Below are 71,494 nucleotides of genomic sequence, written 5' to 3'. Positions count from 1 at the left end.
AGATATATAATGTACTCTTAAATGAATCCCATAAGAATTGGAACAATCATCCCCTAGCATTCCCACTGATTCCCACTGTTCAGTTAGTAGCCATCCCCTTTAAACATAATACAATAGTATAAGAAATTGGCTTTGAGATTTTGCTTCAAGAACTTGATTGAATCAAAACAAATATTAAGGATTCGTCCATTATTCACAGGTATTATTAGTACCTGTAACGTCATTGGCAAATCAAAATGAACCATTTTATGTTGAGAGATGTAAGACTGAAAGATAAACACGGGTCACGTGGGGTTTCTGATTTTGCTTTAACCATTGTTAACTCACATGTTGCATCTCCTCGACTTACAAATATTTTGGAAGTTAGCTAACTATAAGGCAGAAAAGCCTCTCTACTGCTGAATTTTAAATTCCAGCAATATCACTTCCCTCTGAAAGTAATTGTGCTTAAGCTAAGAGGTTATCAGGGATAGATAAGGTTACTTTATTGTTACCCGTGTGAACCGTGTGATAACTTGTTTGTTTTGTTTGTTTGTTTGTTTTAAACACGGGTAAAACATACTTGCACTCAGCCGTTAGGCTGTTTTTCAGCAAGTCCGTATGATATACACTGTACAAAAAACATAATGTGGTACAATCAACGTATAGAATAATACATAGACAATAATCGGTATAACGAAACAAAAAGATGAAAAAAAATACATATATACACAACACTCTTTACAAAACAGTCAGACAGTAGAATGCAGTAAGAAGAAGAAAAAAATCTCGGAAAGGAAGTGATTAAAAAAAAAGAAGATATTACTCAGAAATAGAAAAACTCATAAATCAAGTAAGAAAACAGAATCGATATCCTTCAGAAATTGTGCTAACCTTGTACATGTTCTCGTGGCTTCCGGTAATTGATTGAATAATTGAGCTGCTATGTAAACAGTACTACTTTTGCAGAAATTGGTCTTTGGTTTTGGTAACAATACTTTAAATGCCGAGTTCCTCAGATTGTAATTAGATACTTTTACGTTCACTTGATAAGTCAGAAAATCAGGCAAGAGGTTATTCAAAACCTTGTAAATAAAAACAACAAGATCTTTTTTCACTTTTGCACTGAGGCAGTCAATAGGCAGCCTCCCATACAAATCTCGTCTATTGTGACGATGATCCACTTTCAGAACAGTTCGCAAGGCTCTGTTCTGAAGTATTTGCAGTCTTTTTATGTGACCAGAATTTGGTTTCATCCAGATGGTGTTACAGTACTCAAAGTGAGGACGAATCATTGTATTATACAGGGTTAATGCGGTGTCTTGGTCAATGTATGGTCTTGCCCTTCTTAAAGCGTACAAATTACGTAACACTTTACTTTTTACGCTGTCAACCTGTGGTTTCCAAGAGAATTCTGAGTCAATGATAACACCTAGATATTTACAACTTTTTACCTTTTCTAACTGAGTACCATTAATTCTTATACTAACATTTTCAATTTTTTTACGATTACGCTTAGTACCTATAAACATACATTTACATTTTTTAACATTCAACATAAGCTTATTATGAAGTAACCATTCATGCACGGTACGTAAATCATCATTAACAATTCTTTCAAGTTCAATAGGATCAGTGGATGCATAATAAATACAGGTATCATCCGCATAAAGCGACACTTGACAATTTCTAACTACCCGAGGCAAATCATTCATATACATGATGAACAACAAAGGTCCCAAAATACTTCCCTGAGGGACCCCACAGAGCACCTCACCCTCCTTTGAAACATTACCATTGATTACAGTTTGTTGTTTTCTTTGGCTGAAATAATTTACAAACCAGCGTATAGTATCCTCACAAAATCCGAAAAATCGTAATTTTTCAATCAAAATATCAAAGGATACCATATCAAAAGCCTTTAAAAGATCGAGGGTAACCACAACAACAACTTGTCCAACATCTATAACTTTATTTACATTTTCAGTGAGGTTTAATAATGCCATTTCTGAAGAAAATTTTGGGCGAAAGCCATATTGTTTTTTTGTCAATAAATCATTTTCATTAAGATAAGCATATACTTGTTTAAACACCAACTTTTCTAAAATCTTTGAAGCTACAGGCAAAACAGATATTGGCCTATAATTTGAGGGATCAGTTGTATCACCACCCTTGAATAGAGGTGTTATTTTAGCACACTTCCACTCGTTCGGGATAACACCATCTTTCAATGACAAATTTACTATGTGGGTAAAAGATTTAAGGATAACTGACACAGTGTCCCGTAGGATACAAGCTGGTATGGTGTCAAGCCCAGTAGCCTTATTTCGGGGCGTTTTATCAATACACTTCTTTACCTCATCAGCTGACACCGAAGTGAATTCAAAAGTTGTACGTGCTCTCGGTACATATTGCATAGGATCATTTTTAAAATGTACATTTTCTCTGTTTCGCAAAACCAAATTAGAAAAGTGGTTGTTCAGTGCATTTGCAACATCTTTGTACCCTGTATACTCGTTTCCATCATATGTAATTTTATGAACTTTCGTAGAGGATTTAGCGCTCGGTATAAGCTCTCTTAAGACTTTCCACATGAGGGTGGAGTTTCCCACATTTTCCCTAATATTATCAATAACATATTTCCTTTTAGCTTTTCTAACAGATGAGGTTACCAAATTACGTAGACTTCCATATTTCTGCCACTCATAATCATTATTCATGCGTTTAGCGGCCTGTTTTGCCTTATCTCTTTCTCTTATCAAAGCCATGACACCACTAGTCATCCAAGGTGACCTCTTTTGTCGAAGCCTTTTCTTTTTGACTGGGGCATGCCTATCCAACAGAGATCTTAGTTTATGAACCCAGATGTGATATGCTTTCTCTGTTGATGTTTCTTGTAATATTTCATCCACTGAAGAGTCATTTAATTCATTTACAAATTTTTCAATATCAAGCTTTCTCATGTTGCGTGATGAAATATAACAGTGGTTACCACCTGATTTCGGTTTACACTTACGCCATGAGAAAAGAACCATTTCATGGTCACTTAGGTTGAAAGGCAAGACTTTGCATTGTGAAATATTTTCACTCTTTGATGTATAAACATGATCAATGAGTGTTTTAGAGTGCTTTGTTACTCTCGTTGCCATGGAAACACATTGAGTTAATGAGTATTCTTCTGCTATACTTTGCATACGAGAAGTATGATACGAGGGTTTCTTGTTTAACAGATCACAATTCACATCTCCTACCAGAACATAATCACAATAACGAGCTTCAACACTCTGAAGTATATTTTCAAGACCATGAAATATATTGATAGACGAATCTGGCGGTCTATACCACGACATTAGGATAAAAGGCTTTTGTTTATTAAGAGTTACCTGTATACACGCTAACTCTAAGCCTCGATTATGATACTCTTCAAGGGCCACGTAATCTAAAGAACTGCGCACGTAGATAATAACGCCCCCACCATTTCGATTTCGGTCATTACGAACTGTCTTGTACCCATCAATACATATTTCATAGTCAGATACTGACTCATCAAGACGAGTTTCACAAAAGGTTATTATATCAATACTAGTTTAATCAGAAGTAATCGAATTTCATCCATATTTTTCAGAAGAGAGCAAATATTCAAGTGTGCAATACTTATTCCACCAATTATTTTGAACTCATTAACAATCTGTTCATGATCACTTATTTCTATTTCTGTATGACTGTCATCTAGAACATTGTGTTCAAAATCTACATCCGGAACATTATAAGGAAGTTCAAACATTAAACATTTAGTACACATATAATCAGAATTTGACTGAAAAAAGTTGTAAGTTACAGACGAACACATCAAATGAATCCATTCGTTACATCTAACACACTGAAGAGCATTTTGATCATACTTTACAGATCTATTACATGAAATGCATGGAAATATCCGGCCCGTTGGAAAAAATCATGCATGTGATAAGATGCTATTTTTCTGTCACCAGTTCTAGAGCTTTTCTAGATCTTTGATCGATCTGATTTTTACCTTCTTGTCATCCCTTGTCAGTACTGAGATTCGTCCATCGGTAGTCCACACTCTCTTCACCTTCTCATGCTTCCTCGCCATGTAGACAAGGTTGCTCCTCTCTTGCGTGAGATCCTCGTGGATGTACACATTGGAGCCTTTCAGTTTCTGTCTTAATAATAACTATCATTATTATTATCATTATTATTACCAGCGGCAGTTGTTGTCGTTCAGTAACAGTAGTGAAAGCAATAGTAGCAGTAGTAGTGGGCGTCGTAGAAAGAGTAGGAGTAATAATATTGTTCTAATATTTTGTAGTAGTAGTAGTAGTTATTGTGGTGATGGTGGTATAGTTGTTGTTGTTGTTGTTGTTGTTGTTGTTGTTGTTGTTGTTGTTGTTGTAGGAGTAGGAGGAGTAGTAGCAGTAGAAGTCATAGTAGCAGTAGTAATGGTAAAATTAGCACTGTAGTACGGGTAATCTGTTGATAATAATACTACTGGTAGCTGTAACAGTTGTAGAAGTAGTAACTGTGGTAGTTAAGCTTCTGGTAATTTCTTATATTCCTGCATGTATAAAATCTAATAACTAACAAAGATCAAGATCAAAAGCAATCCATATAGTAGTGAATACGCTATGCTTTCTATAAGAGCTCGATCTGGGCGTTTGCTTATGTACTCGTATTCCTGTGTTCGTGGGAAATCTTTGAATTGTGAGATAATATACAACTGAAACCAAAATCTAAAGTGTGCCACGCAAGCAAAGATGCCTCTTGAGTATCCAAGACTGGTTAGAAATTGTTGTGGTTGTTTTATCATTAGTTAGGATTTGTTTTGAAGTTTTTCATTGTTGTATATTCGGGGGTTTTCTTGTGATGTCGCTCAAGATTCTCTTACATCATAAACATCTCATGGCTTTATTGGTTTGTTCTTTTCTATCTTATTTTGTTCAATTTGATTTGATTTGATACAATTTATTACATCTTTCCCCTTCAGCACAGTGTAATCACTAATGCATGGATGCGCATAACAATCACTTTACTCATTGCATGCTTTGTGCATTGCATGTTTCAATCGCTGTTGGATGCACTTTGACACTTTAATATCCATAAATTTATTTAACAAGTTAACACTTTAACGCTCTGAATATCACAGTTTTAGAGGATACTTAACCTCTTCTACCATGCCTACGACAAAATTCTAAAGCTTCATTGTGTATATCATGTGTAATTGTCACTGAAATTACACATTGCACTGGAAACAACTCACTGGAGAATGGACTCTCAGGCCCCGCCTATACGATGAACCTCTGAACTGTTAGTGCTAAGTGTCTGTATGCTAGTCACAAATAACCTATTTTTAACATCCGCCTGTACCTTCCCCTCTTTCACATTACTCCAGTGTATCGTGTCCGGGCGTGTGTATGAGTGTAGGTGCTCGCTCGCATGTGTGTGCGTATGTCGCAGATATCATGTGAAATATCATTTACAGAAGTGGTGTGTTTATTTTCGCATAAATGAGACTCCAGGTTTGTTGATATAAGCCTGTAATAAGATTCAGGCTAATTAATGTTTCCGCAAAGTTTTACTGCAAGTGTCATCCTGTGCATCACAACTACAGGTTTTCAAAACTCATACAACACTAGTACTGATGACCGGTACTTTCCATTGTTCTTAGCATTATTTATACATGCATTTTTCTCTCTGGAGAAACGTATAATATACAGGACACCTCACAACCAATATCATAAAGGATGCCCTAATACAATGCAACTACGAGTCATTGTTTCAGTCACAGGTATCATAGCGTGACGTTGGCATCGATTATAGGCAGCTGCCAGCATTTCAGAATTTTACAACTGTGATTATCATGATTATTGAGTCTTAATTTATGGCATACCTTTTTCTTTTTTAAACAGGTCCATGACACCCTTTCATTTTCTACACTGTTACGCTAGCAACTGATATTGACCGCAAGTTATTCACTTCCGGTAGGTCGCAGAGGGCGTAGTTGTAAGTGCCGTCGGCTGGGTCCGCCAGGATGCCGATGCTCTTCGTGAACAGCCAGTAGATTTTCCCGCTAAAAATAGCCACGTCGTACAAATCTTCTCCCTCGTTGGTGTCAACATAAGCGGACAAGTTAGTGAAGACGGTGGAGTTGGTATCAGTCACGTACTTGTACATTGCCGCGTTGAGTTGACTTTCACAGAAGAAAAGCCGATTTCCTATATTTTTCATACACAGCCGTATTGAGATTAATGAGAAGGATGCAAGCAACAAAGATTGAATTAAAAGAAAAGATAAATGCTCGTCGGACGCTCAATTGTCATGACGTTAAACTGATGCAACGAATTCTAACTTCTGGTGTCCAAATTTGAGCCTGTGTGGGCTGCTTCAAGTAATGCATGCAGAGATCCTAATAAACCTGCTCTGATATAATTCTAAGTCGACAACAACTGAGAGGGTGGAAATCAAAACGATCCAAGTATTCACCTCCGTGAGAACTTTGTTACTGACTGCAGACGAATATAAAGATACAATCATCCGCCTAAAGCTTTTGTTGGACTCCGTTTTGTGCAATAATTGCAGGGAAGGATCCAGGAATTTCGTAAATGGTAGGCGCCTTTACACAGCACACTTCCCCCATATTTTTTTTAATATTTATTTATTTTGTTGTAATAAAAAAAAGGGGGTGCGCCCGGTGCACCCCCTCTGGATCCGCCTCTGAATTGCTTGTTATTTCTTCTTTTTTTTCGACTGCCACAGAAGCTATATATTAAGAAAGAAAAAAGTACTTTGTCGTACATGCAGACACATGAGCACAGTCATAGACAGACACCTGTATGTACGTACACGTATCTAGCTGATTTCATTTAAGGATTCATTCAGTTATGCATTTGTTCATTTACTGAAATAAATGAATATTTGAAAGAGAGAGAGAGAGAGAGAGAGAGAGAGAGAAAGATTTATATACATTGTGGTTGATTTGTATCATACCTGCGCTGTCATATTCCAATCCCTGCAACTGGTCCATTCCGCTGTTGTAAAAAAAGGTTTCCACCGAAGTACTCCCGTTCATGGCTTTTCGCTGGATAGTGTATGACTTAGCCCAGTACACCATTCTACAGCCAGAAAAATAATCATAAGGATTATGATTGTATTAAACATAGAAAATACACACGCCTGAAAGCTAAAACATAAAACATATATCACATCGATGAGTGTCATTGCTTAGTTTCGTTGATTCCATGTAAATGTCATGCATCTTGTCTCACAACTGATCTGTGTTTATGCTGTTATTTGGAATATGTATTTTCTTTTTGTAAGCTTATATTCTTTCTTGAAAATAAAAAGGAATAATTCAAATTCATGAAATTCTTCCGTCGAGATGTTTTCATTGCAACTGATTGACAAATTGCCCTACGTCGACGTAAATAAGCACTGAATTGATCAGTATTTCAGTAGAAGCCATGAAAAAAAATCATGGGCGTACGTACTCGAACAGGATTCGAACCCGCGACCTCCTGACCACCGCACAGGCGTCATCTCCACTAGACCACCGAACTTTCGCCGCGCGACAGCAAGTGTTGGTTCTAATCCTTACTAGCTTACAGCATGCAACGGGTACTGCTCTATTATTCAAATTCATGAAATTCTTCCGTCGAGATGTTTTCATTGCAACTGATTGACAAGTTGCCCTACGTCGACGTAAATAAGCACTGACTTGATCAGTGTTTTAGTAGAAGCCATGATAAAAAATCATGGCTTCTACTACTTAGTCCATGGGCCAGGCCAGATATTGGTACCACCTGAGGTGGCAAAACCTTTTTGGTGTCATTTTGTTTGTCGGGCATAGATATGCTTATCAAGCTATGATAGCATTTCCAAATGAGTAGCTTAGTCATAATAAATGAATTTTTAACCAATTTGGTCTCGTTTTTATATCCCTATACTTCTGAATCGAAACTAACCGCTATACAAAGAAGAGCACTGTCTTCTGTATATGTCCACAGGTGTTATGTTGTAAACGATGTGCGCTTAGTCTTTATTTAAGGCAGCGAAGGGAACATCCAAAGGGTTATAATGTCCACAGCTGTCATGCGGTGCGCTTAGTCTTTATTCAAGACGGCGAAGGGAATATCCAAAGCTTATGATACAGTGTATATCCCTTTATCTAAAAACAACAACAACAAAAAGCAATTCCTCGTGAATTTTGCCGTATTTTTCAATTATTCGTCATTTTCCGCTGAAAACGCTACAGTGAAAACGCTAATGCCACGCCAATGTCGCTTTATTTCCATCCAACAATGAAAGATAATGCGAAAACAATGTACCAATATACTACAATACACTATAATAAATAATATTGTTAATGAACAGAGTAATTTTTGTTTAAAGCTGATGTATTTGTTGAGAGGGTAGTATAAAAACAGTACAAAACAGTTATAGATGTGATAACGGTACAGTATTTTGTTTTGTTTTTTCTTTTTTAGCAGTGTTTACCAGAATATTTACCAGAATATTGTTGTTAATCAGGCAAAACACACACACACACACACAGAAACAATTGTCACATAATGTAAAGACGCAGTATTGTAGCAGAAATTAAGAACACATTGACAGGACAATGAAGGTCAAAGAGACAAAAGAAGGGGGTGAGAAGAAAGAAAGAGAGATCTGATGCCACGCAACTCCATCACCAGCTGGAAGTACGAATGATGGTAATAATAATAATAATAATAATAATAATAATAATAATAATAATAATAATAATAAGGTCTTCTTTACCCAGGGTAACCTCTTCAGTGTTGCCACTGCTCTACCAGAGGGCCCTGCCATTATTATTACCCTAGCATTGCCAGGTACCCATTTATACACCTGGGTCGAGTGGGACATAGTGGGTAAAAACATCTTGTCCAAGGACGTAAGCACTGGGCGGGATTCGAACTCGGGTCCTCCGATCGGGAGTCGGGAATCTTATCCACTATGCCACAGCGCCCCGGAGATCAAGGTGAGTTGTCCCGGAGATCAAGGTGATCAAGGAGATCAAGGTGAGTTGTTACATTTCACTGTGCTTCTGTTTTAATATAACCGGTGAAATTTTGATGGTGTTATTTTTGGGAGCATCGTATGCTAAATATATGTGCCAAAATTCAGAGGAATAGGTTTAAAAACCTTGAAATTATCAAAGGTCACCATGCACTCTGCCTGTATTTGGTGAAAGAGCGTCAAAAAAAAATTTTTTGGTATTGGTCGGGTTAATGGCTGAAATCTATGACTAAGCTACTACTCTGGAAATGCTATCATAGCAAAATAATAATCCTTAGATATATGCCATTTCATAATGCACAACTAGAACTTGCCACCTCAGGTGGTACCAATAACCCATTTTTCGGGTCTTGGCCCATGGACTAACTATGTGACAATTGTTTCGGTGTCTTTTTTTTTTGTGTGTGTGTTGTTGTTTTTTTTGGCCTGAATAACAACAATATTCAGGTAAACACTGCTAAAAAGAAAAGAAAAACATAACAAAACAATGTACCGTTATCATATCTAAAGTTCCTAATAAAATGGATTATCTATGTTGTTTTTATACTACCCTCTCAACAAATACATCACTTTTAAACAAAAATCACTCTGTTCATTTACAATATCATTTATCATAATGTATTGTAGTGTACCGAAACATTGTTGTTGCATTATCTTTCATTGTTGGATGGAAATAAAGCGACATTGGCGTGGTATTAGCGTTTTCACCGGAAAATGATGAATAATTGAAAAATACGGCAAAATTCACGAGGAATTGCTTTTTGTTGTTGTTGTTTTTAGATAAAGGGATATACACTGCATCATAAGCTTTGGATATTCCCTTCGCCGTCTTGAATAAAGACTAAGCGCACCGCATGACAGCTGTGGACATCATAACCCTTTGGATGTTCCCTTCGCTGCCTTGAATAAAGACTAAGCGCACATCGTTTGCAACAGAACACCTGTTGACATACAGAAGACAGTGCTCTTCTTTGTATAGCGGTTAGTTTCGATTCAGAAGTATAGGGATATAAAAACGAGGCCAAATTGGTTAAAAATTCATTTATTATGACTAAGCTACTCATTTGGAAATGCTATCATAGCTTGATAAGCATATCTATGCCCGACAAACAAAATGACACCAAAAAGGTTTTGCCACCTCAGGTGGTACCAATAACCTATTTTTCGGGTCTTGGCCCGTGGACTATACTTATCATGGCTTCTACTAAAACACTGATCAATTCAGTGCTTATTTACGTCGACGTAGGGCAACTTGTCAATCAGTTGCAATGGAAACATCTCGACGGAAGAATTTCATGAATTTGAATAATAGAGCAGTACCCGCTGCATGTTGTAAGGATTAGAACTAACACTTGCTGCCGGGCGAAAGCTCGGTGGTCTAGTGGAGATGACGCCTGTGCGGTGATCAGGAGGTCGTAGGTTCGAATCCTGCTCGAGTATGTACGCCCATGATTTTTTTATAATGGCTTCTACTAAAACACTGATTAATTCAGTGCTTATTTACGTCGATATAGTGCAATTTGTCACTCAGTTGCAAAAAAAAGGAATAAGTTTGTATGTGTTCTTCCCTTACGTTATTTTTGTTCTAGTTTTCAATTCCAGTTGTCAATCATAGTTCAGGTTCTTCAGTGATATTTTAATTCGGTCAATGTGTGTATAACTACTCTTTATTCTCGATAAGATTAGCCTTATTGAGGTTTTTTCTCACTTTTAAATGATCATTACATTTGTCCTGATTTAAATCATCTTCAGCCTTTCCAAGCAAAGACAAAAACCCACAACAACATGAACAACAGCAACAAAAACAAAAACAAAATGTGATCATTCTTACTAATGCTGAAGGAAGGTGTTCAACAGTCTGACGGATTAAACATTTTCCAAGTCAGCTTACTCCGACCTACGAGGGCGCTATCCACTTGAACTCGAAAGCAGTCACGATACATTTATCGTTTCGACATTAATTATCATTATTTTTATTGTTGTTACTATTACTATCATTATTATTGTTATTATCATCATCATCATCACCATCATCATTACAATTATCATCATTATTGTTATCATTATTATTATAATTGAATATGGTGCATAAATAGCAGTAATAGTAGTAGTATTTAACATTATCATTTGTTTTGTTTTTATCTTCCTTTTCTCTTTTTTTTTTATTTCTTACCGTCTTTCTTTGTCTAGCTCAACATCATAAATGGTTTGAACGTTCTCATCGCTGTGGAATTCTGAATGGTTGAATGGACTGTCAAGATGAGCTTTGAGGACCCTGTTTGATTCAGCGAAGTACATGACGCGGGAGCCTTCGTCTATGGCAATGCCTCTGGGATCTGCGACATTTTTAGAAAGATAAGTAGCAAGAACAGGTACAGACCGACCGACTGATATGGCAATAAAAAAAATGTAATTTCATAATATTCTTCACAGAGGGCATCTTGCGTTTGTAGCTTAAATAGGTATAGAATAAAGAGGAATAATTATTGTAGGAGGAACATTTTTTTTTGTTCTGTCTCATATGCAATAAGTTTCTGTGAAATAATAGCTTCACGTGAAGCAATAGCTTGTTGTAAGTGCTATCATCAAACAAAAGTATAGCATGAGCTTTCGATACATCTTCAGAAGCGTCCGTATTACACACACACACACACACAAATTAATCTTGTTTATTTACGAAACAAAGTAAAATATGAGGTAAGTGGAAGTGTATGTCCAAAATTTTATAAAGAGATTTTACAAGCGTGGCAAGATTTGGGAAGTTTGAGAAATTTAGAAGAGGGACATTTGAATCAAGTAGTATTTGATAATAATTTTTTTTTATTCAAAGGTAAAATGATATATAATGGAAATCTTTTTTTAGGAAAAATATTTATAGATTATGTCATTACTTTGATGGAAAAGGTATACGGCCGATTATTTATTTTCAAAAAACAGGTTTATGAGGTGAGGAATTGAATATGTTTGGAGGATTTGTGATGTTATTTTGAAAAGTGGACGGTTTAGTTTGTCATGGGTTAGTATTAAACTTTTTCAAGTGCTGGTTAGAATTACACGGAAAAGAAATTAGGATTGGTGATATACCTTCGAGAAAGATTTACACCCATTTTTTAACTGATTTACAGCAGTTATATACAGTGGAAGTACGAGATCAACAGAGTAATTTCGCCTTCTCCCAAAAAGTAACCCAATATATTTTTCTCCGACCCAGAGTCACAACTCTTATCCCAAAGATTAGGGAATTTCAGTTTAAACTTCTTCATAGCGCACTTTATACAAAAGTTAATCTGTTGAGATTTGGGTTTGTTTCTGATGATCTATGTTCTTTCTGCAAAAAAGCACTGAGACATATTCACATTTATTTTTGGAGTGTATTGAAGTGCAGGAATTGTGGCAAATTATTATTCAGAAATTGAATTTAGAAGAATTAGGAAATGTAAACTGGGAAGTTGTTTATACAGGTATATCCGGAAACTCATTAAAAGTCAAAGGATGGAATACAATTATATTGATGGTTAAACATATTTTGTATTTAGCGAGATCAGAAGGGAAAGTACCGAAGTTTGATGATTTTGTGAAGTATTTTGATATGTGTAAAGAAGAAGAAAATAAGATAGCGAGTAAAAGAAGAAAAGTTGTAATGTATTTGCAAAAGTGGGAATATTTGAAGTATACCGAGGATGATACGTGATTTTTTTTTTGTCTTGATTTTGCCGTATCCGCGAGTTATTATCACATCGTTGTCGGGTTTTTTTTTCTCTCTCTCTATTGCTTCTACCTTTCCACATCATCTCCATATTATGATTAGGATGCATTTTATTGTATGACAAATAAAATGGCAACTTACACGGCAGAGTTATTCAAGTGTTGATATAAACCTGAGGGCTGAAGGCACGGGGAGGGTGCATGGGGGAGGGGGGAAGGGGGAGGGCATAATGGTGTTATGTTGGTGTGTATGTGTGTATGTGTGTATGTTTTCTCGGAAATGGCCTTTTTTTTCTCTTTTTTTTCGAGAAGCAATGAAATATGCCCGTTTTTGTTTTTTTTGTTTTTAAGCAAAATATCTATTATGTTCCTGTTTTGCGGGCTTTTGCGAGAATATGTGTTAAAAAATTAAAAAGCGGATTTGGTGGGGTTTTTTTTTTAGTTAAAAGAGTTACAGAGTAAGTTTGACATTATTTTTGCACAATGTTGGTATTACTGCATTTTGTTCTTATGTAGTGTAAGTTGATGTTATTTTGTATCATGATTGTGTATGTCTGTTTTTGTATGATGTCTTGTTTTTGTTTTGTGAACGTTTCTGATTCTTGTGACATGATATTGAACGAAATTCAAATAAAGAATTATAAAAAAAAAATGTCATCAATATTTGGCGAAAACTAACACGAAGTAAATACATCTGAAGCTGCTTCCTTGGATTTAGTTGACAGATCGACGCGCAAAATTTGGTAGACGTCGCACCAGTACAGCTTATTCTGCACACTCTCGTACGCCAGACAGTATGGTGTTGTCGAAAAGTTGAAAAATTCGGCGACAGTCTCATTGTCGAGGTCTGCAACATAAACTCCTTGGTTTCCATGACCAACAAAGATGGTGGCACCTGCGGCAACACAGAATTGAGAGAGAAAGAATGAAAATCTATGTAATCATTGTCTGAATTTTCTGGAGATACTTTTAGAACATTCTAGAGTCTTCTAGAAGATTCAGGAAAGATCAAAGTCCCGTGAAATGTTGACTTTAATGAACAACGATCAACTATACTTACGTTAATGAAATACCCCGAATTTTGTAAATGGTATAGTCGAGTTGAAGAAGTGTTCAGTTTTACAAGCAATCGAAATATCATTGTGATTCCTGAACTTTCCTGTATTACAGTGTATTATAATGTATTATACAAAATGTTCGATTCAAGGGAGAACTGACAATCAATGTGCGTAGCAAAAACAAGTGATACATGTATATGATGTATGTTTACTTTTCAAACGAATTGTGAATAAACAAAACATTAATCATAAAAGGACCTATTTAATATCTTACATTTTCTATAAAACTATGATAAGTATCCCTATTACAATTCTATAGTTGTTAAAATGGGTTTTGTGGGAGGGTTCCTGTATGTGTAGGTGGTCTTTATGCAGGAAGCATCAGTGCTTCAGCATGTATAGCCATGCTCGATACGGATGGATGCGTAATATGGTGAGAAAGAAAGTTAAAGTTGTTGCCAAGGGTATGACTGTGGTGACATGTTGATAGCGTGTAGTACTAAATGTTAATAATCTATCAGCACGTTTCCATTATATCTTAGTCATGAAACTTCAAGCGAAATCAACTTGTCTTCTGGCATCGTAAGTGGTGTCTGTAAATAACCACGTATTACCTTCCGGTGTTTCACACTTCAAATCTGTTGTCTCTGTTGAAGCGGGCAAGGTAGAAACTCCAGTGGTTGAAGCGTCATCAGTTGTTTGACCGAGGGAAGTTGTTGAGGATGATGTAGCGTCCACCCCTACGGTAGACCTCTTTTGTGCGTTTTGCGTCGGAGCTGACGTAGACAGCTTTCTCGACTTTGTGACAGTTGATGGTGCAACATCGGGTTCCGTAAGTGGAGAATCTGTTGAGAATGGTAGCTCGCCTGTATCCATGGTAACTGACAAGTATGTAGATTGCGCGGCAGTTAGTGTCGTAGTTGACAAGGGAGTCGTTGATAGCACATCTGTGGTCACTTCAGTGGGTTGTTCTAAAGTTATTGGAGTGCTGTGAAATTGGGTTGAGAGAACCGTTCCTTCTCTCTCCGTTGTCGGTTGCTCTTGTGAGAAAAGTAAAGCAGACACTTGAGTCGTTTGTGGTGTAGTTGTCGCGAGAGACGTCTGTTCGAACGATGCAGTCTCCTGACCCGTTGTGTGTGGAGTGTCTTCTGTCTCCGCCGCTGTCTGTTCTTCACTCCATTGCGGGTGTGTGGTTATTTTTACCGCAGTTGACGCTTGTTCGTCGGTGGACAACATTGTCATAGCGGAGGTAGTCTCCTCTTGTAAGGTTGTCAGTGACAAAGTAGCAGCATTTGATGTCTGAAGAGGTGAGTTTTCCGTTGCCACTTGCGATGTTTGCATTGCGGTCGTAGCATCAGTTGTAGTTTGGGTTGGCTTAGATGGCGTTGCTTCTTCAGCCAAGCTGGTTTCTTGGAAGGATGATGTATGGGAGAACGTATTCGCTTGTGTAGTGGCACGAGTTGTCTCAATCAACGTGGCTAAGAAAGGTGACTCCGTCGTTGCTCGTGTATTTCCCGCAGGCTCTGTTGATGTTTGTGATCGTGTAGGAGTTGTTGCAACGTAACTCTGAGTTGTTTCCACATTTTCTTGCTCTGTCGTGCTTGTTACGGAGGCTGTAAGAAGGACGGGATAAGAGCGAAATTTTAATCACTGGGTTATTGCCTGAAAGGAGGCACGATATGACAGAGTCGAAATGTACTCAATTATTATTATTATTATTATTATTATTATCATTATCATTATCATTATCATCATAATCTATTCAATTATTATGGTAATAAGAACGATCACTGAGTAATGATGGTGTGACAATCGCAAGTTCTTTCCGCTTAATGGATAGCTAGTGGTTAGTATCGGTAACGATTGGGAGTACAGCTGGTAACTTGAGGAATGCAGAAAGCTAAAAAGTCTAGATCTTACTTACTGTAGTCAAGAGCGGGACGGCAGACAAAATGACGATGGCCTCTGGGAAATGGGAGAGATATTTCATGTGGAAATAGATTTATCTGTTCGCCTCGTGAACCGTTGATTGCACGACATGGATTAATCTTCTGATCTGTCCATTCCAAGTCATTTGTTCCGTTTCTTAAACAAAGAGTGCCAACTATCGACTGATCCCCCGGCGACAAAAAGGCGTTGAAACCTGCAACTTCATTATGAAACCAATATCGAAACAGTATAAATTTCTGTGATTAGTTTGCGATGTAAATGCAACAAATTCTTCATTCAGTGCAACAATAAAGAAGAGAATGGTATAGATCAAAGAACACTTATCGATGTTTCGCTCTTTTAGATTTCGTTTTGGAGATCGGTAACATATTACCTTTATGAAATTCTTCCGACATAAATCTTTCCATATCAATATCAATATCATTTTCCAACCGACCAAACGGAAGTCTTCTTTTTCTCTCGATTGACAATAAGGATGTTTAATCGTATTTCTTATCCTGGGTATTTTCCTCCCTGGGTTTGCTACTCCTTTGCTAACGAGCATTTGCTAGCATGATTATACAATAAGGTAGATAATATATGCAGGGTTCAACATTGGCGGTGACCCGGTGTTCCGGGGCTATTATAGAAATTGTTGGTGTAGGGCCATCAGACTTTCAGAAGGTATATCTTTTGGTGGCCCGACCTAGCAACTAAGAGTCAAATATATCGCTATGTTGAGTCCTATTATTCAACGCCCTTACCATTCCGTTTCGAGCCATCAACATTTCAAACATTATGATTTTAGTGGCTCGAACGGACCTTCAGAGAAACGAAGCTAGTATCGAGACCTGATATAAATCAATACACCCCCATGCACACACACAACACATTATGATCATATATATATATATATATATATATATGTATATATATATATATATATATATATATACACGTGTGTGTACGTGTGTGTGTTTATTTTTATATATAGTAAACAACAAAATGACTTATTAGTGACAACTTTCAGCAAAGAATATATATATGTCATATATATATTATATATATTATATGATATATATATATATATGATATATATATATATGTATATATATATATATATATATATATATATATATATATATATATAAAAGAGAGAGAGAGAGAGATGAATATCAAACAGAACACGTGATATACAAGGCACTGAATAGCGGCGCCAATCATGTAAGTCTTTCCCAGGAAAGTTCGAAAGGTAATCCGAGAGATTACTATCTTGCAATTCTGGAAATTAACAGTTCGGTCAATTTGTTTGACGTGGTCTTTGAATGAATTGATAGACCTACCTTGGGATGTAAAGATGATGATGAAGAAGAAAGCACGTACGACAAATCCAGCCGGAAATATTCCCCTTGCCTGCAAATTAAGTAAATAATAAAATCTGATTATCTGATTGAACTGTCATGATTTGTGATTATAATGATAAAAATGTTTGACGAAATTGTTTAGTTTTTCCTTCTTCAAAATTACGAACGATAAAGGTCTGTATCGCATTTAGGAACAACACAGCTTTCAGTACGTGGCATTTAACGGTCTACTAGTTTCTGTTGATTACTATCAACAATCATCTGTGTCCTGATAAACTAAAGGTTTACTCGTAGCTATATTTTCCATGCAAAGTTGCGATACAGAGCTTCAGCCATAAAGTGAAAAAAAGACGGCATGATGTGGGGGGGGGGGGGGAATTGACGAGGGGGAACTGGCCATGGCAAATATGTATGTATAATGGATTTTTATATATATAACATATTCATCTACTCATTCATTAACATACTTAGTCATTATATAGATAGATAGATAGATAGATAGATTAGATAGGTAGATAGATAGATAGATAGATAGATAATGAAAGATGAAGGCATAGACATGAGTGTTTTCTTTTATCTCTTGTTCCTTTCATGTTAGTGGATGTTAGAAGGTGAAACTAGGTCTTAACTTGAAGCATCAGCCTAGATAGTGTAGAAGCTGTGGCACGAATCAAAGACTATGCAATGGTTCATAAATATTCAATGCACTAAACTCGATCTGTTCACCACTATCCACTGTCACTAGATAACTTAAAGGCATAACTTACCATTTGCAGATGAAACGAAAACCCAGCATTAGTGCTTTAAAGTAGTTCTAAAGTGTGAGTTAGAGATAGAAACAACCACTGTAAAATTTGAATCAGTAAAATCGATTCTAAGTATTGTTAAATATACAAAATGTGAACAATAGTTATAATAAAAATGTTTCAAAACTAAACCGTATACCGCTACGGTTTACTGAGAAAAATGATGACATCTCCTCATAACTTTGGCTTTATTGCAAAACTTTCACATGGAAGGGTGTTTTGTGGTACAACAGACCTACACATATGCATGAAAGGCGATATCTTGAACATTTTGCAAATGACTGCTCCCAAAGGTAAACTGGACCTTTAAGGCACATTTCATCTAGCCTTAATCTCACATCCAACCCAAGAATTGTTCTTGAGCAATCACAGGTAGCCGCAGATGATCTGATCACTGAATTCTCCACACGGACAAAAAAAAAATGATGCCTTTTAATGCACCTGACCTGATTAAGACTACAGAAAATTAGGTCAGTTTGACACGCCTACCTCATCTTGAAATGCACACACACACACACACACACACACACACACACACACACACATACACACACACACACACACACACAAACACACACCCACACACACACACACACACACACACACGCCCACACACACATACATACACACACACACACTTACGTGTACACACACAAAGACCACCCAAACTAGCAATAGGTACTTGTCATCTTGTGGGATTACCCCGTTGTTTTCTCCCATAGACATTTTAATTATTACTCGTATAATGTCATTTAACCCCCACAGTGCCTTACTGCCTGAGTAAATAAAGTGAAACATAGGATAAAACCCCCACAATGTACCTCTTGCTCGTCCACAAACACACACTCACACACACACACACAAAAAAAGAATCTGTTCTAATGGACTCCAGTAATAAGATGTAATTGCCTAATTTACATAGGCTAACATATTACATATTTCCCTTCCAAATCGTGTGTGCTTGAGCGCTTCCGTCAGGGAGATGAGATTCACCTCCCTGCTTCGGTATATTGAAATGATGTATGACAAAAGCAGCAGTGAGGGTAAATTCCTTTAAATTAGAGCCATGATAATGACAAAAGTGATAAAATTTCTACAACAGTAAAAATCGTTGCAGTCATACTAGTAAGAAAAATATAAAAAGCGAAAGAATTGTAACATCTATTTGTACTCACATTTGTATTTGTTACTTTATGAGAATAACTGATAATATTTTCTTTTAAACTTTGTACTCTTAGCTGTGCAAGTATATATAACAAAACAGTGATTTGAATGGGACAGAATGGAAAAAAAAAGTAAAACAGGATGCAGTAAAGACCAGAAATGAAAATCTCAGAAATATAACAATGACCGATATAATGAGTATACAACGTCATAAACAAACAAGAAAACGAACCTAGAAGTGGTTTAATTGGAGTGCATCTACCTACATTATTAACATGGTTCTATTTCAAAGATTAATTTTAAAAAATCATAATTTTTATGAAAACATGAACGAAAATAGAATTAAGCGTAATTGTACATTTATACTAGGGTAAATATAGCAAATACATTATGAGTTTATCTGTATGTAATTTTCACTTAAAACAGGTTTCAGTTTCAATCATCATCAGCCTTCTGGAAATATGAAGGGAATGATATGTTTAGAGGCTCATTCTCTTATCACAATTTCATGTTTGCCTATTTCAAGTGATGAAATAAATTTCGTGTTAACATGACAGCGTATTACAGTCCTTCAAAACTTACCATCTTTCGTCTATGCAGATTCTGTCCTCCAAGAGAGCCTCCAGTTGCCATTTTTTGACCCATGAGGCATATCAGCTGACAGAAAAAGGAAATGTGTTTTCAGTGACAAAGCCTAGCTCCTTGGGCAACTCTAGAGTTTGAAAGTTTACCTATATTTGAGGGGAAGGATTGCAGGCTATCATATGGAAAGCTACACGAAATTGGATGAAAGAGACACGATCACAATTCGCGATGCCCTTGGACAGAGTGGTACTAATGGTTACCCCATGCTGTGGGACCGCCTTATAATCCGGTGTATACGTCGTTGGATGTGCACCGTTACCAAGGCAACAAAGTGATAATGCCGCTATCTTCCCCTTACAAAAAGCAAACATGATTTATGCTACTTACGCTCTATGCAGCATCAATCAGTGATCCTTATCTGTATATACAAGTGCAAACAGTGAATATTAACAATACCAAATTTGGAAGGATCTGTTATGACATATGTCTTGATTATCTGCATATCAATCCGCTGATGATTACAAAAATACGTTATGATTTTGATGAATTTTCATTTTCTCTGTCAAATACGACAGTTCGTAGCCAAGTGATCTAAATCGTCAGGAAAGCAAACTTTTCAAAGCATCAATAAACATCCGATTTATGCACTCATGATTCAAAAAAAAATTCCTTGAAATCTCATTAGTGAGCTATCAAATCTATCTCTCTCTTTTAAATGCATTGCGTTTTATCAATTTTGTTGTTATGTCGGGCAAGCCTCCATGCACACTGAACACACTATCGAACAGGTCTCTCACAGTCACCTGTAAACACACATTTAAGTCAAGTCTTCGCATTCACGATTTTTTAATATAAAAATCATTTGGTGATAACTATATAACATCTTCTTTACCCAATGTCGAAATTGCACAGAAGCATTCCTAACCAACCTGATCGTAATGAGTCTTTATAAGGAACACGTGATCTTCGAGGTAACTTGTAGCTTTAGCTCTCATTGGAGCAGTCAGTTGGGTAGGGTGTTGAATAGCAGGTGTCATTTTATGATACGCACGCGTAGTACGAGAGCTGAAGGGGATAAGGGATCCATCAACTGGAGTTTTAGGATGCTCAGAAGGGTGATTTATATATATATATATATATATATATATATATATATATATATATATATATGTGTGTGTGTGTGTGTGTGTGTGTGTGTGTGTGTGTGTGTGTGTGTGTGTGTATATATACAGTAGGCCTACTTGCTCATAATCTGACAACATTGAGGTAGAAAACATGTCAGTTACCCCATTCTGCAGCTTAATGCGTTTCTGTGTTCCTTTTCATTGCGTTGTTGTTGTCGTCGTCGTCGTTGTTGTTGTTGTTGTTGGCCTGGGAGGGGGAGGGGGAGGGCTGTTATTGTGGCGGGAAACCCGCTGTTTCCAGGCCAGATACAAGCACGGTACGAGCACAGATACAGACATACAAGAGTTCGTCCATGCCTGCATACACACAAATAAGATACATTCATATCTACGTTCATGGCGTCTGACGTGCAAACACACATAAACCCATGTACACAGAAGCGTGACAGCATGCACACAAACCAACACGCAAACATGCGACATTCATGAGAATGAATACGTCATGTATTCAAACTAATATACATACACACTCACAGATCAGCTCAAGAAAAAGGCCAAATCACAGTCGATAGCTCTGTTCAGTTTTCCAACTCTCTTTATGTAAAAGGAATACGCCAACACTTACAACCATACACCAGCAAGCTGCTTGGCGGTATGTATCATTTTAAAAAAAAAAAACCTGATGTACATAGAGCATGACCTTTAATGAAATCATTATGTACAGTGACTTCTCCTTCTCCTTCTCAATGCAAGTTAAAAAAGGATAAAAGATAAACCAAAATTTATAGCAGTCGACAAAGAAAGAGATATTTCTAAGAGGAGAAGAAGAATATTTCCACATCATTTGTTTCCTTATTTTCATCAAACATAATATACCACAGACTTCAAGAAGTGCTTTTACTATTCACTAACTGTATCGGAGTAAAACCTTGATTTCTTTTTAAGTTCGATTGTGTAAAGCAAACATAAACAAAGCCATCATTTTCATTGTTTTCCAACACTGTGTTTACTCTGTAATGAAGTTCGTCAATTCCGTTTAAATATTGTTTAGTTAACTCATGACTTGACGATGGCGTGACCAAATTTCGAATTCCGAGTCACTGTATTTATTTACAAACGATTTCAGTATTTTGTATGGCATCGTAGCTTTTGGGATATTCTTGTTTTAATAATTTTTCTACACTTTCCTTTTTGTGACTTACTCACAAAAAGTAAATTAAATACTAAGTCTAAAAAGGCATATACAGATAAAATACTGAAAAAGTGATCAGGAAATCAATGAACTTGATGCTTTGAACCTTGAGGACCCTACACTTTCACGACGAAAATAGTCCGTCTTAATTTTGTTAGCAGAAGTAAAGGACTCGTTACGAACAATTAAGATATTAACATGTTTCCAGATTCGATTCACATTCATTTTTACCGAGACAGGGTTTTTAGTAGAAGGTCAGCCTCCTCTAGAGCAGTCTGGATGTGTGTATATTGCTTGTTTTCTCAATGTTAATGTAAGATTTTGCTTACTTACAGACAGAAAAGGACAAGACACCAAAATAATTTCTTCTTCGGGTAAAAAAAAAATGGATAAATCTCTAGCAAGAATAAAAACCCATCGCTATCCCTCAACGTCAACAAACTACCATCCAAAATATCAATACAAATCCACTTATCTATCAAGCGGGAGGTCTGCATTTGCATGGTTCAAAGCATTAAAAAAATACACCTACTGGACAGAGTACATAACCTAAAAGCAGTACAACTATATCATACACTTGCTACGTAAGACACATTGTGTGAAGATATTTCTGTGAGGCACTTAGGTCCTTTTGGATATTTCTTCATAATTTACATATCAAATACTTTCTCTCAATTCTTCACACACACTTGTTTGAATATCAGTGGTTTATTGCACTTTCTCTAGGCACACCTGTACGATCAACAATGCGTTGGTATGAGTTACATTGCCTCGACTCAACTAAGGTTGATATTCTTTGTGTTTTGCCTAGAAATACAGTCATGTACATAGCAAAATAATTGGCAACGTTACATATCAGTTCTTATTTGTTTCCTCCTGGAGATCAGTCTCTATGACGTAAATTCTATTGTCATGTCATAATTTCGTCACAAGCACGTCACTGGAAGATTCTCGTCCTCGAGAAGAGGTTCTCATCTCCAACTGGTACTTCTCGGCTTTATTGTTTGTCGGTAAGCTCTCATTCGGATCTTCGGCTATCATCGGCGTGGTGCTTCGAGAGAGCCCCAATTGACCGGGAAGTTCCATAGCGGGTCCGAGAGAACCCGAATGGCTAGCGTCTAAGGTCGACCGACCGGCGTCATGAGAGTTTCTCCGCGAAGCACTGTGACTCGCATTTGCGGCCCTGTTGGCCGACGCGGCCTTGCTGATTTCTCGGCGGAGGCGGAAGAACCTGTAAGCTCGTTGGACAATCTTTGCCGCTTGATTCATTTTATTGATCTTCATCGTGCTCGTCGTTGGTTGTACCTGCTCACGGTCAGGGAAGGACTCCGCGAATTTTTCCGCCATTTGTCTCTGGAGTTCATTGAAATCATCAGATTCCTCAACATCTGCTAGCACTCGTTTGGTCAAACTAAACAACACATCAAGACAATGTAGCCTAAACCCTTCGTAGATTGGCATGTCCAGTGCCGCGATTTTAATTCTGTTAGGTCTAGCTAGCCGCAGAGGCGGTTCTAGCGCGTCGCAAAAATCGCTTAGTTGTTCGTATGAGATAAACTGTGATGCAGTAGGGTCGTACCTCTCCCATACTTGGTAGAACATACCAAAGTCGTCCTCAGTGATACCCACTTCTTCCTGGGCATGAGCCTGGCTGAAGTTCTCAAGGATGACTGCGATGTATGTGTTGATCACCACGAGGAACGTAATGACCAGGAAGACAAGCATAAAGAAGATTGGCAGGTGGAAACTACCACAATTGCCGTTAGGGTAACCACCGTAGGTGGCGTTGCAGTCTGGTGGTTCCACCATGAGAGGGTCCAGGACGTCGTTCCAGCCCGCCGATGTCGACAGGCGGAAGAGCAGGAGGATGCTGTTCAGGAACGTCTCGAAGTTGACGACGTCGTCGATGGCACCGTCTTTCTTGACGTAGGCGAACTGCGACATGCCGACGATAGAGAAGACGAAGATGACGAGGAGGAGGAGGATTCCGATGTTGAGCAGAGCGGGCAGGGAGATGACCAGGGCGAAGAGAAGCTTGCGGATCCCCTTGGCCTGTTTGACCAGCCTCAATACTCTCCCGATTCGGAAGAGTCGAAGGACTCTCAGCAGCGTTGGGTTGATGAAAAAGTCGTTCAAAAGGTCTCCGAGGATAATACCTGTAAGAAAGCAAATAGACTTATATCAAAGCTGTGCCGTCAGCTGAAGAAATCATTAACAAGATTGTAAAAAGGTTGTAGCATTTGATTTGTTTTGCGTACGAAGTCAAATGTAAAGACATTGAACTTGCAATTTTTAGTTTTCCTCTACTTGAAAGGCTCTTAACGCTCGGGGTAATAACGTGTCTAATATTAAACAATCCCCATTTGTTAACTTCCACAAACCTCAACATCCGTTCATTTAGATTCATCTTGACAATCATGAGGAAAGACGCTGTTGAACTTTGTACTGAGGTAATGACGTTGATTTTATATTTCACCCGTGTCTTCCACGTCCACTAAAGCAAATGTTTTATTTTACCGTCATTATCGGACTATTAGAACAATGTGATACTATGAACGTATCAAGGAAACGCTCAATATTAAAGTGTTGTAAGCCCTTTAGCTGCAATTGCTTGAAATTTTATTCGCACCAGGGTTAGAATTTCCTGTATGTTTAATACTAGTACTTCGATGTTGATGGCAGCTTTACACAACACTGTAAAATATGATATACACGAATCATTACGTAAACACAAATTGTTCATGCTGTTGTTATCACCATTCCTGCTGCTTGATTGGGATTACAGTTGCAACTTGAGCTATGGAAATTGCTCAAATCACAGAATATTCTGCTGCTTACGGAGACGGTAGCACAGTGGTTGGCACCGAGGTAATTTTCAGAGAAGCAAGTGAACTCAGCTGCGAGCTACTGACCTAGGAGTGACATGACGACGACGATGAAATCAAAGACGTTCCAGGGAATCTTGAAGTAGTACCAACTGAGGGCAATGAGTTTGATGATGGCCTCCAGAGTAAAGATGGAAGTGAAGAAGATGTTAAGGTTGTCAAGGACGTCAGTAAACTCCTGCGACATCTGGTAGTGCTCGACCATCATCGCCAGCATGTTCAGCATGATTATGGAGACGATGAGGATTTCGAATTTATTGTTCGACGTCAGCTTGTGGAAGAAACTTTGAATTTTGTTCTGCATGGAAAGAATGAGAGATTGGTCGATGGGAGAATTAGTTGTTATGTTGTTTGTCAGATTGTTTTGAAGATGGTGAAATTATAGGATGTATAATCGTCAGGTGGAAACTTCATCGCAAATCACACATTGAACGAAAGAAATATGTTAATGTATAATTATACCCCTCATCTTCACTGTACAGTGTGCGCTAATATTCAGTCACTTGCAACGGCACGCGAATATAATATCCAAGTGACGGTATTTATTCGTGTTTAGGCATCAATTTCTGCAAGTCTAGGTGCATTCCTTCGTGTGAATATATCTTTGAAGGTATATAAATTGCTCAGTTGCACTTGTTTGTGTTCTATGTCTATGTACGTTGACAGTAATAAACTTTACAGTCCAAATAACGAAATGTTAGTCACAAAGATTAATGTCACACAGTGCGGAATAAATCAGAAGCTTATAATTGTTGAGAGCTTTTTTTTTTTCTTTCATGTATAACTTGCTGTATAACTTATGGTGCATTCTGAAAACTCATAGATGTGCACTTATTTCTCGATTCTCCGGGTACTTCATGCCTGTAGCCACAGTCGTTAAATCATGGATCCTTGCATTTATTCAAATAAAATAAGAAATACTAAGGGTGCAATTATTGAGCCTGGAAAGTTGAAAGGTAAAGACAAGAAAATGTAGGGTAATACATGGCTTGGGGATAAAATTATGCAAAAAGAGGATGTGTCATATACTTCAATTTTCCACTCCGTAATTATGTCAAAATTATTCAGTTTTGGTATTATCATTGTACTGTACTCATTGCACGGAGCGTCACACCCAAGTAAAAAAAAAAAATTTTATACCTCTTCACTGCAGTTATCGGAAAATTGCACACACAGTAACACTGCAAACAAATAGTATATCTATTTATATATTTATATATTCATTAATATGCATATATGTAAATACATATATATATATATATATATATATTTATATATACATATATATTTACATATATACATACATATTTCACGCATAAAATGTAGAGAAATTATGTAATATGATAGCTAAAGTCTCTCAAGTAATTAAGAAAAAGTTCACGCGTCCACAGATAAGATCTGTGATGTGTAAATCAGCAAATACTTACCCCGGTCTAAAGTGGTCCACATAAATAAGGCAGGCAAAATCAAGGGGCAACGAAAATACAGCAAAGGTTGAAATCATCATACATAACAGTGTAAGTCAGCATCAATTCATCCACACTTTCATACTAACTTTGATTGCATTTAATCATTCAAGAGCTTGTTGATTTCTGATTTATTTTTTCTGATTTCTTATAACTGGTTCCTTATCTTTATGTTGGTAATCTAATTCTGAGAGGCAATCAAATAAAACAGGGTTGTGATTCTAATCGCTATACTTGAAGCCGCTTACCATTTAATCTCAATTATACTAACATGTGGTAATATCTTTTTCAGCGGATGATTGTTTTGTTTTTTTGCAAGAACATAATAACACGTTACTTGTTTTAATCTTCTCACTGTGGTGAAAGATATTGTATACAGTAACAGACTTTAAGATAGTGATGCATTTTGGGTTTAACATGTCAGCATAATGATAACGCGCGCACTGGTTAACGTCATATTTTTTAACATGTTTAAAAGCGCCTCCCATCAGAGCCGTGATGTCATCGATGAATCATCTTACCGTCGGTTGTTTGACTTGTTTGGTAGGCTTCTTAATTCCCAGTCGTCTCATGGTTTGGTAGTACTGCTTTTGATTCGTCGTCAAGAACATGTCCATAGAACTGTCACCTTCGTACTAGAAACGACAGAATAACACTGAGGTTTAGGCGCTTGCTAGCAATTTCAAGGAACAGGTAACTTCTACTGTGCATTGTTCTTGAATTGTATATTTTTAAACTTATTACAGTGTGGTTAAAGGGGATTAAAGACATGCGCGACATTACTCCACGAGAGTAAGATTATCGTATGATGTCTTCAGGTAATAAAATTCAACAATAATGCTATTGCTGTCCACGTTGACTAACGCTTTATACGCTATCGACAAACACAGCTCGAGAATATAACATATCCATACGTGAGGCATTATAATATGGAAGTTTTGTAGTCATGGTAGTAGCAAAAGCTGACTGTTTCAAACACACATAAAATGAAAAACCATTGCAATATGTGTGTGGTGCGTGAACAGCTTCGAAATCCGTTGTGAATCGTTTTCGGCAATGAAAGTAGTCAACAGATCCATAGACACTAGTGTTTCGCAGTAAACTTGAACTAATCCTGCAAAAGTCTTTAAAGAAAAAGAAAAAGAAATATACTATCGCTTACCTTGCGTTTAAGCGTATTGAAGTTGTCGATGATGACGCCAATGAAGAGATTTAGGAGGAAGAAGGAGCCGATAACGATGAGGATGAAGAAGTATGCATAGGCCAGCATGTTGTTGTCCTGATGGGGCTGGAGGTCGTACTGAAAAAGAAAACAAAACTGCATAAAATATTTTGGATTCACACAGACAAGAAGTTTTGATCGCATGCTTGGTCACACCGATTAATAGCTCACTCTGCACTATGTGAACATGCATAATATGTCAAAGGGAATGTTTATTGCACACACACGCGCGCGCGCACGCACACACAATGGCGTCAACCGGTAATTTCCTCAGCAAAAATGTAATGCTGAATATTTTTTTTAAATAGTCATTTCATGAATGACACACTTTAATGTCTAGCGCGTTATACTTGCACGTTTCGATTGTTTTGATTCTTTGGTTTCGACGTAAGACTATAAGGTAGGCGAATCCCCTCCTCCGCTGCCTCCACCCTCAACCCCTCCACCCCCCCCCCCCAAAAAAAAAAAAAAACATCCCAAAAAATAAAGCAAGAAACTTACCCCTCTTGCGTCCACTCCTGAACTCATAGCTTCCATCCATCCCTCGAAGGTTGCCTGAATTTAAATCAGAAAGAATAAATGATTTAAAATCCCATCATACACATACTGCTAAAGGACAGTAACTTTCAAAAGCCCCAAATAATTGAGTCAAACAGTAAAGCATTCGTCTTCTTAAGCTAAAATCAAAACTCTGATACCGAATGTATAGCGCACGTCCATCTCCGAGTCTGAATTGTGTCGTCTCTTTCATTATCTGCAGGCTTATTTCTTCTCTTAATCACGTAATGCTCTTGTTCATAAATATAGAAAAAAAATGCAACATACGAAAATGTATATTCACAACCAATGAACACAAGCAAGCACAAGTGTGTGTTTTCTTGCGTTGATTTCACATAGAAGATGTTAAATTCAGAAGAGCGAGTGATCGAAGTAGTATTTCAGATGTGTCTGCACCAGCATCAAATGGTCTGATAGTACAGTGTACTAGCACACGGTGATTCACTTTAAATCGCTACCATAACATCTCGAGTGTCACCAAAATGCTACAAGAACTTAATTGGACCACTCTGGAACAGCGCAGAGAAAATGACAGGCTAATTATGATGTACAAAATACACAATAATCTCACTCCTCTTTCAGCACAGGACTATATCATCAAACAGGCTACTCAGTTAACGAGAGCCTCGCAACCACACTCCTATCAGGTACCATATTCGAGAACTGAATCGCATCGCCATTCGTTCTTCCCAAGAACTGTAAGGAACTGGAATTCCCTGTCGTCAGAAATTGTTTCAGCGCCATCTGTGGGATCATTTCGAAACCGTCTAACGGTTGATCACAGTGGCTAGTATTTTCGTCAAATTTTCTATGTGCTTGTAAATATCTGTAAATAAATTGTATTATAATGTAAATATCACCAGTCTGCAAGAATCTTCAGTCTATTGAAGGAGGCAGACTTAATCAGAAGAAGAAGAAACCGTGATGCGCACGTACCACTTGGAAGAGGGTTACGTAACCCTTGAAGACGTCGTCGAAGTTCATGTTTGGATTTTCCCACGAGTAGTTCAGATTGAGGCAGTCGGACTTGTTGTTGACGATATCGATTGGTAGACGTTCTCCGTCCTCGTCAACGCATCGGTAGAAGCGCCCAGAGAAGAACTGCACCCCGGTGATTGAGAAGATAAGCCAGAAGATGAGGCACACCAGTAGAACGTTGGCGATTGACGGGATGGCGTGGGTTAACGCGTTGACGACAATCTGGAAAGAGGTGGTTGAAAGGTAAGTCATTGACTGCTGGCAGTGTCACAAATGTTGCAGAATGTGATTAATCGACTCGTAAGCTCATTGTGTTGTATGAACTCTCTCGCGTATAAAATCTCCATGTAGCTTGTATCTTGTAGCAAGTACGTTTGCAGCTTGTAGATTGCACTGCAATGCTGCAATGCATTGTGTAAAAAAAATCGTAAAACTTAAAAAAAAAAAAGAGGACGAGCTAAAAGGGTAGAACTGCAAAATAATGTGCACTTCACATTCATACATTTTGGCAACATTTGGCATTAACGCGGTTACACATTGACATGCTTTTAGAACAATGTTTCTTAGACTTGCATCGAGACGCCATGGCAACACAGACATCATCATCTATTAATATGGTTTCCAAATATATATATTACCCCTAACCTTCAGAGGGGTCCTAACTGACTTTCAATCATGACGCCGCCTAATCGTGAACTATTCCTAGTTGGCCAACCTTATGCTACATGGCAGGCTGATTATCAAAGCCAGGGAGTGGCGGGGCTAGTTTGTTTGTTTTTTTTTTAAGGTAGCAGTCACGGACAACCCTTACCTTCATTCCTTGCCACCGTGAAATAGCTCGAAGTGGTCTCAGTGCACGAAGCGTACGCAGGGCCCTGAAAGCTGTGATGTTCGTCAAACCAATGACGTCACCCAAGATACTCAGAAGGCTTATCTGGAACAAAGTGAATAGTCATTTATAATCAGTCGCCTACGATGATCTCAACGAGGTGATCATGTTAAAAGAAAGGAGAGCGGACGAATGATGCAGGTTGCACATTATGACTGGAAGATATCTGCATTGCTTGGTGAAATAAAATAGAGTCTGAATGGTAAACACGTTGGCGGTTTAAAGAGATACTTAGACGATAATGTATGTCCACTATCTATGATGCTTATCAGCAACTCAAGCATTGCAAACTCGAGGCAATGTTGCACTACAAGCACAAGCTGTCCTAGCCATAGCATTACAAGACAAGTGAGGTCTAGGAAGGAGACTACGCAGCACTGAATTTAAAAGCATAGACTTACGACTACGATGACGAAATCTAGCCAGCACCAGAAACTCGTGTAGTACTTCACGAAGCCGAGACCGAGCCATTTAATAATCATCTCGACGACGAAGATTGCGAAGAAGACGTAGTTGAGGTAATTTAGGATCATTTGCCTCTGGGGGTGGAGCTCCAGGTAAATATCCTCGAAGATCTGAAATAGAAAAGCGACTGAATAACTAAGCTATCTGTGTCTAAACATTTAAGATATTTGCGTAACTATCGTTCTTTTTACATAAAGCATTATTTTGATTACTATAACTCTACAATTCTTTTCATTATTTTGGTATTTAATGCGTGGTATTATTTTCATCATTATTGTCAGGATATGGCTACTACCATTTGTAGCATTACTGTTATTGCTATTATCATTGTCAATATTGTCACCAACATCATCATTACGATCTCAGTGTATTTTGAACACATCTTATTTTGAGGGGTACACCAACAACAGTGCATCAATATCTCACCCCACCCCCAAATATATATGTACGTATATATATATATATATATATATATATATATATATATATGTATATATATATATATATATATATATATATAAGAATAATTCAAACAATTGAACAACAGAGGGGGCATAGAGACGAAAAACATGCATTGCTAAAGGATTTCATCATGAAGCAATATGCCGCATGGGGAGAAACAATTGCCACTATAATTGTATGAACTGACAATAAAATTTGAGATGAATTGTATAGTCCCGAAATCAGCGAGATATTGAGGAGTCCAATGTCTAATACTGATCATAGCTCAGCATTTTCATCAAATTTACCATTCGTGGTTTATAGAACGCATTCTCTGAAGCGAAGGCTAGGATCAACGCACGGCTCAACGTCATGGATCAGCTACTTACCAGCGTGATGCTACTGCCGAAGATGATGATAATGATGAAGGTTTCGAATACTTTGTGCTCGCAGATGGTACACATGATCTCACGGAACCTTCGCCAACGGTGGGCGACGTCGTTTGTGTTGGGGTCCTGACAGCACTGTATGCACGAGCACTTGATTTGACACCATCGGATACAGGACTTAGGCAGGCAGTCTTTCACTGGATCTTCGAGCTCGGGCTCGTCGATGGTGGCCGTGGTCTCCACCACTTTTGCCGTGTCGCGTCTACTGGAGATGCTGGCCAAGGAGGCGTGGCTGAAGGACCGGCCAGCCACCGGGGTAGCGTTGATCGAGCGATTCGGCTCCATCTCGCCAGTTTCAGCGTTGGTGCTGATGACCAGGGCATTGGAGGCTGGTTCGACGGGTTCGTCGTCCTGTGCCGGCTCAATGGCAAGAATAGGAGCCGGGAGTGGGGCGATGGGTGGTACGGGGGCTGGGGTGACGAAGGCCTGGGAAATCGGCTGGGGCGGCGGCAACTGAATGACGGAAAAGAGTGGAATTGTGGCATCCTGGGATTATCTCTTAAAACAACTGCAGATATGTTCTTTAAGAATCCACATTTCTTCCTTGAAAGACTGTCAATTAATTCATACCGGGGTGAATATCAATATTTTGTACGATACGTGAAACACATTAACATGGCAGACGCATCTCAATGCAATATCATTTTTACTATCATTGATTTGCATTTATATCTTCCTAAATGTAGGTCATACCACTCATTACAAAATGAGTAAAATCATCATGAAGCTGGGTTGAAGAGTTAATAAAAACGATACTAATAATGTTGAATTCATAGGTACAAATAGTTAAGTCTTTGAATAATGATAAAGACAACAAACATAGTGAGAACATCGTCTTGATGATGAGTTACGTCTTACGCCACGCAGTTGATGTACTCACCGATCGTATGCTGACGGCACTGCCATTTCTGCTGGATCCATTTGTGTACATGTGAGGCAGGTGGCCGTTGGACCTCGCTAGGGTGGGGTGTAAGTGCGTTCCATTGGACGTCAGATGACTTCTGTTACGCACTGTATGGTGTTCGATAAAGTAATACTCGTCAATGCAATGATTGCTTTTGTCGTATCTTCACATCCATGCTATATGACGCAGAGTGTTTTATCAAAATATATCTGTGATAAATTTCAATTTCAATTTCATTTTCAATCTATTTTCATATATCAGTGAAAAATACATCAACTAAAACTGCCTTGGAATATAACGAAGAGTGATGAACACTATAAAAAACAACATGAATATGCGTGTGTTAAAATCCATCTTGTAAGTACTTTTGGGTGGTTGTTTCTTTAATTGTGGCTTAGTTTGTCTGTCTGTCTATTGTCGATGAATCTGTTAAGGACGCTAGACTTACGTGTTTGTGAAGAGTTCTCGATGTCGATAGTTGATATTTTATCTTCGTCCTTCCCGACGTCCTCGACAACAATGAATTCGTTGATGGCCGGCTTTCCGTTCTTTACAGGTGGCGCTGTCCCATTTGCCTTGGCCTCCGTCTTCGCCTCAACCTCTTTCAAATTCTCGCTGCTGTTCTCAACTTTGTTCTGATTTCGGAAGCGCTTGCAGCAGAGGCAGGGTCGAATGCAGCACATGATCCAGCGACCAATCTTCTTGACGGCGATCACAAGTTTAGATTCCTCGGTCTCCTTGTTGCTCAGGGAGTCAGAGGCGAACGAGTTCAGCAGCAGGGCGAGGAACAGGTTAAGGATCTATGAATTCGATATAAAACAAAATACTGATGAGCTCATTTTGTTTCTTTTATCGCCTACGTCACACAATCAAGGCAACCAATTATTGGCGATCCTGACCCCGATTTGCGTCAGTTGCGTGATTTGATGATTCGTAGCAGATGTCAGTTATCACGAATTCAGGCATACGGAAAATGTGAGGGATCCAGTAGTTAGCCTGCTATCTAAAACTGTTAGACTTACTAAGAGCACATGACCTCCTTTTCCAGGAAGGGAAAAATACGTTAAAGAATGTGATTATGTATGTACATGTGTATTTTTCACGCATGAGAGAAGGCTAAATGATAAAATAGGCAATATCTTCATTCATCATCTTGTTTTGTTAAATTGTATTATTCCCTACAAAGAATTCTCATTATGCTCATTAACTCGTTATGCTACTGATTTAGTATGATTAGCTTGTTGATATCTTCTGACATTACATGGTTACCAGATGGCTGACATTTGACAAGCCGTATTCTTTTGAAACTCTTCTCATTCTTTATCAAATATCAAATAAGTTGGAAAAGCCCCGTTTTGCCGATTTGACGGTTGCAATATACGTCTTAGAAGAGTATATCATTATTTTCTAACTCGGACTTTGCACTTCAGCACCCGATCGAGGCTCAAGTTTATAAGTCCTTACCATAATGTTGCCAACAACGAGGGTGCTGATAAAGAGTATGATGCAACCAGCCGTGTTTGCCACGCTCATACAGTCATAGAGAGGTTCGATCCACTCTCCACACAGGATCCGAAAGACGAGCAGGAAGGAGTGGCCGAAGTCGGTGAAGTTCCAGGGCGGCACGTCACCGCCAAAGTTCTCGGGGACGTAAGAGGCGCCGAATAGTTGCATGCCGATGACGGCAAAGATGAACATAATGATGAGGAGGACGACGGACACGTTGGCGATGGCGCTAAGCGTGGTTCCAATGATAGAAAGGAGTGTCCGCATGGTTGACCACGACTGGGCCAACTTGAGTACACGTAGCTGTAAATTTGAAGAAGGACGAGTCAAATCGATATATTGTAAATATTATCATCATTACCATTGTTCTAAGGATACATTAAATTGGATTTCGAGCATCATATTGCTATAATTCATAATGACAAATTGATATGATGGAATTCATATTTGAATTGTAATATATTGATAGCTGAAGATATGCAGGAATTGAAATCTACCTACCATTCGAAACGTCCGCAGAGCACCCAGGCCCTGTACACCCTGAAGTCCTCGCTCCAACAAACTTACGGCAACGACCACGAAGTCGAATATGTTCCACGTGTTCCGGAAAAATTTTTTGTCTAGCGCTATTAACTTGAGTACGCATTCGATAGTGAAGATGTAGGTGAAAACCTGAAAATCAATCAGAAAATAAGAATGTGTCCGTTATTCACTCGTAATATGATAATGAGACATATTTTACTAGATTCTTGTCTATTTCAATCGTAGCTGTACAAAGGAAGGAAAACGGAACATCCTATTGTAATGAAATGCAGACATAATCACATAGACCTTTGATTGCTGTTGATTAAAAAGGTTGGACTAATTTAAGCCAGAGAGAGACAAAAACAAATCGGGAGAGCCATAACTATTCTTTGTGATATAGAAATAACACATCATTAGTTAGGCGCGTATAAGTATTAGTCGATAGTCAACATCATGGGATATTGTATGCTAGCGGTGAACCTCTTCTCTGTTTTATTCTGACTTCTAGTTCTTATACTCTGGTTGGGGTTTTGACCCACCTCATTCCCTTTCTCGGAGACATTTCGCAACGTGCTCAGGGATACCATTGTGATCCATGGCGAGGAAAACCGTGTTGCCGACGATGCAGAGAGTGATGAAGAGGTCCATGAGGGGGTCTAGAACGATCCATCCCGCCCAGTACTGGACCACCCGCCACCGCCTGTAATGGGGGTATGGGCATATGAAGTTTCGTCGGCAGCAGCCGCAGCAGCTCGAGTAGTCGCAGCAAGGGACGTCGCGTCGGTTTGCAGGATCGCTGTCATCTTCAAGTTTGACTACCATGGCAACGAGAAAGAATGGACAAAGAACAATAAGAGTATATCAAAGCACATTTAAAGTAAGATGATAGAAAAAAGAGTGGATTTTGTAATGTTTCCTTTCTTTTGTATACGAGCATATGTCAATGTGCTCTTGTATTTTGCAGACAAAGGAACAACTGTTTTGTAAAAAAAAAAAAATGGATCCATACAAGCACATTGAATGGAAACATAGAGAGACGGAGATGAAGAGATATCGAAAGGGTCAAAGTGATACCTGGTTCTTCATCTTCATCCCCGGTCGCCCCCCATTCCTTGGCCGTACTATCACCGTCTCCTCCGCTGCCACCTGCTGAAGCGCCCTCATTGTTCTCTGGTGTCGTTTGTTGGTCGATGTCTATGGTGCTGCCTTTGCCGGGTTTCTGATGAAGCACAGGACGGATGTGACATTAGGTTAATGAAAAGAAACGACAAAATAACTAAGTTTTACTCCTAAAGAATATGTTTCATACAAGTGGCAGAGTAAGGGGGGGGTGCAGGAATTTAGCTTACGTACGAGGGAACATCCACACTTGGCTGGCCATGCCAACCACTCGACCGGTGCACTGTGGGGTACCTCTTCGCAGCCTTGTTCTGCCAACGCGGAGGGAAAGTCTTTTGTTCCTGCTGGGTTGCCCATTGTTGAAGGGATTTCAGTAACACTGGACCGTATCGATCGCATCAAGTATTCATGAAGTAAAGCCAGGCGGATCGAGTATTGCGCTAGTTTCGCTATCTCCCCAGGTTATTTGTTAACCCTGTTTGGTTCCGCAGCTTGAGAATGCATACCTCCCCGAACAGGGCAATAAGACTTTCTCCTTTGCGAGACAGTATAAGTGTGAGTGTTTATAATTACATCGTTAGACTTCTATAGGTAATTCAGCGTTTAAATTTGGGCGTCTTGCTTTCAACTGTAAAGAAAACTTTATGTTTACGTTACTTGTCATAGCTACTGTCATTGAGAGAGACAAATATATGGAATATTACACTTTTTTTATATAATTATTCTACAAAGTTCAGGAAAGAGATGCCCAAAACCTTTCAGAACATTCGAAGCAAATACTCTTTAAATCGAAGCTGTGACGATTCCTCTCTAATTGTCAACTGTGTATTGATATCATTAGTATCGGTAAAAGTATCTGATAAATTATTTTAAATAAAAAGAGTTCATTTCGGATTCTCTTAAAGGAATTTCAAAAATGGTGTGGACGTTAATACTTTTACTGCTAAAGTCAAATTACACTCTTCTGCTCATTGTCCGAAGAAGTGTTGATTCTTCTTATAACTGAGTTTCACGATCTGGCATGAACCTAACCTAACGCCACCCCCCCCCCCCCCTGTTTTTATTCTATGTAAACAAACTGAGCTCTATAACTCACATTTCAGAGACACAAGATGAAAATATGGATGAAGTTCAGGTTTTAGTGAATACAACTGATATCGTCGACACATCAAAAAGCAGAAGCGATTCTGGAAAACATTGTTTAACCGTGTTTAAATGGAGATACATAGTTTTAGTGAGTTATTGAATCAACAAACTAAAAAATTACAATCGTTAACCGGCAAAATATAACTTTTTTCGACATCATCATCGTACCAATATCCTGTGGTCTTTATGCCGTATCAACATGATGCCCCAAAGTATCAAATTTCTCTGATAAAGACTTGTTTTGGAATATGATTAGTATCACTTCAAAAAGTTACCACAAGAGTTAAACATTTAGATTTCCACACAAAAACTCACGTCGTAGGTCGATTGAAGTGCACTCAATGTCAGTTCCTTTAAAACAAAATGGGAAATTATTGGGAATGACACCAAATTTAAGCATTGCGCAATTAGTAGGTTGCATTATCATTATTAACTTGATATAACTGTATCATTCGGCAAAAATTGTAGAGGCGACCATCACTCTATCACCACACGCTCGAGACTTACATGGCAATAACCAATGTCAACGTTAAAATGTTGAAACAATGCATCAATTTCATGTGTACCACTACCATGACTAGTATTTTGAAATCCAAACATTTTGTTACATCAAGAGTATTACATATCTGAACCTTTTCAGGTGTTATACCATAAGTTCACTCCTGCCACCAAATGTTAATCGTGTTCTTTTGTGTTTTTTTTTTCTGTTCCAAAATTGATGATCGTACCTCTGACACTTTGGACTCGATGTCGCTCACGCTGTAATTCTGTGGTTGGTTTGGGTCCGACGACGTGTTAGCCTCGTCACCTGCGTAGCCATCGTTCTCCTGCCCTTCGGTGAATTGCGTAATAGCCTGACTGCCTTCTTTACTTCGCTTCTCTTGTTCTTCTTTCAACTTTTTCTTCTTTTTCTTGGCAGCCAGTCGTTTAAGTTTCTGTGCGTCAAGCTGCAGCACTGAGTCTTTCTTCTCTCTTGCTTTCTTCTCCTTCTCCTGAAAAGCATAAAATATTGTTGAGGAACCAATCTTAATTTCAAATGGCCACTGGAGTACTAAAAATCTATCAATGTTTAATCAGAAAAGTAGTAAAGTAACGCTTACGCAAAAAAAAAAAATCTTTCAAACTTAAAATCATATGTATGTCAAGTGGACTCCTTTGAAAATCAGCTGTGCTGAAAGGGCTATCCACCCTATTGCTGGAAATAAATAAATAAAATAAATAAAAATCTGGAATTTGTCGATATTTTATAAAAATATGGTGAGGTAGTTTACTTACCCGCCCTTGGTTCTCCATCTCTTCCGTGTACGCCATCGACACCACCGCGAGCATGAGGTTGATGAGATAGAAGGCGCCAAACATCGTAGTTAGGATGAAGAAAGATGCAGCAAATGGTCCTTGCGCACGAATCAGCTATTATAGAGAGCATCATGCAATGCATCTTTGTCATTCTTGTCATTAGACTTTTTTTTCTAAAGCTAACACCACCAATAATACTTGGTTGATATCTCATTCGCTAATCTATTCATCACTTAACATCTTCTTGTGATTTCTTCACATGTATCTACATACGATTTACTTCAAATCCTCGAGTTATCATTAATCTTGCAGTCCATACCGTGACAGGTCATCATGTTATTTGCTTCATCACTCGTTACAAGAGGGCTGCCCGTAGAAAAAAAAAACACCTTTTCCGTGTGTCTGTTTCTGTTTGTTTATTTGTTTGGACGTAAAGGGGTTGTGTTTACAATGTATTAACAGAAAGTATCACATTTTCATTCTATTTTGAATGATACCAAGTCTGATATTCGGAGGACTCGAAGCACAACACACAAGTTTAAACTAACATCTGGAGTGTAAACACTAATATTCGAGACGTTTTTGTCGTCATTAACCTGTTCCATGCTGAATTCTGAAATCCCCATAAGCTTGATGTACTGACCATCAGGTTCCCGTATAGGGAATTGATTAACCCAGCGTTACCAGGTATTGTATTGATCTCTACCCCCCTAGGCCAAAGGGTACATATTGGGGGAACAATTTGTTCGAGGTGGTTGGACACTGGACATTCATTAGAACCCAGGATCCTTTCATTTACGAGTGCAGACACTAAATCCACTACACCGCTATGATGGTTCATGTGCTACTCACGTGGTTGTAGACGTTCTCCCAGAAGTCGAGTGTTATAAGTTGAAAGCATGTCAGCATGGCATAACCGATATGATCAAAGTTGGTATAGCCGTTGTTGGGATTGTCCCCGATGTCTTTGAGACACGTGTAGTTACCGTCGTCCTCGATGTCGAAATTGCAGCCGCTGTCGAACAATTATCATTGAAGTGTCTTGAATGATGGTGACAATTTCCGTATGTATAGCACATCATTGTTATCATCACAGGCAATTGTTAACATTTCATCCTCCATAATGTTTTAGCCTTAGCAGTTTCATAATAGCATCTGTAATTCAATCTCTAGAACAGTACTATTTCAGTAGCTAATATTCAGCAACATATCGATTTTAGCCCGTCACTGAGCGATACTTTATCAAATACAGGAAGAACTATAGCATCATCATGATTAAAAATGTCGTATAATTGAGGCTGACAAACTGAGTAGTGATCAATACTAGCGGCTTGGGAATAAACGGCAGGGAGAAGTTTCATAAAAATTCGATGATGCCACATGCAAACAGAGTAAGGACAATTGATGAGGTTAATGTCACTGCATGGATAGGAGATGACCAGTTTCTTGACATCGTGAAAGTGTCGTGAGTTCAACCTACCTCCAGTCTCGGCTGTGCGTTTGTGTCGTTGAAGAGCGAGGGGAAACGAAAGACAAAAAAATAATGAAAATTAATTGTGTGATTATGTAATCGCTGTCAAGTTCAATTTACGTTTTGATTAGAAAAATGGGTTTCATGATATGTATCAACGTAAACAATTTGCATCATACTCTTGGCATGTAGTTTTTAAAGCATTTTAGCTAAAACGAGATAATTAAGGACATCATAAACATGGCAGTCTGGTGAAACCATTCTAAACAACAATGACAATAAGTAACGTCCAATGAAATATGATGAAGGAAATATAACTATCTTGCCTTTTACCAACAGATATTAAAAGATATTATATAACGGTCTAGAAGAGATTAAACACCTCTGAAAAGAATAGACGGAATTTCCTTTTTGTGTTATTTGCTATACTATAGTTAGTTCAGCTTACTTTGCTTCGTTAATCTTTGTGTTTTTGTGTTATATCTTGTTTTCTGTTTTGTTTTGTTTTGTTTTGTTTTGTTTTGTTTTGTTTTGTCTTGTCTTGTCTTGTTTTGTTTTGTTTTCTGGCAGTACTCACCCTCGGAATGTTATGTTGCTGCATACAACAGGGTCCCCAGCCCAGTATTTCCAATTTACTGTGGGAAAAAAACACACACACACAGACAGGAAAGAATTGGTCAAATCATTGAGTCATCACGTAATCAGTCTGGACATCTGGCATTTCTTTCACTCCCATATAGTCTGCTTAAGAGCTTCAAAAGAACTTGCAAGTCAAATGAGATTTTTGTGTGTGTGTGATTTCTGTAAACTGTTTATAGAAGACACACCGGAGAGGTGCTTAAGCATCTCCATCAATGCATGAAATAGCATAGAATGCATTGATTACATAAAAGAATTATGTTATCCTTTGAGATGTATAATGAAAATAATAATGTCTTCTTAAACCAGGGTAATCTCTTCAGGGGTTTTGTGTTCTGTTTGTTTGTTTTTTGCCACTTCTCTACCACAGGGCCTTGCGATATTATTACACCAGCGTTACCATGTACCCATTTATACACCTGGGTCGAGAGGGACTTGGTGGGTAAAAACATCTTGTCCAAGGACGTAAACGCTGGGCGGCAATCAAACTCGGGTCCTCCGATTTGGAATCGGGAGTCTTTTCCACTAACTAGGATGCCAAAGCGCCTCCACTAATCTGTGACAAAATGGTGCATGATACAGAAATGTTTGTCTACCAGTGCTAAAAGCAACTTTTGGAAAGAAACTGTCTTTATTGCCCAGTAATTGGTGATATTCTGCAAGACCAGTGAATTTTCATACCTGGATCTTGGGTGAAGTTGTAGTAGGCTTCATGGCTGATATTGAGACCGGCCTCAATCTCCGGCACCACTCTGACGCATTTCCGCCGTAAGACTCCTCGGAAGAGTTGGAGGGCGAACAGGGAGATGATGCATAGGGCGAAGACGGTGAGGAGCATGACCTCGCCCAACATCTTGGTGGAGCGGATGAGTGCGTTGATGATGCTCTTCAAACCTGGTCGTCAAAGATTCAGCTTATAGTTAGTGAACCCATAATTTTACACTGGTTTTCAAAGTGGATTCATAACGCAGCTTATCCTCTCGAAGAAAATATCTACTGTGTTGTTTATATAATCACACTCGGCATTTGTATCAAAATTTCACAAGTCCAGAAATACAGGTAGAAGATTCCATAGCACATCGGGAAAATTGAAGCTTCTATGTGGAAAACTAAAGTTGACTGAATGACAATTTAGATTGCCAAAATGTGCACAGATGAACTAAAGTAATGTAAGTATCATGAACAAAAATGATAATTGCTTTGCCAAATGATAAATCTGTCATTCTGTAGATTGAAATTAGATCTTAAATTCTATTCACCTTTGCAATAAAAGATAAAAATGTTAGTAGGTCTTCTCGTGATCTGATATCAAATGCAGAATTTCAAAACTAAATTTGTTCAAAGCTAATGATATGAAAGTTAAATCTACTATCTAGGACATCATTGCTAGTACCATGATGTTCAGGAAAGATTAAAGACTGGATGCTACTCATACCTGGCACAACGGAGATGGTCTTTAGCGCCCTCAGTACGCGGAACGTTCGGAGGAAGGCAAAGTTTCCAATATCCACCTTCGCTCCTTGGAGTATGAATGTGATGTACCTGTGAAGAGAACAAAAAATATGATCCGTCACAGAATGGCGTCCTTCACAAGTTTATCAGGAAATCCGTTAAAGTTCAACTTCTGTAAGTTCAATCGCAGAATTAGTTAATTTCTGTGAGTCTATCTGTGTGAGTGTGTGAGCGCAATGTAATATCGATCATCATTTAATTATCGTCTATAATGGTTACTACCTCACTATCAGCATCTTAATATTATCCTTCCTATGGCTTCTACCTCTTTTTTCAAATAATGAACGAAAAATGGTGCCCTTTTTCAAACTTCTGTTGTGAAAGTTATCCATACACTTGCTGGAAGCAATGCTACTCTTTTAACCAGGAAGGTTACAAAAATGGCGCGGGAAATGTAATTTTACGAGAAAAACAATTGAAAAAGGTTGAGAGGTTAGGAGCTGGAAATTATCGGGATGCTTACGCTAGGAGGATGACGAGGAAGTCCAACCAGTTCCACGGGTCTCTTAAATACGTGAAGGAGTGTAACGCAAACCCTCTCGCTATAATCTTGACCACCATCTCGACGGTGTAGATGGCAGTGAAGACATACCTGTCGTAATCAAATGCACATGCAAATATGAATAAATGACAATATTGACAAAAGGGAACTACGTATATAATAATTCATAAAATCAAGATCAGTTTTGGATGGTTCATCGGCAAATGACTGTTGTCCTTCTATACTTGATTGTTGCCCACTTTACATTCAGTCTAATATCGCTTTAAGTTTGCATCTGATCATAACATGTATTACATTCCTTTCATCACTACATAGCATTCAGTTTCCGTCCATTCATGAGGTGTATAGTGGTATGGTACTGTTTTCTAGACTGCTAACAACACAGGATCTTCATTTAAGTTACAGATGAAAATAATTTGGAGGGAGCAGGCTTCACGCATCTCTTTTACTGAAACTACGGCTGTCATTAATTTGTGATACAAGTGACCATCATTTGGTTTTTTCATTAAATGTTGTGAATAATGTTCATTTAAGCAACTGGTTATGTTCCGACGTGCGCGTGCCTTGTTATTGTTAATGTTTTTATTGTTGATTGTTTTCAAATGACTTCGAAACTGCCTGAGGTATGAGACTTTTTGTCTTTCAATATTGCGATGTGAAAAAAAAGGGGGGAAAAGTTTACGAATACTCACTCTGAGATGCTGAGGAAAGCTGGCCTGGTGATCGTAGGAAGATTCGCGTTTTAGGTAAGAGATGGAAAATAGGAGAAAAGAGAGGTAAAAACAGACAGGAAGAAGATGAACAAAAATGAAAGCGAACTGTCGTGACTGAGATGGAAGACGAGCCACGTCAATTTTGTCCTCCATTTCTTAAAGTGATAAGTACATTCTAGCCACTCGTGATCCGACTTCAAGGCATCTTTTGAAATTCAAATCCGATTTAAGGACCAACGCGGATGGTTCATAAAAAGAGCCAGTCCCCCCCCCCCCCCCCCCCCACTACTACCACCACCATTTTCCATAACATGGGGTAAAAAAACCCAGGAGACTTTCCCCTCTCGACAAGGCACAAACAATCGGCGCTCTCTTGTTCTGCGATTACCACTGATGGGTAAGCAAAACCTTTGAAGTGCTGTCGGTGTTCGGGAAAAGCACTTGATTTATGCCTGCTTCTTCCCATCCTTTATGAAACATCTGTCTGTCTCTTTTGATATTCAAATTTAGCCCAGCTGAGGTTAAAGTTATTTCTTGGTTAGGTTAAAGGCGTTCATCATCAATGTCATACAATTTTGAAATTTACGGTATTTAGTTCCCCTATTTTTGGCTTGCTAATATCAAAGGTCAACTGTGTGTATCAGTTCAGTTTGAGTGATTAAGAAGCGAAATTGTGAAGAATAGATCCCTTTAATGTGTCTCAGAAGTTAATCAAAGTTTAAAATTGGAATAATGAAAAGAGTTTTCAGACATCTACTTATATCAACTCGAGCAAATACTGAATACACCTTAACTTTCATATCATTTTATATTATTTATGTCATTTCCAACAAACGAAATACAATTGCAGTTTGACATACAGACATAACAAATGCGATATTTCACCCAGTATGGTCTATATACAAAATAAATGTAAATCCTGACTAAGTAACTTGAGTAACATGCATACGATCCAAATATCAAACATATCAATATTCATTCAATTAAGCCATTAAGAAAAATATTATGTGTATGTGTAGGTAATTATATAAGTTATACGTATTCATATGATAAGTAAAAGTGAATAATTAAACATTTGTTGTTGTTTTTTAAGTGAGGGAAATCTAAACATCCCATCATCTTCAAAATTAATTACAGGTAAATGAAGAAAAAAATATCCGGACATCCGCTAGAAATTACATTTTACACTATAAGTACATTAAAATATCGAAAGTTATTTAGGGACATGGGATAGGGGATAAAAATATCGACTAATATACTCACTCTGGTTCGTCTGGTGGGCGGGGCGTGTCCTGGGTCAGAATTACGCAGTTTGCCACAATGGTGAGCATGACAAAGACGTCAAAATACGTGCAAAGCGGTTAAGGGCAAATCTTTACTGCAGGATTTGGTTGAGCGTATATTTCAGTTTGGTGTATCTGTAAAAATGCGTCTTCTAGGAACATCTGAGCACATCTCTGCATTCATATACTCAAGTCATTTGATATGTGTTTACTTCGAGCACTCTACGGAGTGGATTTGGCGCTATTCAGGTTACATTATATCATCATTATCATTATTTAAAGCTATTTAGCTGATAACATTGAGTAATAGCACTATTTGCTTTCTATTTGCACTACACATACTGAAGTTTGTCGGTATTTACTTTTTACAGGTTGTAGTTGATGTGGCATCTCTGCCCTAAATGTAGCCGTCAAATTTTCAGACCTTCGATCGCCTTTGAGTGAGATATTTCAGATTGCGATTTCTCTGTAACATTTTTTTCCATGGAAAATCTGAGGGAATAATGCATATGCTTTAAATTTAAAAAAAAATGAATATTCATATCTAATTCTAATTCTAGAGGAGAAATTATGTTGCCATGGCAAAGGATATTGGTTGGTGTAGATGTTGATCATCAGCCTTCGGAGTGGGTTCAGGGGAGATAGACACCACAAGCCTTTGTTTGTCGTGAAGCGGAATATTTGCGTGCTCTTGAATTTTCGCGCCACCACCACAAACGTCTGCAGGTAGAAATGAACATAGAAGGTATGAAAATATTGAATGGTATGCTAACATAGTTACATAACGTGACATGAAGTTCAAAATAAGAATATTGTCTAACTACTGTAATGATCCCATTACGTCTATTAACAAAAAAAAAAAAGTGTTTGCCTGTATGTTAACTTGCATACGTCACAGCCAAAGAAAATGTTACAACAATGCATTCATAAGGTGATACATTGAGAAGACATGCTGCATTCAGGAATTTCTTTTAATCATTATGCCATGAACATGTTTCGAGGAAAGAGTGGAAAAGAAACATCCCATTATCGATCGTGACATAAATATTAGATGTACTCAATATTGCAGTCATGATGGCAAGAGTTTGGGAGATGGCGTCACCTAGTGTTGGCACTTTAAGTGACGACGTTGGTAATAACTATTTGGTGAGGGGTGAAAAGATGAACAGTAAACATCATGGACGTAATCCTTCTGTCGCGAACTCGTTCATTATGTGAAGGAGATACCAATTACACGGTCAAATTACCACCATTACGAGCAAATAAAGTCACCCCTCCACCCAGCCTTCCCCTTCATCCGCCTTTTATCTATCTTTCTCAATATTTTTTTTCTTATTCAAGTCGTTACTGCTCTCAGAACGAAATAAGGAATATCGTTCATAATAGCCAGTGACTTCGACTGATTAACTAAGCGTTTCCATGGTTACGCTATGAGGCCTTCGAGACGACCTGCGTGCCAAGAAACATTTTTAATGCTGATTAATTCAAACGATCAATTCGGAGAGAGGCTTGAATTGCCATCTGATGATAATTAGGTACTGACTCTTCTGCTCTAAGCACGGCATTATCTTTGCCAGCTTCAAAATATCTTATATATTTACGGTTATTTCGAGTTGCTGTAAAGGGCCTTAAACAGAGAAGAAAAGCACAAAAAATCTCAAGTTCTGACAACATGATTGTTACAACAGGTACAATGCATGAAAATTACACAACGTAACCGCTATTACAAGTTTACTTCCGTTGTGTTTACTGATCCAATCGCTCTTTGAAAGATTAGCCAATCTCTGCTAATGGAATTTACGATAGTACACTGCATCTGTACCCTTCTTCTTTCTCTTCTACCAGGTAGTCAAATATTGACCTATTGGCACCTTCACTGGCTCTGCTAAATTTTCAAAGACAGAGCAAATTACACATAACACTCAGTGTACAAAAGTGCTCCTGCGACATCCCTTTGACGTGTAAACTCTGTCTTGCTCGGCAGTGAACTCAGTGCTGTCGTCACAACTATTGACATCTACACGTACATGTATGTGCGCATTGCTGATGCTAATTGACAATAAAGTACATGTGCGAGGGAGTTGCATGGGGGTATTTTTGTTTGTTAAACTTTGGTTGGGAATGATGCGGTTCTTAATTGTTGACACTGTTCAACAATGCTTTGTCTTCAGAGCAAGAAGCCTGAATGCACACCTGCTGCTCCCAGTGGGGATCATCGTCTCGACATCTTTGATTTAAAGGCATTTCGGAATCAATTTCACGAGGGAAGCCGAAATTCAGATCAGTCGCTGCATCGAATACAAGACAGCTACTTAAGCAGTATATTTTTCGATCAATGTGTGATTACACCAATTAACAATGGTTTGTAACCTTTTTAACAACGTGTTTAAGTACCAAATACAATGATTGGATGCATGAGGTCGACAAGGAGCAATATTGTTAAGAACTTCGATTTTGTCATAAGAGTAACACAGCGGTGGTTGAATGAAAAGTACATAATGGTACATAAATATATTTATACTACATAATGGAAGTTGAACAGGTAGGAGTTTTCATATTGCATAACCGAAGAGAAATGCCGGAATGTTTCTATATATAGTCTTTTTTATGCTTTTCTTAGCATAGAGTATTTTCTCTCAGTAAAACAAACCCATGGACTGAGTAACAAAACCTGAAATCTTTTCCAAGTAAGGAAGATTTTCATCAAGACGTTCCGTCAAAGCACTTGTATGCGAGTTACTTATGTATGCTAAGCTAATGAGTAGACCAGTGAATGATAGTTTATCTCTTTCAGTTGTTGATGTTGTTGTTGTTGTTTCCTGAGGATTTCCTAAATTACCGTACGCGTCTTTTGCTATCAGCTCAATCTTGACTATAGGCCACGTAGACCAATAGCTCTCTCACTCAGCAGTAGGCCGCTTTCAATGGCGGTAGAATAATGTGCATTCGTTGTCACGCAATTTTTTTATTCAGGGCACATGCCTAGACCGCAACTTCTCGGAGCAATCAATATGACATTAATATTTAATTAGACTGCGCGAATGCCAGCAAACAAGATGGCGGAGTCGCGACATTTTGTTCTCTGTTTTGTAATTTGGATCGTCTCGAGATTAATGCTATTACTTTCTTTAATGAGTAGATTGTTTACGCTAAATAATGTGTGATATTCATAGTCAGTGAGCTAGTTATCATAGAATACAGTTATGATGTTGGATGATGTTGAAATACAGATGAAAAGTTTGGCGCAGGCCCGCGGAGGAAACGCGGGGTTTCTGACAGCACCTAGGACTGTTTTTTAACTGCTGACGTCACGTTGGTTTTGATCAATATTCTAAATAGAGTTGCCTTTCTTTTCCTTTGTCGTCTATCTATTTGTTTGCTTGGCTGCCCGGGATCCCGCCCAACAAATACTGTGGTAAGACAGAAAACCAAGATGGAGGAACCTTTGAATAGAGCGAATAGACATTTTCGTCTTTCTTTTTTCTTCGCTCTTACTGTTTGCTGTGGAGACAAAATGGCGGCCACCTTGTCGCTTCTAAGACGGCAGTTCCCTCTGCATATGCCAAGGAATAAACGCGACCCCCATGAAATTTACAATGATATACGGCCGCAGACGTCAAAATTCTTATCTGTGTTTTGATAAATCCTTTAGTTTCTATGCTCTGTACCAGGACATTCTAATACACATTACTTTATATCATTCGTTCTACTTAATTTCCCTCACAATTTGAGATGTAAGGAAGAAATGGATACCTAAGGTCATGTTTTCACTCTTACTTAAGAGGATTACGATATGATTTGTTCAGTGTTGTATTATGTTACAAATATCGTAATTCATTTTCATGTTATTTCATTTATGATTTTTACAACAAAGTGTTGTTGGAAATGATAGCAGGCTTATTTTCAAAATAATGATGTTTACATATATGTATTTTTAAAGGTGAACTTTTATATGTGATGATATTAAGGTTTTGATCTTAAATTCCGTAAAGCACGGATGTAAATTTATGAAAGTCCTCGCATAACAGCAGTTTCATGGATACGTGTATGTGTAAATACAAATACAATATGTATTTAAACATGAGCTTATGTAGTATCTGTGTATATTCCTCTTCAGTTTTTGTATAAACCACTACAAATTTAGTTATCTTCAAATTCTTCACTCGATTTTGTGTTTAATGTATAACATGGGCTATTAAAGCATCATTAAAAAGAGTAGTAGCTACAGGTATAAACGCATCCCTTTTATAACAAAACAATGGTTTGGTTTCAGAATTGCTCAAATTTCATAAGCGGCAGGGAAATGGCAGACAAAAGGGAACGTACGAGTGTATTACGCGATTACATTATCTCACCACAGGTATTTGATCCAGGTGATTCGAACTTTTCGCTTTAATGAAGTATTTACTATCACCAATAATATATCATGAAATTATGTTTCGAAGTAAATGGAACTGAAAAGGAATGATAACGTTGTAGAGATTTGAACACGATGTTTTGGTATATTTTGCTTACCCTGTCGTCTTCCCGTCCCTTGTCGAATTCTTCTAGAGGAGTGCTCAGGAGTTTCCTGGGGAAAGGACCGAGCTTGGCTGGTACCACGCAGCCCGCGTCCAACTCGGTATCGATCTCGATACCGCCATGTTCCTCCACCTCCTCCTCTTCATCCTCAAGTTCGGGATGTTTGCCAGACTGGACGAGTTTCTTTCTTTCGAGCTTGGCATAGTACCTCTCGTCGCCCTCCTCGATGGCCTCCCGAGTGAGTTTCCTGTAGTTGATGTTGTCGATATTATCCCTGGTGATAACGGCGGGTGTTGCATCCATGATTGCTGCAGGGCGGTCCCCTAAAAAACTGTCCCTTAAAAATCCTAGAGGAGGATTGTTCTATGATAAGTCAGAAATCTTACGATGAGCTTTCGTCCAGACAATCAGATATTTCTCTTGGGTTGCCATGATGGTTTTACCATTTTGCAGACATTCAAGGTGGACTGGCGAACCACGCAGTGGAGAAGTGTTCAATCGAGATATCGGCAAACCCCAACGTTTATCACGCCGACACCAATAGAAATATTTACCGAGCAGATGAAATCAGTCTCTGATCACGTTAACCAATATCCTTTTCAAAGTTTACACTCGCTGCATGTATTATATCCAAAATAAGAACCTCTGAAATATGTCGGTGAGGATGTTCCTCTCGGCTACCCGTTGTCTAGATGGGACCAGCTTGCTGTGATCTGTATAGGGGGTAAAGGAAACAGTAGCTATTGATTAGTAAATATCACACGTCAACATCTGCGCCATAGCACCAACCACATGCCGACAAACATATCAAAATCTGCTCATAAGCTATTACTTACCAAACCTGATACAAATCCTGAAAAGACTGGCCTTAGGTGTATCGAAGAATCGTAATTGTTACTTACTTTTAGGCCTGAAAATCTACATCATTCCATGATTCTCAGCGATGTTGGAGGTAATGCTTCAAACTGTCCCGTAACTCTTACTGATGGCGGACGGGATGTGCTTGAGTCAACAACGTTCTATCTTGAGTAATCTCCCCCCTCCTATTGTTTGTGTCCAGAAAGTATTTGGGACTTAACTCGAGGGGGTCATCTTTGCCCCGTTAGTTGACGTAGGTTACCATGGAGCGCTCCTTTGTACGTGGTCAGCGCCTTTATACCCCACACAGCCCAGCGAACAACAGGCGCTCTCCCTACCACTCAGTTATATGCAGCATTAGCAGCCCGCTAGGCCGCGGAAGAAAGGAGAGAGAGAGAGAAGAAGAGAGGGGGATGAGGAAGAGGGGGAGAGGGGAGGGGGTGGGAACCTATAAGGTGTGTCATGAAAGTATATACTAAAGAACAGCCACAAAGTATCTTACAATTATCAATGTATGAATGTAACGTAGAAACAATAAAATCAAATCCCCTCGATGAAAGTATGAAAGTGGGTCTACCTAGTTTTTCGGCAGGAGTGTTCAATTAGGGAATCGTTGCTGTTTACCTAGAAACAACACAATGTAATCAAGTGATGATATTCAAATACAATAGGTGGAAGCCATTTAAGGTTTCAAATTTGAGATTATTATTGTATCTAAGCCAAAGAAGTAGATAATTTTGAAAATCTTTTTTTAAAACTAATCACGCATGCATGTAATCATTTATGTGTTTATAAAGATTATTTTTCTGTCTCAATCATTCCATTGTAATCACAACCATTATCAAAATATCAATGTCTCAGTGGAAAATCTATAAGAAAATCGCATACTTGTCAATGCTTGTCACTCATTGTCCAAGATAATCTAAAATGGTAACACATTGAAGAATTATACATTGAATACCTGTACATAATACTCTGAATAGATTATTAATTAAATTTTCCTTTAGATCAACAAGCTTAAAAACATTTCCAAAGAGTATTATCTACTAGATTTAGAATCCATTTAGATTACAACGTAGTTAGTCACCTTAGAATTAGCACACATTCATTTTTTTTTTATCGTGTAGGAGCGGAAGTGAAATTACAGTTGGTCAAGGAAATACTCTCTTAATGTTCTTCAAAGTAAGTTACCGTCAGCAATCAATGTTAAATCTAAATTGTTGGTGTTTTTGTTTTCTGATCGTTATTTTGCTACAAAATAAAATATGATAATAACAACGTAACTGGTACACAAGACGTACATCGTAAAAAAAAAAATATATATATATAATGACTAGTGTTTTTGGATCCATGAAATTGTACCTTTTCTGCTACTCCTTCTGCTGTTACCAGTACCAGTATATAGTTTTGGTTCGACTTTCATCGTTGTAAACTTTTTGAGTTTCTCCGTTTTCGTTAGATTATATGTATGTATATATATATATATATATATATATATATATATATATATATATGTACATATATATATGCTTCCTTTCTACCTCATTTCATACGTTTACGCATCGATTTATATTTTCTTATGATAAGAATTGACGAGCATTTGGAGATCAAGAACAAAAAAAAAGAGAAGTAAAATTTATTAGTTTACTTCCTTTAAAGGGGATGGCTAGTAACTGATCAGTGGGAACCAGTGGGAATGCTGGAGGATGATTGTTCCAATCCTTGTGGGATTCATTTAAGAGTACACTATATATCTATTCTTGTGTGAAAATTATTTGCTTCTGAATGGTCTCATATTCAAGTAATGTGCAGTTTAATGTTTCCAGGTAAGCGTCCCTGGTCAGTGACGGGGCATTAATCTGCACATTACTTGAATATGAGACCGTTCTGAAGCAAATAATTTTCACACAACAGTAGATATATAATGTACTCTTACATAAATCCCACAAGGATTGGAACAATCATCCCTCAGCATTCCCACTGATTCCCACTGATCGGTTACTCGCCATCCCCTTTAAAAACAATATGTTAAGATTTTCGGGTTAGCTGAATATGGTGGAATATATTCAGCCTGTTGATTTCAGTTTTTGTATTCGTTTGTTGTTTGTGTCTTATTGCAATATCGACAGCACCTTTTGCTGCGATACTGTGTACCAATCTTGTAGAGGATGGCCTGACAGCCCGCTATAAACCATCTATTGTTATGCTAATAACAAGCTAGCGCACCTATGGTACACTTCCTTTACACACACTCCTCTCTCTGTCTTAAAGAAGATAACACAAGGTCCTTTGCCCGCGGTCACTTACAGTAGTGCTTGGGCTGAGAAAGAGAGAATCCCACCAAGGGTCTTCGTGGGGGTAACTCTTTAATGATTCGCATAAAAACATACAGAGTTGGAGGAAGGACGATCGAATCAGAATTGGAAAGACTTCACTTTTAGCTTATAGCCTTCATTAGTTTACCACTCACCCCTTCCCATCTCTCCCTCTCTCTCTCCTCCTCCTCCTCCTCCTCCTCCTCCTCCTTTCTCTATTTATCTCTCTGTACTGAAGGCATTACAATTTGCAGATGAAACAAAGACCCAGCTTTAGTGCTTCAAAATACTTCTAAAATGTGAGGTAGGGATAGAGACAACCAATGTCACAATTTTAATCTGTACAATCAATGTTAAGTACGTGCACAATAGTTATGATAAAATTATCCATAGAATAAATTGTCAACAGTTATGGTTTATTGAGTAAAATAGTCATATTTCCTCATATCTAAATTTCTATATGTATGCATTTCATTTCAAACAGAAGTCGAAAATTAAGATTTGAATACAAAAACTGATTTTTTATCTATTTATTATTTTTTTTGCTAAGTTTGCTTCCCAAATTCTCGTCCTTTTTGTAAATAGCGTCTAGGGCAGTCGATTCTTAACTCAAACACGCAATTACTTAGCTGATACTTCACAAGAAGATAATCAAAGCCACTGTATGCATTTCTTCTGAATCGCTGCTTCAAATGCCGCAAAAGAATGATCTCTGTCTTGATTCAAACGTGAACGATGCATCTTGCTGCCCATTATAGATCGAAGTGATATTAAGGGAGTTACAGCTCCTCAGCGGAACATCAATCTCCTTTCATAGCCCACGTATTCTGCCTTCGTCTCATCCACCTGCTCATAATTTCACTGCTTCTTGCACTAAAGAAAAACGTGAGTGTGAATAACGAAACGTGAGAGCTCAAGACAAATAACGATATTCACGTTGATGGCGAATAATATATTGATTGAAATGATTTGTTTTCAGAAAGCTGATAACTGATTGATATTGCAGTCATCGGGTCATCTTTATCACACTACACACTCATAAACATGTTAGCATGAATTATGTATGATACAACACATAGAAACACCATGGCATGAATGTTTGATGTCGTGGAAAATATGAACAATAGAAATAACCTTGACTGAATTTGAACATAATCTGATATCTCAGTGTTTAAAGCATAAATGACGAAACAAGCGCACTGTTCAAATATGATTTGGCAATACGCATATTTAGCAATCAATTTAGTACAGAACTACACAATTCTCTCTTCGTTCATAGCCACAGCATAATAACCATACTGACGATGTTTGAAATCTCTCCATCAATTGCGGAAACACGCATGTACGTCAAGTAGTTAAGTAGGTTCCAGCATATTTCTTAAGCATTTACAGTTAGATCAAAATTTTAATTGACTTACCACCGTGTTCTATGTGTTTTAATAATCTGTTGTGCATCCTAGAGAGATAATCATTATTATGCATTTTTGTACCTTGTGATATTTTATCTATTTTTTCATTGAGAAATATGACAACGAATTGAAATTGAAATCAAATATTGGAAAATTTATTAAAGATCTTGAAATTATTCATAAAGCCAGACTATAAAAGAAAATTTGATATAGAGAACACATATAGGGCCTACTCGAAATGCTATGTTATGAGCTCTAATTATGAAGTCATGTTTTAGTAATTACCACACTTACGATCATGTGAAGAGTTTCATCGCAAAATGATCTCACGCCATTTCTAAAAATTAGTTTCAAGTAAGTCCATCATCAGATAGAACAAAATAAAACTTTTCCAATGATACCTTACTTATTATATAAGAAGGATTATTGATGAAAACATGATTACAAATATCCCATATTTTCTTATTATTTCCTTTGTTTTTAACACATTTGTTTGTGAATATCTCAATTAAACGAGAATAGGGTTAAGTCGTTTTGCGATCAAACTCTTCATGTGAAGACGAGGAATCGGCGTAAAAACGTATGAGAGGGAATAACGTGTGAAGCACTGACATACAGACGTAGGCCTATATCGATTGTGGTTCTTGATGGCTTTTACACCTCGGAGAAAGTGGTAAACGTGACAAGTATTTTGATGATAAGCTCCGTTTTCCCTGAACCACTTTTATCAATTGCTGAAACTGAAGAAGCTGAAATAGCCTAAGTTTTTAAATTCAGTCGACTTTCCTTTTCTGACACGATTCTGTCATTGACAAAGACGTAATTTAATTGGCAGATTTCATAAACTATAATGACAATGATTTCATTTACTCTCTCCTGTGTTGGAGTTACAGCTTCACAAAGGGTCTCTAAGCTGTCAACATTTATAGTCCCTTAGTGCAGAATTTATTGCCAGGTGCATGTATACACCTGCTGGGTTAGAAGGGAAATCGTTGAAAATCACCTCGTGTAATCAAGCAGGATTGGAACGAATGACCCTCTTACGACCCAGGATCTCATCCACTATGCCAAGGTATACAGTCCAGCATTCACTACCAGCATTTTCATTCGCGTTAAAAAATAAAACCTAGGCAAATAACTTAAAGGTACAGTTTACCATCGGGAGCAGTGATTTAAAAAAAAAAATGTTCGAGTTATCACGTTTCATGCATATATGTAGGTCAGTTGTATCACAAAACATCCTACCGTATAAAAAGAATCGCAATGCGAAGCCTAACATAAAGGGATTATCACTTTTTTTTCTCACTAAACCATAACTGTAGTCTGTCAACAATCTTATTTTTTCACATTTTGTATATTTAGCAATACTTAACATTGAATATAATGATAAAAAGCTTTACATTGGTTGTTTCTATCCCTTACTCACATTTTAGAACTAATTTGAAGCACTAAAGCTGTGTTTTTGTTTCATCTACAAATGGTAAATACAGTGTTGTAATGCCTATAAGGAGAAGAGGATTTGTAGTAACGTCACTCCTGCGACCGTACCATCTTTAAACTGCGTAATTTTAATTGGTGTCTTCTGTTAGAGCCATTGCCTTAATTTCCTTTCTCCAACTTGCTCGATTATCTAGTCCTAGGTGAAGATTTCACACTACTTTCAACTCAGGATATATCAATTTTTTACTTTATGCCCCCCCCCCCCCCCCCAAACAAACAAACAACAACAACAACAACAACAACAACAACAAACAACCTGACTCACATACATTCACATGCATGACGCGTAACTCTCGACCTCATTAGTCATTAAAAAAAAAATCATTTCATTTCATTTCATTTCCAAGTTAGGAAATCAAAGTTATTGTTCGACGATCCAATGCAATCCATTTCAATTGATTATTGAAGCTTACCTCTGTACACAAAAAAAACAAATACAAAAAGTACACAAAGAATCCCTAATGAGCCAAAATTTGTATTGCATAAGCGCATTTTGGTCGCAGTCGTCTCATGATCATCGATTTCAAATCTTCTATGAAAGAATAGAAGTCGCTGTGGGAGGTTGAAATTATGGTGGAATCACAGTTATTACAAGAGTTTAAGTGGTCATATTAGCGTATTCAAGCACATGCTAATTGAGGAGAGCGCTTTTCTATATATCAGCCATTAAACTGACTCTATTTTAGCTGAAAGTCAATGTTATTAACAGGCGCTAACACGTCGGTAGTGTGCACCCACATACTAAAAACTCTACTCATCAGAGACATTATTGGGTAAAATTCTCGGCGGTAATTTGCAGGAGCGAGGCCCACACTTTCCATTTGGCGCCATAAATGCACTAAGCAAGCATAGACTGCCAGTGTGCTCTTTATTGAACTCACTCAGACGCAAATTGGCCAGTAATTTGCTCCTTGTTTGAGGGAGCGAAGACTTGAATGCTAGTAGCAATACCGGAAACTGGGCCCGTCTTGTCGGACAGGTGCTTTTGATTGAGAGTGGCGAGAGAACTCACGCACTCTTGCTTCCAAGTAAGCAAGAGAAGGAGGTGAGAGGACTGCTGCAGGTGCGTGAATTGCTGGGCATTTGATAGGGCGACGAAAGCCCATCACATTGAAGAATAAAAACAAAGTGTTGGCGAGAGTAAAAGGAGAACAAGCGTGAGAAAGAAGGACTGACATCGACAGCAACAAAACTACAACAAAATCAACAACAAAGAATAAAGTTTGATTCTTGACATCACACACTGAACAGAAAAATCCATGTTTTTTTATAATAGTTCTCCACATCCTACGTCCTACACACAACAACTCATTAAAAAAAAAAAGATTTTTATTTGTGTGTGTGTGTTTTTTTTTAATTTAATACTCATCTTCGTAGTCATGTAGTTCCCTTGGTCCCTCTGATCAAGCTTACATCACTAAACCAAATGTCATTCCAAATCACAACTCGCCATGAACATTGCATTCATGTTACCATTGCACCGCTCGCAGTCAACCTTTTCTCCTCCTGTTTTGTTGTTCTTGTTGTTGATGATGATGATAATGATAATGATGATGATGTCGTTGATGATGTTGTTGTTTCAAAGTATGAAATTCGAAATGGTGAGATATTTGTTAAAGTTCATATCCAATTATCGACTCCGCGTCAACACGTAAGGCTGCTATCTAGCCGGTAATGGCCGGGGAACTGTGTTCAACTGGACTAGTGTCCAACGCGGAAGAAAAAGGACACAAGTGCAGTTTGATTGATTACGTTTTCTCCAAGTCACGACTTGCCATGGAGCAGATGTTTTGAGATGACTAATTATCACTTCTGCAGGCTTTCGACACTTGGAAATGGTAACTTTACTGAATAAATGGCAATTGATTACATGTATTCTGCTGGTGTTTCAGAAATACAGCTATGCACGCTCCCTTTCGATCACTTTCACGCTGCGGCGACATCTTTATCATATTTCGTGGGAGATTTCCCCTTTAAATCATTATGTACAAGGTAATACAAGGTATAAACAAGAACGGATAAAGCTGTTAGTTTCCAGTTGAATTGAGCGGTTTGGTCTATTTGAGTAAATAGTGCCTATGTCGTAACATTGTTAATGTTTGTATTTTCTTATACTTTATCAAATGTTTTGATAGTGCATAAGTATAATTCAGATTAATTTTGCATAAATATGTCATTGGTATTTTTCGAGTGATCTGCTTCTTACAATCTCTGCTTTTTGCTAGATCACTCTCTTTATTTTTGTTTTACCATTGCAAAGTGTGCACTGTTTCTCGTTGTATTATTATCCATAGATATATTCTGTGCTATACTTTCTGATTTGCTCTTCTTTCAAATTGTGTAATAATATGAATTAACATTAGTATACTACGCATTATCTATTACCTCTTGCTCGATGAAAATAAAGTATCCTCGAATTTGATTAAATGGTATGGAATGGAATTGAATTGAACTGAATTGAATTGAATTGAACTGAATTAAACTGAATTGAACTGAATTGAATTGAATTGAATTGAATTGAATTGAATTGAAATTAATTTTACTGAATGGATTGGCATTGAATTAAATTGAGTGCTTTCACACAAATGATATACTAGCATTTGGAAGGTTCACTTTATGTTTATTCATTTGAGGTGGGCTCATTTCTAACATAACCATACATACGTAAAGAGGAAAATACAAAGTCAATTTGTATGCTTTAATTGATTGGTAGCACTTTGATAAATCATTTATACAAAATCTCAAAATCGAAGAAGTAGCCTTCCTTTCAAAGTGAGCATGTATGGTGAGAGGATATTTGGCCAACACTGAATGCCATTCATCCGATCGTTTTCATTCTTTGTTTATATTATGTTAGAAAGTTGGCAATATTAAATGAAGAGCAGCTGTTTATGTCTTGCTCCTTACCAAATCTGAGCTTTACGTGTACGTGTCAAATATTTTTCAATGTAACCATGGAGATATTGTAATTCCATGATGTAACCGTGTATGTAATTTACATTGAATTCAACAGGTGTTTTTTTTTTTCTCCTCACAGATGATAATTCATGGCACCTTGTTCTGCTAATTGTTTTGCCAAGAAGTATTGACGCAATTGAAGAAAAGAGATATAAAAGCTATCAAACCTTCGGAACATAGGTTATTTTCAGATATCATTGCACTTCTTGCTTCATCACAAACTTATGATTCTTTTCTGCCGATATTCAAAGAATTGGAGGAAGAATCATTCCCTTCCGGTATTCTTACATTGCATTCGCTATACAGAGATATAACGTTTCGGGGCAAAATCTGCATTAAAGGGGAAGGCTAGTAACTGATCAGTGGGAATCAGTGGAAATGCTGGGAGATGGTTGTTCCAATCCTTATGGGATTCATTCAAGAGTTCATTGTATATCTATTGTTGTGTGAAAATGATTTGCTTCAGAATGGTCTCATATTCAAGCAATGTGCAGTTTAATGCTTCCAGGTTAGCGTCCCTGGTCAGTGACGGAGCATTAATCTGCACATTACTTGAATATGAGACCGTTCTGAAGCAAATCATTTTCACACAACAATAGATATACAATGTACTCTTGAATGAATCCCTTAAGGATTGGAACAACCATCTCCCAGCATTTCCACTGATTCCCACTGATCAGTTACTAGCCTTCCCCTTTAAAGGGGATGGCTAGTAACTGATCAGGGAAATCAGTGGGAATGCTGGAGGATGATTGTTCCAATTCTTGTGGGATTCATTTAAGAGTACATTATATCTATTGTTGTGTGAAAATTATTTGCTTCAGAACGGTTTCATATTCAAGTAATGTGCAGTCAAATGCCCCCTCACTGTACAGGCATGCTAGCCTGGAACCATTAAACTGCACATTCCTTGAATATGAGACCATTCTGAAGCAAATAATTTTCAAACAACAGTAGATAATACATATAATGTACTCTTAAATGAATCCCACAAGAATTGGAACAATCATCCCCCAGCATTCCCACTGATTCCCACTGATCATTTAGTAGCCATCCCCTTTAATCTTTAATAAGCACTTCATTTTTAACTTCTCAAATGTTCAATGTAGCATGCACTGACATCAAAACTATTTTGTCCAGATGAACAGTTAAAATACTGACAGCAGCATATCGCCTGCAGACAATCCTTGTCGGATGAAGGGAAGTGAGACAAAAACTATAAAGATAGATATTTTGAATATATCCTGGAATATACATATATATAATAGCATACATACTTATGATACAGGCCGGCAGTGCATGACAAAAGTTATAGTGCACGCAAAATATAACGATTGCAAACGATAACCCACTATCGATTTGATATCGGTTTTTGCTCCCTCATTTTAATCATCGAGTACTGAATCCCGCACCTTATCGACGCGATTGCGCCACAACCGCGATATGCTTTGCTCGATATTATCGTTATTCTCAATTCTCGCTGGCTATGCCGGCAACTTATCTGTGTGGGACTAGACTTTCAGCGGTAGATTTAATCATGGAAGCTGAAATGAACAGGTTCGCTACTTTTACATAGACTGATCCACGTAAACAGTATCTTAGACAATAAGGACACAAAGGATGCCATCAAATACGCCCTACGAATTTTCGACTCCTACTGTTCTGAAAAAGGAATCAGTCCGACGGATATTGAGCAAGTCAACCCAAGATTTGTGCCGCTTTCTCCGTACATTCTACGCGGAAGTGCGCCGTGGAAATGGGCAGCGTGTGTACGGTATGTACGCTAAGCGCTCTTTGATTACGCTACGCTATCAACTTTTACTACGAGTACACTCTCGGAATCCACATGTGCAGCAATGGTGACTTCAATGATGCCTGGCACGAGCCTTGTGTTTAAATCCAGTAGATCCCTAATCCTACAAAACATCATCTAGTCCTGGTCCTGGACCCACAGTGCAGTAAGTAGGGCGTCTAACGTGTTACTGTTAGATCCATGGTAGACCTATTGTAGGGTCAAGTGTTAACTAACGTATCTAGCTCTGACGTCGCTCGTAAGTGACGTAGATCTATAGTATAACGTTAGACCAGGGCCCCTAGACCTAACCTATCGTAGGGCCTAGAAAACGTGAGATATAACCACGTAGACCCTAGACTCTATAGCTGAATTTGGATCTTCAGGATTTTGTCTAACGTTACACAGGTTCAAAGAAACTGGTATTATTGCTTGTCTAGACACTAAATGATCTAGGCTTTCGTATTTTTTTAATTTATCTTGTCTGGGTATGTATGCTATCTTATATAACACATAGTCCATGACATCTTATTGCACTATAACAAGTACCAAGCACCTCCAAATTCTGAATTTGCCCTCAGGCAATTATATTCAGTTCGGCCTGCGGCCTCATTGAATATAACTGGCCTTCGGGGCAAATTCAGAATTTGTCGGTGCTTATATTGTTATAGTGCATTCAGCCTCATGCACTATATATATAATATATATATATATATATATATATATATATATATATATTATATATATGTATGCCATCAACTTCGTTTTTGAAAGCTGAAGAGACTTCTTTCAACTACAGAAAGAAGAAAACATAGCGTTTAAATGTGTTAAAATGGGTGTAGTTTGACAAATTGGAAGTGCGTTGCAAAAAATTCAAATGTAGTGATTACGTAATCAACTCATTGAATGATGAAAAAAGAGAAAAAAGCAGTGGTTTCCGAAACACATAATGTTACTATTATAACTTAAGACTCAAAATGACAAAACTTACTTTTTGTCATGTTTGTTCCGCTCTTTCAAAGTCTTCATATGCTTTCTCTGCTGCTGCGCCTCCGAAAAGTCGTTGTAGTCGTCTGCTAGCTTGCTGGCTGGCTGGCAGATGGCTGGTTACCATGATGATATCTCAGACCGTTGTTAGTACTCTGCCTGAGCCGGAGACGATGATTTATAAGCACCACGAGATCTCATCAGCACGTGATGTAAGTAGATCAAGGATTGAAAGACGCGACATCATCGTAATAACGTAATGATTCGTCTGTTTTCCTGGTTGATTTGTTGTTGTTTTGTTCATTGCTTGTTGGTTCAGTTTCCTCTTCAGCTTCTTTTGCGTGTGTTTTTTTTTTTAAGTTCTATTTTCATTGTAATGACATTCAAAATCGTTTGTTTTCCGGGCTATACTGTTTTGTTTTTGTTTGATTGATTGTTGTTTAATTGATGTTTCGCTTCCTGTGCTTTTCTTTCTTTGTTTTGATAATGTCATCAGAATTCGTCTGTTCTTTGGACCTATCTGTTTGTTTGCCCTTTTCCTTGTTTTATTGTTTATTCAAATACTTTTTTTCACTTCTTAACCTTTTCGTTGCATTTCTACGTTTTGTGTTTTTGGTTGTTTCTTTGTGTTTGTTTGTGTGTGTGTCATTTTTCTTTATCCAGCTCCCGGTGATGATGTTATACCTTCAGCTTCTTATCAAACAAGTTTATTTAATCTTTAGCAGAATATGGACCTTATAGCATGTCGAATATAAGCGTTGACGAATAGGCCTACCGTGATATCTTTGTGTTCAATCAATATTGTTTGATAACAAAAATGTTAATTCGATTCTTCTGAAAATCGCCTCTTTCCCATATCGTACATTTGAATACAATCGCGGAATCTAGCCCAAAGGTAATGCAATTTGTAGGTCACTGTCGTGTGGTTTTGTTTTGTTTTTTATCTCAGCTTGCCAGATTACAAGATCATCCCTTTTTCAAAGTTACATCCAGCACCTTTTTGTCTTGTGCAAGTACCCTCATCTGTGTCTTCCATCATTCTTTCTTTCTTTCTTTCTTTCTTTCTTTCTTTCTTTCTTTCTTTCTTTCGTTTGCATTGTTCAATAATGCCATTCGCTTCGACACTTCAATATTCGTCACTTCGTCACTCAATATCTTTAGCATTGGCCACGTTGGCTGGATAATTTTACAAATTAAAAAAAAAAAGGAAGGCGCTTTTCATAGCAGATTCAATTTGTGTGGCTAAGATGTCAGGAAGAAAAAATAATGTAATAATAGTAATTTGATTTGTAATATATGCCTGAAACATTATGAATGATATTGATAACTGAAGAGTAAATTTTCTCTTTCGGCAGAATTGCGTGATCCGCCAGATCAGCAGAAGATGATCTTCTTTTTTTATCTCTGTGCTGCCTTATGTTCTATTACACTCCTGCACGCGTCCCATTAAACACCCCTCCACTCTACACACACTCACACTCACACACACACGCACACACACACACACACACACATACACACGCACAACCTTGCACACTCTTCTTATTGGAATTGGAGGAATATATATGGTTGCCCATTTGAGCTGAGAAAGACTTTACCACCACTGGGTCCAATCAATATGCAAACTACATTCTGTGCAGCAGTAGATGTCTCTATTGTGAATTCGTACCATCACCCACCTCATCACCCTTTCTATTGTGTCTGATTTGTATTGATCAAGACTATTCCCTTTCGAACACTCCATTACACAAAGTGGCTTTTCGTGCGTCACCAATCGGGAGGTGTGCCGCCCGCTCCAAACCCCAAGCTTAGAAACAGTGGTCAAAAATAGCAATGACCGTCCTATTACGAGGGAAACGCTAGAGGGCGTACTTACGAAACTCGTTTTGAACTTTCTTTCAGAGCACGTTGGTCACTCACTGCAGCTTGCGTAACGAAAAGCGAATCACGTAACATCGTGACCTCTGTTTGACGAGATGCTTACCATACAGTACGGAAGTTGTTATTATTTGCTTGATGTACTTGAGTTATTTACCAAATTCAGGCCTGCCTGACCTTCTTTTTTTTTTTCTTGGTTCTGATTCTGCTTTAGAGGATTTAGGTTTTTTTTAATCGATTCTAATACTTATCCTGATATATTTCGCATTTATTTGTTGAATCGGCTGATTTCAACACGAAGACAGATAAATCAAGAATTTGCTCGCAGTATACCTTATATGCATATTTTCCGCCGGAATGCAAACATATCGGTTTACGCAGCAGGTCTGCAGCTTTGTGTTGTTGAGATGTTAACTACTCCAAGGAACGCAAGATAGTACAGCATATTTGTTCTAAGAATCCGTTTCCTTTTTTATAAAATGATGAAATACAAACTGAATCCATTGTAGTTAGGTTCTGTGCAGTTTCATAACTGCTGGAATTCTGATACAGAGGTCATTTCGACATTTAGACATACAAGGTCTGGCTAACATTACATGTATGGAAATTGTAATTACATGTTTGTGATGTAGTATGTCCTTATATCTGTCGCGACTACATTATTATCAATATCATGCTTGTAACAAACAATGTGTTGTCGTGCATAGAAACGAACAGAACAAATAATAATTTGAGACAACTATCTTTGTGAAATCAGCGACATTTCTTTAATCCTTCGTTTCTTTTTTTCTTTCTTTCGCTCATACTCGACCTGAACAAGGGATATAGTAGAATCGATGTATGGAGAGGCACGTCGTTTATATCTGTGAATAGAAGATTATGAATTTAAACTTATTACCCACGCCGATGAAAATCGGCAGGGGGTTATGTAAAGGGTTCCGTATGTTTGTTTGTTTGTTTGTTTGTTTGTTTGTTTGTTTGTTTGTTTTTTTGTTTTTTTGTTTGTTTGTTTGTTTGTTTGTTTGTGTACAAGATAACAAGAGAACGGGTAAACGGATTTGCACGAAATGTTCAGGGAATGTTTGGATAATGACAGGAAAGAATCGATTAGATTTTGGTGATAATCGGTTGACCCTTGCAAATTCTGTGTGACCTTGAAGTTTTGACCCCATGGTATAGTGACCATTCCGAAAATTTCCCGTTTCTCACTTTGCGATTTTCCGCTACCATACGAACACATAAACTCCCCAACGATCCGACTTCGCTGCTCAAATGTTCGTAAGAATTCCGAAATTTACGTTTAGGCCTATTTGAGGGACTATGTCCTTCTAGATTTATGAAAGTTCGTTCTCCGTCATCACAAACTGGCCCGTATTTTGATGATTTTTAGGTGATACGCTATCAGCGTATCACCTATTGTGATTGTCAAAATCTCTCTTTATTAGGTGATACGCTATCAGCGTATCACCTATTGTGATTGTCAAAATCTCTCTTTATTAGGTGATACGCTATCAGCGTATCACCTATTGTGATTGTCAAAATCTCTCTTTATTTCTTTTTATTCTTCTTTCTTTCTGGACAATTTTTTGTCATCAATATCTCAAGAATGACATTACGGAATAACATGACATTTTCAGGGAACATGTCTCATGACAATATCTAGCCACAATAAGGTTTTCATGACAGTAACATATCTATGACGTCGTCTAGGCGCCATTTTGTGATTTTTGGACCATGTTACATGATCGATCATAACTTCATAACTAAAGGTCATTTCTGTATCATTTTTTGTGGACATAAAGTTCAGGTCACGTTCTATCTTACTTCTTTTGATGCTAATTACCTAGGACATAATTAAGTGCGCGTAAGCGCGCGTCAAAATTTTAAAAGGCTCAAAACAACTTTCCAATGGGAAATCTCGAAGTTTCAGACAATTTTATGCGTTTCAAACAATTTTGCGCGTGCGCGTCCGTCCGCGCATTTTCGCGCGCACAGCGCGTCAGCAACATGAAAATACACTTTTTTTGACAGATTTGGATTCCTGATACTTTGAGCAACAATATCCATTGATTTCTAATCGATTCCTACAAATAACAAAGCAATGCACTTGCGTCAAAGTTCAAATTTCGCGTGCGCGTCTATGTGCAAATATAGTGAAAAAACATGTCTTTGTTTATTTCGCCATAGCTCTTTAAAACGTCAGGTGACCCTATGTTTTTATTGCATATTACAAAAGCATATAAATTGGACATGACGTTTCAAGTATCATTATTTCCATAATTACATTATGACGTCATCATATCGTCATCTGAAATCAAAAAAGTGGAATTAATTTTTTTGAGGTACTGTTTCTGACATTCATTTGCTCGTATCTCTGTTGTTTAAGCTCAATATTATCCCAAATTCAGATATGTTGTACTTTGAACATTTGCCTTTCAAGTCCATGTCATGGTTTTGAAATTTGATGACGTCATCATGCTTTAAATTGTGTTTAAAGGTAAAGACGCAAAATCGGACAAGTTTACGTGTTATGTCTATGGGAGGTGATTTTTTTAGAAACCATGCATTGACTTGACAACGTTTAAGCACCTTTATCTCAGCTGATTTTGCTTCATTTCCTCTGAAACTTATTTATGTTGTAGCTGTGACAATAAGCTGCAGTAATCATGCATTTTATTCTTTGAAATCTCCTCATGAGGTTGACAATTTTGCAATTTAAAACTGAAAATGAGAATGGAATGCGGACCAAACGATTCCTGATTCATCTTTCACGTACATAAGCTTACGTTCCTCTAATTTTCTCGTCGAGACGTATGGTCGAGTGGTTAGAGGCGTCGTCTTAGAAACGTGAGGTTGCACACGTACGGGTTCGATCCTCACAAGAGCACGAAAGAAAATAATATATTTTTTTTACTTTTTTTCTTCAATAGAGTACTACACCTTCGTCCATGTAGAAATCACGTTTGCATGTAAACACACCTATACGCACACACTCACACAGTATACCTTTGTTTTGCGTTGGAGACTGCATTACTTCGACTGCTGCAAAATTATAGTTTTGCAGGTTGGGCTTTTCAAACTGATATAGTGTACTGTCACAACATGAAATTTGTTCATATTAATTCAGTAACACAATGTAGTCGTGGTTACTTTGTGCTGATTTATACATGTAACAAGCTATACATTGTAAAAAAGGTATTCAGTCTTCTGTATTGATGATTATTTGTCAATTAGTGGTTTTTGTGGAGTTTCAGATAGTGATAAAAAGTATGGATGATAAGTGCAGCGATAATTCCTATAGTTAGTTCAAAGCTGTGTTACAGATGTTTGATACATACATTTAGCATTGTGTGTGTGTATATACGTGTGTATACAGGTTGGCCATATGACACATGCTAGACAATTACTCTTAATTGATTAGCAAACGTGATCAGCTATGGAACTGAATATGGTACTAATGTATGATGTTAATGATTCTGATTAAACTGTGACGAGTTTAAAGGGATAGCGTAACTGTGTGTAAAAATAAGGCAATTATAAGGATATTTTAGGGCAATTTGATAACCATGCCTATAATAATTTCATACAGGTACTAATGCCTGCCTCATATTCAAATGATAGATCGTCATGTCAATAGCAAACTGACAACGTACGATGAATGTGTTATATATTGAACAACTGTCTTTCAAGTCCATAACGTTCCCCATATTTTCCCGTCGAGACGTGTCGCCGAGTGGTTAAAGGCGACGTCTCAGAGACGTGAGGTTGCGGGTTCGAACCCCACAAGATCACGAAACAAAATAATTAGCTACTTTACTGTTTTTTTTTCTTCAATTTTGTATTACATATTCGTCCATGTAGAAATCACGTTCGTATATAAACGCACCTATACACACACACAGACACACACACACGCCATATCCCTCTTTTTTGTGTGTTGGAGACCACATTGCTTCGACTGCAGCAACATTTTGCAGGTTGACTTTGTCAAACCGATCATAGTATGTAATGACGACGACTGAGGTGTTGTACTTTGAACAATTTTCTTTCAAGACCATGTCATTGTTTTGTAATTTGATGACGTCATTACACTGAAAATTGTGATTAAAGGCAAGGTATCAAAACCAGCCGATTATAGGTTTTATGTCTGCGGGACGTATTTTTCCCAAGTTGCCAGAAATGGCATAGCGACCTCAGTCGTTACAAGGCCGCTTTTCCGTCTAGCAATGCAATAGATGTTCACACGGCCACGTTAGTTGAGTGGGCATTGACTTTCCCCCCGTTATATCTATACATTGTTGTTGTTTTTTTGTCTTACCATTTCCGTGGATGACCCGTGGTCGAGTGGTTACAGATACGGTTTCGCATGCACGCTCAATATAACTTCAAGGTGCCTATATCACATTCTTTTCTTTGTCGATCACAGATGACTGTCATCTCATGACCACAAGCGTATCACCTAACTCGTCCTCAATGTGACGAGTTTTCATGTCTCGTTTCTTTTTATTCTTCTTTCTTTCTGGACAATTTTGTGTCATCAATATCTCAAGAATGACATTACGGAATAACATGACATTTTCAGGGAACATGTCTCATGACAATATCTAGCCACAATAAGGTTTTCATGACAGTAACATATCTATGACGTCGTCTAGGCGCCATTTTGTGATTTTTGGACCATGTTACATGATCGATCATAACTTCATAACTAAAGGTCATTTCTGTATCATTTTTTGTGGACATAAAGTTCAGGTCACGTTCTATCTTACTTCTTTTGATGCTAATTACCTAGGACATCATTAAGTGCGCGTAAGCGCGCGTCAAAATTTTAAAAGGCTCAAAACAACTTTCCAATGGGAAATCTCGAAGTTTCAGACAATTTTATGCGTTTCAAACAATTTTGCGCGTGCGCGTCCGTCCGCGCATTTTCGCGCGCACAGCGCGTCAGCAACATGAAAATACACTTTTTTTGACAGATTTGGATTCCTGATACTTTGAGCAACAATATCCATTGATTTCTAATCGATTCCTACAAATAACAAAGCAATGCACTTGCGTCAAAGTTCAAATTTCGCGTGCGCGTCTATGTGCAAATATAGTGAAAAAACATGTCTTTGTTTATTTCGCCATAGCTCTTTAAAACGTCAGGTGACCCTATGTTTTTATTGCATATTACAAAAGCATATAAATTGGACATGACGTTTCAAGTATCATTATTTCCATAATTACATTATGACGTCATCATATCGTCATCTGAAATCAAAAAAGTGGAATTAATTTTTTTGAGGTACTGTTTCTGACATTCATTTGCTCGTATCTCTGTTGTTTAAGCTCAATATTATCCCAAATTCAGATATGTTGTACTTTGAACATTTGCCTTTCAAGTCCATGTCATGGTTTTGAAATTTGATGACGTCATCATGCTTTAAATTGTGTTTAAAGGTAAAGACGCAAAATCGGACAAGTTTACGTGTTATGTCTATGGGAGGTGATTTTTTTAGAAACCATGCATTGACTTGACAACGTTTAAGCACCTTTATCTCAGCTGATTTTGCTTCATTTCCTCTGAAACTTATTTATGTTGTAGCTGTGACAATAAGCTGCAGTAATCATGCATTTTATTCTTTGAAATCTCCTCATGAGGTTGACAATTTTGCAATTTAAAACTGAAAATGAGAATGGAATGCGGACCAAACGATTCCTGATTCATCTTTCACGTACATAAGCTTACGTTCCTCTAATTTTCTCGTCGAGACGTATGGTCGAGTGGTTAGAGGCGTCGTCTTAGAAACGTGAGGTTGCACACGTACGGGTTCGATCCTCACAAGAGCACGAAAGAAAATAATATATTTTTTTTACTTTTTTTCTTCAATAGAGTACTACACCTTCGTCCATGTAGAAATCACGTTTGCATGTAAACACACCTATACGCACACACTCACACAGTATACCTTTGTTTTGCGTTGGAGACTGCATTACTTCGACTGCTGCAAAATTATAGTTTTGCAGGTTGGGCTTTTCAAACTGATATAGTATACTGTCACAACATGAAATTTGTTCATATTAATTCAGTAACACAATGTAGTCGTGGTTACTTTGTGCTGATTTATACATGTAACAAGCTATACATTGTAAAAAAGGTATTCAGTCTTCTGTATTGATGATTATTTGTCAATTAGTGGTTTTTGTGGAGTTTCAGATAGTGATAAAAAGTATGGATGATAAGTGCAGCGATAATTCCTATAGTTAGTTCAAAGCTGTGTTACAGATGTTTGATACATACATTTAGCATTGTGTGTGTGTATATACGTGTGTATACAGGTTGGCCATATGACACATGCTAGACAATTACTCTTAATTGATTAGCAAACGTGATCAGCTATGGAACTGAATATGGTACTAATGTATGATGTTAATGATTCTGATTAAACTGTGACGAGTTTAAAGGGATAGCGTAACTGTGTGTAAAAATAAGGCAATTATAAGGATATTTTAGGGCAATTTGATAACCATGCCTATAATAATTTCATACAGGTACTAATGCCTGCCTCATATTCAAATGATAGATCGTCATGTCAATAGCAAACTGACAACGTACGATGAATGTGTTATATATTGAACAACTGTCTTTCAAGTCCATAACGTTCCCCATATTTTCCCGTCGAGACGTGTCGCCGAGTGGTTAAAGGCGACGTCTCAGAGACGTGAGGTTGCGGGTTCGAACCCCACAAGATCACGAAACAAAATAATTAGCTATTTTACTGTTTTTTTTTTCTTCAATTTTGTATTACATATTCGTCCATGTAGAAATCACGTTCGTATATAAACGCACCTATACACACACACAGACACACACACACGCCATATCCCTCTTTTTTGTGTGTTGGAGACCACATTGCTTCGACTGCAGCAACATTTTGCAGGTTGACTTTGTCAAACCGATCATAGTATGTAATGACGACGACTGAGGTGTTGTACTTTGAACAATTTTCTTTCAAGACCATGTCATTGTTTTGTAATTTGATGACGTCATTACACTGAAAATTGTGATTAAAGGCAAGGTATCAAAACCAGCCGATTATAGGTTTTATGTCTGCGGGACGTATTTTTCCCAAGTTGCCAGAAATGGCATAGCGACCTCAGTCGTTACAAGGCCGCTTTTCCGTCTAGCAATGCAATAGATGTTCACACGGCCACGTTAGTTGAGTGGGCATTGACTTTCCCCCCGTTATATCTATACATTGTTGTTGTTTTTTTGTCTTACCATTTCCGTGGATGACCCGTGGTCGAGTGGTTACAGATACGGTTTCGCATGCACGCTCAATATAACTTCAAGGTGCCTATATCACATTCTTTTCTTTGTCGATCACAGATGACTGTCATCTCATGACCACAAGCGTATCACCTAACTCGTCCTCAATGTGACGAGTTTTCATGTCTCGTTAGGTGATACGCTTTTAGCGTATCACCTATTGTGTTTGTCAAAATCTTCCTTTCTTTCTTTTTATTCTTCTTTCTTTCTGGCACATTTTGTGTCGTGAATATCTCAACATTGACATGACGGAATAACATGACATTTTCAGTCAACATGTCTCATGTCAATATCTAGCCACAATAAGGTTTTCATGACAGTAACGTATCTATGACGTCATCTAGGCGCCATTTTGTGATTTTCGGACATGTTACATGATCGATGATAACTTCATAACTAAAGGACATTTCTGTATCATATTCGGTGGACATAAAGTTCAGGTCACGCTCTATCTTACTTTTTAATGCTAATTACCTAGGACATCATTACGCGCGCGTTAGCGCGCGTCAAAGTTTTTAAATGCTTAAAACGACTTCCCAATGGGAAATCTCGAAGTTTCAGACAATTTTAAGCGTTCCGCGCGTTCGCGTCCGTCCGCGCATTTCCGCGCGCAGTGCGCGTAAGCAACATGAAAATGCACATTTCTTGACAGATTTGGATTCCTGATACATTAAGTAACAATATCCATTGATTTCCGATCAATTTCGACTTATAACAAAGGAATGCGCTGGCGTCAAAGTTGAAATTTCTTGTGCGCGTCTATGTGGAAATATAGCGAAAAACATGTCTTTGTTTATTTCGCCATAGCTCTTTAAAACGTCAGGTGACCCTATGTTTTTATTGCATATTACAAAAGCATATGAATTGAAAATAACGTTTCAAGTATCAATATTTCCCTAAATACATTATGACGTCATCATATCATCATCTGAAATCAAAAAAGTGGAATTAATTTTTTTGAGGTACTGTTTCTGACATTCATTTGCTCGTATCTCTGTTGTTTAAGCTCAATATTATCCCAAATTCAGATATGTTGTACTTTGAACAATTGCCTTTCAAGTCCAGGTCATGGTTTTGAAATTTGATGACGTCATTATACCTTAAATTGTGATTAAAGGTAAAGATGCAAAATCGGACAAGTTAACGTGTAATGTCTATGGGAGGTGATTTTTTTTTAAACCATGCATTGACTTGACAACGTTTAAGCACGTTTATCTCAGCTGATTTTGCTTCATTTCCTCTGAAACTTAAGTATGTTGTAGCTGAGACAATAAGCTTCAGTAATCATGCATTTTATTTTTTGAAATCTCATCATCAGGTTGACAATTTTGCAGTTTAAAACTGAAAATGAGAATGGAATGTGGACAAAACGATTCCCGATTCAGCTTTCACATACATAAGTTTACGTTCCTCATATTTTCTCGCCGAGACGTATGGCCGAGTGGTTAAAGGCGACGTCTCAGAGACGTGAAGTTGCGGGTTCGAACCCCACAAGATCACGAAACAAAATACTTAGCTATTTTACTTGTTTTTTTCAATTTTGTATTACATATTCGTCCATGTAGAAATCACGTTCGTATATAAACGCACCTATACACACACAGAGACACACAGACACACACCATATCCCTCTTTTTTGTGTTGGAGACCACATTGCTTCGACTGCTGCAAAATTTTGCAGGCTGACTTTGTCAAACCGATCATAGTATGTAATGACGACGACGGAGGTGTTGAACTTTGAACAATTGTCTTTCAAGACCATGTCATTGTTTTGTACTTTGATGACGTCATCACATTGAAAATTGTGATTAAAGGCAAGGTATGAAAACCAGCCGATTATAGGCTTTATGTCTACGGCGCGTATTTTTCCCAAGTTGCCAGAAATGGCATAGCGACATCAGTCATTACAAGGCCGCATTTCTGTCTAGCAATGCAATACATGTTCACGCGGCCACGATTGTTGAGTGGGCATTGACTTTTTCCCCCTGTAATATCTATACATTTCTTTTTTCCCTTACCATTTCCGGGATGA

At 37.9% G+C, this 71,494-nt stretch overlaps 1 protein-coding gene across 1 annotated transcript; it reads right to left on the bottom strand.

The window, feature by feature from the left end:
- Positions 1-22,046: 22,046 nt before the first annotated feature.
- LOC139721265 (sodium channel protein 1 brain-like) lies at positions 22,047-48,756 on the bottom strand. The gene is given in 29 exon segments (XM_071632587.1): positions 22,047-22,079; positions 22,894-24,119; positions 24,876-25,146; positions 26,836-26,949; positions 27,477-27,614; positions 28,038-28,091; positions 29,031-29,294; positions 29,884-30,006; positions 30,363-30,536; positions 31,257-31,769; positions 32,197-32,327; positions 32,669-33,020; positions 33,685-34,029; positions 34,228-34,398; positions 34,791-34,823; positions 34,825-35,066; positions 35,326-35,470; positions 37,245-37,508; positions 37,792-37,926; positions 38,665-38,827; positions 39,293-39,304; positions 39,861-39,918; positions 40,604-40,816; positions 41,358-41,464; positions 41,898-42,026; positions 42,629-42,652; positions 43,913-43,999; positions 44,525-44,652; positions 48,448-48,756. Coding segments are annotated over 29 exon segments (5,958 nt in total).
- Positions 48,757-71,494: the final 22,738 nt, after the last annotated feature.

This window comes from Diadema antillarum, unplaced genomic scaffold (assembly GCF_040938485.1).
Source record: "Diadema antillarum isolate AM-2024a unplaced genomic scaffold, OU_Dant_1.0 scf00000141, whole genome shotgun sequence".
Taxonomy (NCBI): domain Eukaryota; kingdom Metazoa; phylum Echinodermata; class Echinoidea; order Diadematoida; family Diadematidae; genus Diadema; species Diadema antillarum.
This window is presented reverse-complemented; position numbering and strand designations above follow the sequence as displayed.